This window comes from Carex rostrata, chromosome 7 (assembly GCF_964058835.1).
Source record: "Carex rostrata chromosome 7, lpCarRost1.2, whole genome shotgun sequence".
Taxonomy (NCBI): domain Eukaryota; kingdom Viridiplantae; phylum Streptophyta; class Magnoliopsida; order Poales; family Cyperaceae; genus Carex; species Carex rostrata.
In genome coordinates this window covers 14,643,791-14,715,879 of record NC_135924.1, presented here as the reverse complement: position 1 = coordinate 14,715,879, position 72,089 = coordinate 14,643,791, and the positions used below count along the sequence as shown (strand labels likewise).

The 72,089-nt window shown below is 37.0% G+C and overlaps 2 protein-coding genes, 3 long non-coding RNA genes and 1 other non-coding gene across 6 annotated transcripts; 2 read left to right on the top strand and 4 right to left on the bottom strand.

Moving 5' to 3' along the window:
• The first annotated feature begins 33,828 nt into the window (after nucleotides 1–33,828).
• LOC144557551 (uncharacterized) lies at nucleotides 33,829–35,031 on the top strand. The gene is made up of 2 exons (XR_013512701.1): nucleotides 33,829–34,079; nucleotides 34,316–35,031. It is a non-coding gene; the product is annotated as an uncharacterized LOC144557551 (long non-coding RNA).
• Nucleotides 35,032–35,669: 638 nt separating this feature from the next.
• Nucleotides 35,670–36,858, bottom strand: LOC144557520 (uncharacterized). Its single transcript, XR_013512688.1, has 2 exons — nucleotides 36,570–36,858; nucleotides 35,670–35,918 (listed from the first exon to the last, which is right to left on the bottom strand). It is a non-coding gene; the product is annotated as an uncharacterized LOC144557520 (long non-coding RNA).
• A 312-nt stretch (nucleotides 36,859–37,170) lies between these two features.
• Nucleotides 37,171–38,000, top strand: LOC144557554 (uncharacterized). The gene is made up of 2 exons (XR_013512702.1): nucleotides 37,171–37,473; nucleotides 37,808–38,000. It is a non-coding gene; the product is annotated as an uncharacterized LOC144557554 (long non-coding RNA).
• Nucleotides 38,001–38,386: 386 nt separating this feature from the next.
• On the bottom strand, nucleotides 38,387–39,705 carry LOC144557199 (uncharacterized). Its single transcript, XM_078305729.1, has 3 exons — nucleotides 39,388–39,705; nucleotides 38,747–38,900; nucleotides 38,387–38,632 (listed from the first exon to the last, which is right to left on the bottom strand). The coding sequence occupies exons 1-3, from the start codon at nucleotides 39,703–39,705 to the stop codon at nucleotides 38,550–38,552; spliced, it is 555 nt and encodes a 184-aa protein (XP_078161855.1). The 3' UTR covers nucleotides 38,387–38,549.
• A 3,122-nt stretch (nucleotides 39,706–42,827) lies between these two features.
• On the bottom strand, nucleotides 42,828–48,276 carry LOC144556759 (diphthine--ammonia ligase-like). The gene is made up of 12 exons (XM_078305182.1): nucleotides 48,076–48,276; nucleotides 47,932–48,003; nucleotides 47,708–47,787; nucleotides 47,311–47,542; nucleotides 46,639–46,671; nucleotides 46,195–46,277; nucleotides 45,832–45,904; nucleotides 45,437–45,746; nucleotides 44,876–45,210; nucleotides 44,106–44,404; nucleotides 43,200–43,539; nucleotides 42,828–43,112 (listed from the first exon to the last, which is right to left on the bottom strand). Exons 1-12 carry the CDS (start codon nucleotides 48,151–48,153, stop codon nucleotides 42,915–42,917), a joined length of 2,133 nt encoding a protein of 710 aa, XP_078161308.1. The 5' UTR covers nucleotides 48,154–48,276; the 3' UTR covers nucleotides 42,828–42,914.
• An 18,479-nt stretch (nucleotides 48,277–66,755) lies between these two features.
• Nucleotides 66,756–66,858, bottom strand: LOC144557667 (small nucleolar RNA R71). The gene has a single exon (XR_013512746.1). It is a non-coding gene; the product is annotated as a small nucleolar RNA R71 (small nucleolar RNA).
• Nucleotides 66,859–72,089: the final 5,231 nt, after the last annotated feature.

The following is a 72,089-nucleotide window of genomic DNA, read 5'->3' as shown; positions in this document are numbered from 1 at the left end:
TAATACAACACTCCGATTGAAGGTGTTTGGAACAATCTAGTAGTGTCTCTCTATAGGATGATAACACGACCCTTAGAACCCAGATATAACACTCCACTTGAAGGTGTTTGGAGCACTCTAGTCGTGTCTATATATGGCAAGATAATAGGGCTTTTAAAATCCCAATTTGACACAACAATTCAAGATGTTTGGAACAGTCTAGTCGTGTCCCTCTATAGGATGATAACAAGGCTCTTACAACTCAAATATAACACTCCAATTGAAGGTGTTTGGGGCACTCTAGTTGTGTCTATATATGACAAGATAATAGGGCATTTACAATTCAAATACGACACTCTAATTCAAGGTGTTTGGAGCACTCTAGTAGTGTCTCCAGTTAGCAAGATAAGGGCGCAATTACAACTTTAATACAACACTCGAATTGAAGGTGTTTGGACCATTCTAGTAGTGTTTTTATATGACAAGATAAAAGGGTGTTTATAAATGGCAAGATAATAGGGCTTCGACAACCCTAATATAACACTCCAATTGAAGGTGTTTGGGACACTCTAGTACCATCTCCAGATGGCAAGATAATAGGGCTTTTAAAACCCTAATACAACACTCCAATTAAAGGTGTTTGGACCACTCTAGTAGTGTCTCTCTACAGGATGATAAAACGACCCTATGAACCCAGACATAACACTCTAATTGAAGGTGTTTGGAGCACTCTAGTCGTGTCTATATATGGCAAGATAATAGGGCTTTTACAATCCCAATTCGACACTCCAATTCAAGGTGTTTGGAACACTCTAGTAGTGTCTGTCTATAGGATGATAACAAGGCTCTTACAACCCAAATATAACACTCCAATTGAAGGTGTTTGGGACACTCTAGTTGTGTCTATATATGACAAGTTAATAGGGCTTTTACAATCCAAATACGACACTCTAATTCAAGGTGTTCGGAGCACTCTAGTAGTGTCTCCAGATAGAAAGATAAGGGCGCATTTACAACTTTAATACAACACTCGAATTGAAGGTGTTTGGAGGATTCTAGTAGTGTTTTTATATGACAAGATAAAAAGGCGTTTACAACTCCAATACAACACTCCAATTGATGGTGTTTGGAACACTCTAGTAGTGACATGAAATGGCAAGATAATAGGGCTTCTAAAACCCTAATACAACACTCCAATTGAAGGTGTTTGGACCACTCTAGTACCATCCCCAGATGGCAAGATAATAGGGCGTTGTGGAACACTCTAGTAGTGTCTCTCTATAGGATGATAACAAGGCAATTACAACCCAAATATAAAACTCCAATTGAAGGTTTCTGGAGCACTCTAGTTGTGTCTCCATATGACAAGATAAAAAGGCGTTTACAACTCCAATACAACACTCCAATTGATGGTGTTTGGAACACTCTAGTAGTGACATGAAATGGCAAGATAATAGGGCTTCTAAAACCCTAATACAACACTCCAATTGAAGGTGTTTGGACCACTCTAGTACCATCCCCAGATGGCAAGATAATAGGGCGTTGTGGAACACTCTAGTAGTGTCTCTCTATAGGATGATAACAAGGCACTTACAACCCAAATATAAAACTCCAATTGAAGGTTTCTGGAGCACTCTAGTTGTGTCTCCAAATTGCAAGATAATAGGGCAATAGCAACCCCAATACAACACTCCAATTCAAGATGTTTAGTGCACTCTAGTAGTGTCTCTATAGGATGATAACATGGCACTTAGAACCCAGATATAACACTCCAATTGAAGGTGTTTGGAGCACTCTAGTCGTGTCTATATATGGCAAGATAATAGGGCTTTTACAATCCCAATTCGACACTCCATTTCAAGGTGTTCGGAGCACTCTTGTAATGTCTCTATAGGATGATAACATGGCACTTAGAACCCAGATATAACACTCCAATTGAAGGTGTTTGGAGCACTCTAGTCATGTCTATATATGGCAAGATAATAGGACTTTTACAACCCTAATATAACACTCCAATTGAAGGTGTTTCGAGCACTCTAGTAGTGTCTATAAAAGGCAAGATAATAGGGCTTCTACAACCCTAATATAACACTCCAATTGAAGGTGTTTGGACCACTCTAGTACCATCTCCAGATGGCAAGATAATAGGTCTTTTAAAACCCTAATACAACACTCCAATTGAAGGTGTGGAACACTCTAGTAGTGTCTCTCTATAGGATGATAACAAGGCTTTTACAATCCAAATACGACACTCCAATTCAAGGTGTTTGGAGCACTATAGTAGCATCTCCAAATGACAAGATAATAGGGCATTTACAACCCTAATAAAAAACTCCAATTGAAGGTGTTTCGAGCACTCTAGTAGTGTCTCTCTATAGAATGATAACATGGCTCTTACAACCCAAATATAACACTCCAATTGAAGGTGTTTGAGGCACTCTAGTTGTGTCTATATATGGCAGGATAATAGGGCATTTACAATCCAAATACGACACTCTAATTCAAGGTGTTCGGATCACTCTAGTAGTGTCTCTAGATAGCAAGATAAAAGCGTATTTACAACTTTAATACAACACTCCAATTGTAGGTGTTTTGGAGCATTCTAGTAGTGTTTTTATATGACAAGATAAAAGGGCGTTTACAACTCCAATTGATGGTGTTTGGAACACTCTAGTAGTGTCTTTAAATGGCAAGATAATAGGGCTTCCACAACCCTAATACAACACTCCACTTGATGATGTTTTGAACACTCTAGTAGCATCTCTAGATGGCAAGATAATAGGGCTTTTAAAACCCTAATACAACACACCAATTGATGGTGTCGAACACTCTAGTATTGTCTCTCTATAGGATGATAACACGACACTTAGAACCCAGATATAACAGTCCAATTGAAGGTGTTTGGAGCACTCTAGTCGTGTCTATATATGGCAAGATAATAGGGCTTTTAAAATCCCAATTTGACACAACAATTCAAGATGTTTGGAACAGTCTAGTCGTGTCCCTCTATAGGATGATAACAAGGCTCTTACAACTCAAATATAACACTCCAATTGAAGGTGTTTGGGGCACTCTAGTTGTGTCTATATATGAAAAGATAATAGGGCATTTACAATTCAAATACGACACTCTAATTCAAGGTGTTTGGAGCACTCTAGTAGTGTCTCCAGTTAGCAAGATAAGGGCGCAATTACAACTTTAATACAACACTCGAATTGAAGGTGTTTGGACCATTCTAGTAGTGTTTTTATATGACAAGATAAAAGGGTGTTTATAAATGGCAAGATAATAGGGCTTCTACAACCCTAATATAACACTCCAATTGAAGGTGTTTGGGACACTCTAGTACCATCTCCAGATGGCAAGATAATAGGGCTTTTAAAACCCTAATACAACACTCCAATTGAAGGTGTTTGGACCACTCTAGTAGTGTCTCTCTACAGGATGATAAAACGACCCTATGAACCCAGACATAACACTCTAATTGAAGGTGTTTGGAGCACTCTAGTCGTGTCTATATATGGCAAGATAATAGGGCTTTTACAATCCCAATTCGACACTCCAATTCAAGGTGTTTGGAACACTCTAGTAGTGTCTGTCTATAGGATGATAACAAGGCTCTTACAACCCAAATATAACAGTCCAATTGAAGGTGTTTGGGACACTCTAGTTGTGTCTATATATGACAAGTTAATAGGGCTTTTACAATCCAAATACGACACTCTAATTCAAGGTGTTCGGAGCACTCTAGTAGTGTCTCCAGATAGAAAGATAAGGGCGCATTTACAACTTTAATACAACACTCGAATTGAAGGTGTTTGGAGGATTCTAGTAGTGTTTTTATATGACAAGATAAAAAGGCGTTTACAACTCCAATACAACACTCCAATTGATGGTGTTTGGAACACTCTAGTAGTGACATGAAATGGCAAGATAATAGGGCTTCTAAAACCCTAATACAACACTCCAATTGAAGGTGTTTGGACCACTCTAGTACCATCCCCAGATGGCAAGATAATAGGGCGTTGTGGAACACTCTAGTAGTGTCTCTCTATAGGATGATAACAAGGCAATTACAACCCAAATATAAAACTCCAATTGAAGGTTTCTGGAGCACTCTAGTTGTGTCTCCATATGACAAGATAAAAAGGCGTTTACAACTCCAATACAACACTCCAATTGATGGTGTTTGGAACACTCTAGTAGTGACATGAAATGGCAAGATAATAGGGCTTCTAAAACCCTAATACAACACTCCAATTGAAGGTGTTTGGACCACTCTAGTACCATCCCCAGATGGCAAGATAATAGGGCGTTGTGGAACACTCTAGTAGTGTCTCTCTATAGGATGATAACAAGGCACTTACAACCCAAATATAAAACTCCAATTGAAGGTTTCTGGAGCACTCTAGTTGTGTCTCCAAATTGCAAGATAATAGGGCAATAGCAACCCCAATACAACACTCCAATTCAAGATGTTTAGTGCACTCTAGTAGTGTCTCTATAGGATGATAACATGGCACTTAGAACCCAGATATAACACTCCAATTGAAGGTGTTTGGAGCACTCTAGTCGTGTCTATATATGGCAAGATAATAGGGCTTTTACAATCCCAATTCGACACTCCATTTCAAGGTGTTCGGAGCACTCTTGTAATGTCTCTATAGGATGATAACATGGCACTTAGAACCCAGATATAACACTCCAATTGAAGGTGTTTGGAGCACTCTAGTCATGTCTATATATGGCAAGATAATAGGACTTTTACAACCCTAATATAACACTCCAATTGAAGGTGTTTCGAGCACTCTAGTAGTGTCTATAAAAGGCAAGATAATAGGGCTTCTACAACCCTAATATAACACTCCAATTGAAGGTGTTTGGACCACTCTAGTACCATCTCCAGATGGCAAGATAATAGGTCTTTTAAAACCCTAATACAACACTCCAATTGAAGGTGTGGAACACTCTAGTAGTGTCTCTCTATAGGATGATAACAAGGCTTTTACAATCCAAATACGACACTCCAATTCAAGGTGTTTGGAGCACTATAGTAGCATCTCCAAATGACAAGATAATAGGGCATTTACAACCCTAATAAAAAACTCCAATTGAAGGTGTTTCGAGCACTCTAGTAGTGTCTCTCTATAGAATGATAACATGGCTCTTACAACCCAAATATAACACTCCAATTGAAGGTGTTTGAGGCACTCTAGTTGTGTCTATATATGGCAGGATAATAGGGCATTTACAATCCAAATACGACACTCTAATTCAAGGTGTTCGGATCACTCTAGTAGTGTCTCTAGATAGCAAGATAAAAGCGTATTTACAACTTTAATACAACACTCCAATTGTAGGTGTTTTGGAGCATTCTAGTAGTGTTTTTATATGACAAGATAAAAGGGCGTTTACAACTCCAATTGATGGTGTTTGGAACACTCTAGTAGTGTCTTTAAATGGCAAGATAATAGGGCTTCCACAACCCTAATACAACACTCCACTTGATGATGTTTTGAACACTCTAGTAGCATCTCTAGATGGCAAGATAATAGGGCTTTTAAAACCCTAATACAACACACCAATTGATGGTGTCGAACACTCTAGTATTGTCTCTCTATAGGATGATAACACGACACTTAGAACCCAGATATAACAGTCCAATTGAAGGTGTTTGGAGCACTCTAGTCGTGTCTATATATGGCAAGATAATAGGGCTTTTAAAATCCCAATTTGACACAACAATTCAAGATGTTTGGAACAGTCTAGTCGTGTCCCTCTATAGGATGATAACAAGGCTCTTACAACTCAAATATAACACTCCAATTGAAGGTGTTTGGGGCACTCTAGTTGTGTCTATATATGAAAAGATAATAGGGCATTTACAATTCAAATACGACACTCTAATTCAAGGTGTTTGGAGCACTCTAGTAGTGTCTCCAGTTAGCAAGATAAGGGCGCAATTACAACTTTAATACAACACTCGAATTGAAGGTGTTTGGACCATTCTAGTAGTGTTTTTATATGACAAGATAAAAGGGTGTTTATAAATGGCAAGATAATAGGGCTTCTACAACCCTAATATAACACTCCAATTGAAGGTGTTTGGGACACTCTAGTACCATCTCCAGATGGCAAGATAATAGGGCTTTTAAAACCCTAATACAACACTCCAATTGAAGGTGTTTGGACCACTCTAGTAGTGTCTCTCTACAGGATGATAAAACGACCCTATGAACCCAGACATAACACTCTAATTGAAGGTGTTTGGAGCACTCTAGTCGTGTCTATATATGGCAAGATAATAGGGCTTTTACAATCCCAATTCGACACTCCAATTCAAGGTGTTTGGAACACTCTAGTAGTGTCTGTCTATAGGATGATAACAAGGCTCTTACAACCCAAATATAACAGTCCAATTGAAGGTGTTTGGGACACTCTAGTTGTGTCTATATATGACAAGTTAATAGGGCTTTTACAATCCAAATACGACACTCTAATTCAAGGTGTTCGGAGCACTCTAGTAGTGTCTCCAGATAGAAAGATAAGGGCGCATTTACAACTTTAATACAACACTCGAATTGAAGGTGTTTGGAGGATTCTAGTAGTGTTTTTATATGACAAGATAAAAAGGCGTTTACAACTCCAATACAACACTCCAATTGATGGTGTTTGGAACACTCTAGTAGTGACATGAAATGGCAAGATAATAGGGCTTCTAAAACCCTAATACAACACTCCAATTGAAGGTGTTTGGACCACTCTAGTACCATCCCCAGATGGCAAGATAATAGGGCGTTGTGGAACACTCTAGTAGTGTCTCTCTATAGGATGATAACAAGGCAATTACAACCCAAATATAAAACTCCAATTGAAGGTTTCTGGAGCACTCTAGTTGTGTCTCCATATGACAAGATAAAAAGGCGTTTACAACTCCAATACAACACTCCAATTGATGGTGTTTGGAACACTCTAGTAGTGACATGAAATGGCAAGATAATAGGGCTTCTAAAACCCTAATACAACACTCCAATTGAAGGTGTTTGGACCACTCTAGTACCATCCCCAGATGGCAAGATAATAGGGCGTTGTGGAACACTCTAGTAGTGTCTCTCTATAGGATGATAACAAGGCACTTACAACCCAAATATAAAACTCCAATTGAAGGTTTCTGGAGCACTCTAGTTGTGTCTCCAAATTGCAAGATAATAGGGCAATAGCAACCCCAATACAACACTCCAATTCAAGATGTTTAGTGCACTCTAGTAGTGTCTCTATAGGATGATAACATGGCACTTAGAACCCAGATATAACACTCCAATTGAAGGTGTTTGGAGCACTCTAGTCGTGTCTATATATGGCAAGATAATAGGGCTTTTACAATCCCAATTCGACACTCCATTTCAAGGTGTTCGGAGCACTCTTGTAATGTCTCTATAGGATGATAACATGGCACTTAGAACCCAGATATAACACTCCAATTGAAGGTGTTTGGAGCACTCTAGTCGTGTCTATATATGGCAAGATAATAGGACTTTTACAACCCTAATATAACACTCCAATTGAAGGTGTTTCGAGCACTCTAGTAGTGTCTATAAAAGGCAAGATAATAGGGCTTCTACAACCCTAATATAACACTCCAATTGAAGGTGTTTGGACCACTCTAGTACCATCTCCAGATGGCAAGATAATAGGTCTTTTAAAACCCTAATACAACACTCCAATTGAAGGTGTGGAACACTCTAGTAGTGTCTCTCTATAGGATGATAACAAGGCTTTTACAATCCAAATACGACACTCCAATTCAAGGTGTTTGGAGCACTATAGTAGCATCTCCAAATGACAAGATAATAGGGCATTTACAACCCTAATAAAAAACTCCAATTGAAGGTGTTTCGAGCACTCTAGTAGTGTCTCTCTATAGAATGATAACATGGCTCTTACAACCCAAATATAACACTCCAATTGAAGGTGTTTGAGGCACTCTAGTTGTGTCTATATATGGCAGGATAATAGGGCATTTACAATCCAAATACGACACTCTAATTCAAGGTGTTCGGATCACTCTAGTAGTGTCTCTAGATAGCAAGATAAAAGCGTATTTACAACTTTAATACAACACTCCAATTGTAGGTGTTTTGGAGCATTCTAGTAGTGTTTTTATATGACAAGATAAAAGGGCGTTTACAACTCCAATTGATGGTGTTTGGAACACTCTAGTAGTGTCTTTAAATGGCAAGATAATAGGGCTTCCACAACCCTAATACAACACTCCACTTGATGATGTTTTGAACACTCTAGTAGCATCTCTAGATGGCAAGATAATAGGGCTTTTAAAACCCTAATACAACACACCAATTGATGGTGTCGAACACTCTAGTATTGTCTCTCTATAGGATGATAACACGACACTTAGAACCCAGATATAACAGTCCAATTGAAGGTGTTTGGAGCACTCTAGTCGTGTCTATATATGGCAAGATCATAGGACTTTTACAACCATAATATAACACTCCAATAGAAGTAGTTTCGAGCAATCTAGTAGTGTCTATAAATGGCAAGATAATAGGGCTTCTACAACCCTAATATAACACTCCAATTGAAGGTGTTTGGAACACTCTAGTACCATCTCCAGATGGCAAGATAATAGGGCTTTTAAAACCCTAATACAACACTCCAATTGAAGGTGTCGAACACTCTAGTAGTGTCTCTCTATAGGATTATAACACGACACTTGGAACCCAGATATAACACTCCAATTGAAGGTGTTTGGAGCACTCTAGTCGTGTCTATATATGGCAAGATAATAGGGCTTTTACAATCCCAATTCGACACTCCAATTCAAGTTGTTTGGAACACTCTAGTAGTGTCTGTCTATAGGATGATAACAAGGCTCTTACAACCCAAATATAACACTCCAATTGAAGGTGTTTGGGACACTCTAGTTGTGTCTATATATGTCAAGTTAATTGGGCTTTTACAATCCAAATACGACACTCTAATTCAAGGTGTTCGGAGCACTCTAGTAGTGTCTCCAGATAGAAAGATAAGGGCGCATTTACAACTTTAATACAACACTCGAATTGAAGGTGTTTGGAGCATTCTAGTAGTGTTTTTATATGACAAGATAAAAAGGCGTTTACAACTCCAATACAACACTCCAAATGATGGTGTTTGGAACACTCTAGTAGTGACATTAAATGGCAAGATAATAGGGCTTCTAAAACCCTAATACAACACTCCAATTGAAGGTGTTTGGACCACTCTAGTACCATCTCCAGATGGCAAGATAATAGGGCTTTTAAAACCCTAATACAACACTCCAATTGAAGGTGTGGAACACTCTAGTAGTGTCTCTCTATAGGATGATAACAAGGCACTTAGAACCCAGATATAACAGTCCAATTGAAGGTGTTTGGAGCACTCTAGTCGTGTCTATATATGGCAAGATCATAGGACTTTTACAACGATAATATAACACTCCAATTGAAGTAGTTTCGAGCAATCTAGTAGTGTCTATAAATGGCAAGATAATAGGGCTTCTACAACCCTAATATAACACTCCAATTGAAGGTGTTTGGAACACTCTAGTACCATCTCCAGATGGCAAGATAATAGGGCTTTTAAAACCCTAATACAACACTCCAATTGAAGGTGTAGAACACTCTAGTAGTGTCTCTCTATAGGATTATAACACGACACTTAGAACCCAGATATAACACTCCAATTGAAGGTGTTTGGAGCACTCTAGTCGTGTCTATATATGGCAAGATAATAGGGCTTTTACAATCCCAATTCGACACTCCAATTCAAGTTGTTTGGAACACTCTAGTAGTGTCTGTCTATAGGATGATAACAAGGCTCTTACAACCCAAATATAACACTCCAATTGAAGGTGTTTGGGACACTCTAGTTGTGTCTATATATGTCAAGTTTATAGGGCTTTTACAATCCAAATACGACACTCTAATTCAAGGTGTTCGGAGCACTCTAGTAGTGTCTCCAGATAGAAAGATAAGGGCGCATTTACAACTTTAATACAACACACGAATTGAAGGTGTTTGGAGCATTCTAGTAGTGTTTTTATATGACAAGATAAAAAGGCGTTTACAACTCCAATACAACACTCCAAATGATGGTGTTTGGAACACTCTAGTAGTGACATTAAATGGCAAGATAATAGGGCTTCTAAAACCCTAATACAACACTCCAATTGAAGGTGTTTGGACCACTCTAGTACCATCTCCAGAAGCAAAATAATAGGGCTTTTAAAACCCTAATACAACACTCCAATTGAAGGTGTGGAACACTCTAGTAGTGTCTCTCTATAGGATGATAACAAGGTACTTACAACCCAAATATAAAACTCCAATTGAAGGTTTCTGGAGCACTCTATGTGTGTCTCCAAATTGCAAGATAATAGGGCAATAGCAACCCCAATACAACACTCCAATTCAAGATGTTTAGTGCACTCTAGTAGTGTCTCTATAGGATGGTAACATGGCACTTAGAACCCAGATATAACACTCCAATTGAAGGTGTTTGGAGCACTCTAGTCGTGTCTATATATGGCAAGATAATAGGGCTTTTACAATCCCAATACGACACTCCAATTCAAGGTGTTTGGAGTACTATAGTAGCATCTCCAAATGACAAGATAATAGGGCATTTCAACCCTAATACAACACTCTAATTGAAGGTGTTTGGAACACTCTAGTAGTGTCTCTCTACAGGATGATAAAACGACCCTATGAACCCAGATATAACACTCCAATTGAAGGTGTTTGGAGCACTCTAGTCGTGTCTATATATGGCAAGATAATAGGGCTTTTACAATCCCAATTCGACACTCCAATTCAAGTTGTTTGGAACACTCTAGTAGTGTCTGTCTATAGGATGATAACAAGGCTCTTACAACCCAAATATAACACTCCAATTGAAGGTGTTTGGGACACTCTAGTTGTGTCTATATATGACAAGTTAATAGGGCTTTTACAATCCAAATACGACACTCTAATTCAAGGTGTTCGGAGCACTCTAGTAGTGTCTCCAGATAGAAAGATAAGGGCGCATTTACAACTTTAATACAACACTCGAATTGAAGGCGTTTGGAGCATTCTAGTAGTGTTTTTATATGACAAGATAAAAAGGCGTTTACAACTCCAATACAACACTCCAATTGATGGTGTTTGGAACACTCTAGTAGTGACATTAAATGGCAAGATAATAGGGCTTCTAAAACCCTAATACAACACTCCAATTGAAGGTGTTTGGACCACTCTAGTACCATCTCCAGATGGCAAGATAATAGGGCTTTTAAAACCCTAATACAACACTCCAATTGAAGGTGTGGAACACTCTAGTAGTGTCTCTCTATAGGATGATAACAAGGTACTTACAACCCAAATATAAAACTCCAATTGAAGGTTTCTGGAGCACTCTATGTGTGTCTCCAAATTGCAAGATAATAGGGCAATAGCAACCCCAATACAACACTCCAATTCAAGATGTTTAGTGCACTCTAGTAGTGTCTCTATAGGATGATAACACGGCACTTAGAACCCAGATATAACACTCGAATTGAAGGTGTTTGGAGCACTCTAGTCGTGTCTATATATGGCAAGATAACAGGGCTTTTACAATCCAAATACGACACTCCAATTCAAGGTGTTTGGAGCACTATAGTAGCATCTCCAAATGACAAGATAATAGGGCATTTACAACCCTAATACAACACTCCAATTGAAGGTGTTTGGAACACTCTAGTAGTGTCTCTCTGTAGTTTGATAACACGACACTTAGAACCCAGATTTAACACTCCCATTGAAGGTGTTTCGAGCAATCTAGTTGTGTCTATATATGGCAAGATAATAGGGCTTTTACAATCAAAATACGACACTCCAATTCAATGTGTTTGGAACACTCTAGTAGTGTCTGTCTATAGGATGATAACAAGGCTCTTACAACCCAAATATAACACTCCAATTGAAGGTGTTTGGGGCACTCTAGTTGTGTCTATATATGACAAGATAATAGGTCATTTACAATCCAAATACGACACTCTAATTCAAGGTGTTCGGAGCCCTCTAGTAGTGTCTCCAGATAGCAAGATAAGGGCGCATTTACAACTTGAATACAACACTCGAATTGAAGGTGTTTCGAGCATTCTAGTAGTGTCTTTATATGACAAGATAAAAGGGCGTTTACAACTCTAATACAACACTCCAATTGATGGTGTTTGGAACACTCTAGTAGCATCTCCAGATGGCAAGATAATAGGGCTTTTAAAACCCTAATACAACACTCCAATTGAAGGTGGGGAACACTCTAGTAGTGTCTCTCTATTGGATGATAACAAGGCACCTGCAACCCAAATATAACACTCCAATTGAAGGTTTCTGGAGCACTCTAGTTGTGTCTCCAGATTGCAAGATAATAGGACAATAACAACCCCAATACAACACTTCAATTCAAGATGTTTAGTGCACTCTAGGAGTGTCTCTATAGGATGATAACATGGCACTTAGAACTTAGATATAACACTCCAACTGAAGGTGTTTGGAGCACTCTAGTCGTGTCTATATATGGAAAGATAATAGGGCTTTTACAATCCAAATACGACACTCCAATTCAAGGTGTTTGGAGCACTATAGTAGCATCTCCAAATGGCAAGATAATAGGGCATTTACAACCCTAATACAACACTCCAATGGAAGGTGTTTCGAGCACTCTAGTAGTGTCTCTCTATAGAATGATAACATGGCTCTTACAACCCAAATATAACACTCCAATTGAAGGTGTTTGGGGCACTCTAGTTGTGTCTATATATGGCAGGATAATAGGGCATTTACAATCTAAATACAACATTCTAATTCAAGGTGTTCGGATCACTCTAGTAGTGTCTCTAGATAGCAAGATAAAAGCGTATTTACAACTTTAATACAACACTCCAATTGTAGGTGTTTTGGAGCATTCTAGTAGTGTTTTTATATGACAAGATAAAAGGGCGTTTACAACTCCAATTGATGGTGTTTGGAACACTCTAGTAGTGTCTTTAAATGGCAAGATAATAGGGCTTCCACAACCCTAATACAATACTCCAATTGATGATGTTTGGAACACTCTAGTAGCATCTCTAGATGGCAAGATAATAGGGCTTTTAAAACCCTAATACAACACACCAATTGACAGTGTGGAACACTCTAGTATTGTCTCTCTATAGGATGATCACACGACACTTAGAACCCAGATATAACACTCCAATTGAAGGTGTTTGGAGCACTCTAGTCGTGTCTATATATGGCAAGATCATAGGACTTTTACAACCATAATATAACACTCCAATTGAAGTAGTTTCGAGCAATCTAGTAGTGTCTATAAATGGCAAGATAATAGGGCTTCTACAACCCTAATATAACACTCCAATTGAAGGTGTTTGGAACACTCTAGTACCATCTCCAGATGGCAAAATAATAGGGCTTTTAAAACCCTAATACAACACTCCAATTGAAGGTGTAGAACACTCTAGTAGTGTCTCTCTATAGGATGATAACACGACCCTTAGAACCCAGATATAACACTCCAATTGAAGGTGTTTGGAGAACTCTAGTCGTGTCTATATATGGCAAGATAATAGGGCTTTTACAATTCCAATACGACACTCCAATTCAAGGTGTTTGGAACACTCTATTAGTGTCTGTCTATAGGATGATAACAAGGCTCTTACAACCCAAATATAACACTCCAATTGAAGGTGTTTGGGACACTCTAGTTGTGTCTATATATGACAAGTTAATAGGGCTTTTACAATCCAAATACGACACTCTAATTCAAGGTGTTCGGAGCACTCTAGTAGTGTCTCCAGATAGCAAGATAAGAGCGCATTTATCACTTTAATACAACACTCGAATTGAATGTGTTTGGAGCATTCTAGTAGTGTTTTTATATGACAAGATAAAAGGGCGTTTACAACTCCAATACAACACTCCAATTGATGGTGTTTGGAACACTCTAGTAGTGACTTTAAATGGCAAGATAATAGGGCTTCTACAACCCTAATACAACACTCCGATTGAAGGTGTTTGGACCACTCTAGTACCATCTCCAGATGGCAAGATAATAGGGCTTTTAAAACCCTAATACAACACTCCAATTGAAGGTGTGGAACACTCTAGTAGTGTCTCTCTATAGGATGATAACAAGGCACTTACAACCCAAATATAACACTCCAATTGAAGGTTTCTGGAGCACTCTAGTTGTGTCTCCAGATTGCAATATAATAGGGCAATGGCAACCCCAATACAACACTCCAATTCAAGATGTTTAGTGCACTCTAGTAGTGCCTCTACAGGAAGATAACATGGCACTTAGAACCCAAATATGACACTCGAATTGAAGGTGTTTGGAGCACACTAGTCGTGTCTATATATGACAAGATAATAGGGCTTTTACAATCCAAATACGACACTCCAATTCAAGGTGTTTGGAGCACTATAGTAGCATCTCCAAATGGCAAGATAATAGGGCATTTACAACCCTAATACAACACTCCAATTGAAGGTGTTTGGAATACTCTAGTAGTGTCTCTCTATAGGATGATAACACGAACCTTAGAACCCAGATATAACACTCTAATTGAAGGTGTTTGGAGCACTCTAGTCGTGTCTATATATGGCAAGATAATACGGCTTTTACAATCCCAATTCGACACTCCAATTCAAGGTGTTCGGAGCACTCTAGTAGTGTCTCCAGATAGCAAGATAAGGGCGCATTTACAACTTTAATACAACCATCGAATTGAAGGTGTTTGGAGCTTTCTAGTTGTGTTTTTATATGACAAGATAAATGGGCGTTTACAACTACAATACAACACTCCAATTGATGGTGTTTGGAACACTCTAGTAGTGTCTTTAAATGGCAAGATAATAGGGCTTCTACAACCCTAATACAACACTCCGATTGAAGGTGTTTGTAACAATCTAGTAGTGTCTCTCTATAGGATGATAACACGACCCTTAGAACCCAGATATAACACTCCAATTGAAGGTGTTTGGAGCACTCTAGTCGTGTCTATATATGGCAAGATAATAGGGCTTTTAAAATCCCAATTTGACACAGCAATTCAAGATGTTTGGAATAGTCTAGTCGTGTCCCTCTATAGGATGATAACAAGGCTCTTACAACTCAAATATAACACTCCAATTGAAGGTGTTTGGGGCACTCTAGTTGTGTCTATATGTGACAAGATAATAGGGCATTTACAATTCAAATACGACACTCTAATTCAAGGTGTTTGGAGCACTCTAGTAGTGTCTCCAGTTAGCAAGATAAGGGCGCAATTACAACTTTAATACAACACTCGAATTGAAGGTGTTTGGACCATTCTAGTAGTGTTTTTATATGACAAGATAAAAGGGTGTTTATAAATGGCAAGATAATAGGGCTTCTACAACCCTAATATAACACTCCAATTGAAGGTGTTTGGGACACTCTAGTACCATCTCCAGATGGCAAGATAATAGGGCTTTTAAAACACTAATACAACACTCCAATTGAAGGTGTAGAACACTCTAGTAGTGTCTCTCTATAGGATGATAACACGACACTTAGAACCCAGATATAACACTCCAATTGAAGGTGTTTGGAGCACTCTAGTCGTGTCTATATATGGCAAGATAATAGGGCTTTTACAATCCCAATTCGACACTCCAATTCAAGGTGTTTGGAACACTCTAGTAGTGTCTGTCTATAGGATGATAACAAGGCTCTTACAACCCAAATATAACACTCCAATTGAAGGTGTTTGGGACACTCTAGTTGTGTCTATATATGACAAGTTAATAGGGCTTTTACAATCCAAATACGACACTCTAATTCAAGGTGTTCGGAGCACTCTAGTAGTGTCTCCAGATAGAAAGATAAGGGCGCATTTACAACTTTAATACAACACTCGAATTGAAGGTGTTTGGAGCATTCTAGTAGTGTTTTTATATGACAAGATAAAAAGGCGTTTACAACTCCAATACAACACTCCAATTGATGGTGTTTGGAACACTCTAGTAGTGACATGAAATGGCAAGATAATAGGGCTTCTAAAACCCTAATACAACACTCCAATTGAAGGTGTTTGGACCACTCTAGTACCATCCCAAGATGGCAAGATAATAGGGCGTTGTGGAACACTCTAGTAGTGTCTCTCTATAGGATGATAACAAGGCACTTACAACCCAAATATAAAACTCCAATTGAAGGTTTCTGGAGCACTCTAGTTGTGTCTCCAAATTGCAAGATAATAGGGCAATAGCAACCCCAATACAACACTCCAATTCAAGATGTTTAGTGCACTCTAGTAGTGTCTCTATAGGATGATAACATGGCACTTAGAACCCAGATATAACACTCCAATTGAAGGTGTTTGGAGCACTCTAGTCGTGTCTATATATGGCAAGATAATAGGGCTTTTACAATCCCAATTCGACACTCCATTTCAAGGTGTTCGGAGCACTCTTGTAATGTCTCTATAGGATGATAACATGGCACTTAGAACCCAGATATAACACTCCAATTGAAGGTGTTTGGAGCACTCTAGTCGTGTCTATATATGGCAAGATAATAGGACTTTTACAACCCTAATATAACACTCCAATTGAAGGTGTTTCGAGCACTCTAGTAGTGTCTCTCTATAGAATGATAACAAGGCTCTTACCACCCAAATATAACACTCCAATTGAAGGTGTTTGGGGCACTCTAGTTGTGTCTATATATGGCAGGATAATAGGGGATTTACAATCCAAATACGGCACTCTAATTCAAGGTGTTCGGATCACTCTAGTATTCTCTCCAGATAGCAAGATAAAAGCGTATTTACAACTTTAATACAACACTCCAATTGGAGGTGTTTTGGAGCATTCTAGTAGTGTTTTTATATGACAAGATAAAAGGGCGTTTACAACTCCAATTGATGGTGTTTGGAACACTCTAGTAGTGTCTTTAAATGGCAAGATAATAGGGCTTCCACAACCCTAATACAACACTCCAATTGATGATGTTTGGAACACTTTAGTAGCATCTCTAGATGGCAAGATAATAGGGCTTTTAAAACCCTAATACAACACACGAATTGATGGTGTGGAACACTCTAGTATTGTCTCTCTATAGGATGATAACAAGGCTCTTACAACCCAAATATAACATTCCAATTGAAGCAGTTTGGAGCACTCTAGTTGCGTCCCCAGATGGCAAGATAATAGGGCATTAGCAACCCCAATACAACACTCCAATTGAAGGCATTTAGAGCACTCTAGTAGTGTCTCTCTATAGGATGATAACAAGGCACTTAGAACCCAGATATAACACTCCAATTGAACGTGTTTGGAGCACTCTAGTCGTGTCTATATATGGCAAGATAATAGGGCTTTTACAATCCAAATACGACACTCCAATTGAAGGTGTGGAACACTCTAGTAGTGTCTCTCTATAGGATGATAACAACGCACTTAAAACCCAAATATAACACTCCATTTGAAGGTTTCTGGTGTACTCTAGTTGTGTCTCTAGATTGCAAGATAATAGGGCAATAGCAGCCCCAATACAACACTGCGATTGAAGGTGTTTAGAGCACTCTAGTAGTGTCTCTCTATAGGATGATAACATGGCACTTAGAACGTAGATATAACACTCCAATTGAAGGTGTTTGGAGCACTCTAGTCGTGTCTATATAAGGCAAGATAATAGGGTTTTTACAATCCAAATACGACACTCCAATTCAATGTGTTTGGAGCACTCTAGTACCATCTCCAAATGTCAAGATAATAGGGCATTTACAACCCCAATACAACACTCCAATTGAAGGTTTTTGGAACACTACAGTAGTGTCTCTCTATAGGATGATAACATGGCACTTAGAACCCAGATATAACACTCCAATTGAAGGTGTTTGGAGCACTCTAGTTGCGTCTCCAGATGGCAAGATAACAGGGCATTAGCAACCCCATTACAACACTTCAAAAAAAGGTGTTTAGAGCATTCAAGTACTGTCTCTCTATAAAATGATAACACAGCACTTACAACCTAAATATAACACTCCAATTGAAGGTATTTGGAGCACTCTAGTAGTATATATGGCAAGATAATAGGGCATTTACAACCCAAATACGACACTTCAATTCAAGGTGTTCAGAGCACTCTAGTAGTGTCTCCAGATAGCAAGATAATAGAGCATTTACAACCCTAATACAACACTCTAATTGAAGGTGTTCGGAGCATTCTAGTAGTGTTTTGATATGGCAAGATAAAAGGCCGTTTACAACCTCAATACAACACACCAATTGATGGTGTTTGGATCATTCTAGTCGTGTCAATATATGGCAAGACAATAGGGCTTTTACAATCCAAATACGACACTCCAATTGAAGGTGTTTGGAGCACTCTAGTAGCATCTCCAGATGACAAGATAATCTGGCATTTACTACCCCAATACAACACTCCAATTGAACGTTTTTGGAACACTCTAGTAGTGTCTCCAGATAGCAAGATAAAATATTTACAACTTTAATACAACACTCGAATTGAAGTTGTTTGAACATTCTAGTAGTGTTTTTATATGACAAGATCAAAAGGCGTTTACAACTCCAATTGATGGTGTTTGGAACACTCTAGTAGTGTCTTTAAATGGCAAGATAATAGGACTTCCACAACCCTAATACAACACTCCAATTGAAGGTGTTTGGAACACTCTAGTAGCATCTCTAGATGGCAAGATAATAGGGATTTTAAAACCCTAATACAACACTCCAATTGAAAGTGTGGAACACTCTAGTAGTGTCTCTCTATAGGATGAAAACAAGGCTCTTACAACCCAAATATAACACTCCAATTGAAGGTGTTTGGAGCACTCTAGTTGCGTCCCCAGAGGGCAAGATAATAGGGCATTATCAACCCCAATACAACACTTGGTGTGTTCCACACCATCAATTGGTGTGTTATATTTGGGTTGTAAGAGCCTTATTATCATCCAATAGAGAGACAATACTAGAGTGTTCCACACCATCAATTGGTGTGTTGTATTAGGGTTTTAAAAGCCCTATTATCTTGCCATCTAGAGATGCTACTAGAGTGTTCCAAACATTATCAATTGGAGTGTTGTATTAGGGTTGTGGAAGCCCTATTATCTTGCCATTTAAAGACTCTACTAGAGTGTTCCAAACACCATCAATTGGAGTTGTAAACGCCCTTTTATCTTGTCATATAAAAACACTACTAGAATACTCCAAACACCTACAATTGGAGTGTTGTATTAAAGTTGTAAATACGCTTTTATCTTGCTATCTGGAGACACTACTAGAGTGATCCGAACACCTTGAATTAGAGTGTCGTATTTGGATTGTAAATGCCCTATTATCCTGCCATATATAGACACAACTAGAGTGCCCCAAACACCTTCAATTGGAGTGTTATATTTGGACTGTAAGAGCCTTGTTATCATTATATAGAGAGACACTACTAGAGTGCTCGAAACACCTTCAATTGGAGTGTTGTATTAGGGTTGTAAATGCCCTATTATCTTGCCATTTGGAGATGCTACTATAGTGCTCCAAACACCTTGAATTTGAGTGTTATATCTAAGTTCTAAGTGCCATGTTATCATCCTATAGAGACACTACTAGAGTGCACTAAACATCTTGAATTGGAGTGTTGTATTGGGGTTGCTATTGCCCTATTATCTTGCAATCTGGAGACACAACTAGAGTGCTCCAGAAACCTTCAATTGGAGTGTTATATTTGGGTTGTAGGTGCCTTGTTATCATCCAATAGAGAGACACTACTAGAGTATTCCCCACCTTCAATTGGAGTGTTGTCTTAGGGTTTTAAAAGCCCTATTATCTTGCCATCCGGAGATGCTACTAGAGTGTTCCAAAGACCATCAATTGGAGTGTTGTATTGGAGTTGTAAACGCCCTTTTATCTTGTCATATAAAACACAATTAGAATGCTCGAAACACCTTCAATTCGAGTGTTGTATTAAAGTTGTAAATGCGCCCTTATCTTGCTATCTGGAGACACTACTAGAGTGCTCCGAACACCTTGAATTAGAGTGTCGTATTTGGATTGTAAATGTCCTATTATCTTGTCATATATAGACAAAACTAGAGTGCCCCAAACACCTTCAATTGGAATGTTATATTTGGGTTGTAAAAGCCTTGTTATCATCCTATAGACAGACACTACTAGAGTGTTCCAAACACATTGAATTGGAGTGTCGTATTTTGATTGTAAAAGCCCTGTTATCTTGCCATATATAGACACGACTAGATTGCTCGAAACACCTTCAATGGGAGTGTTAAATCTGGGTTCTAAGTGTCGTGTTATCAAACTACAGAGAGACACTACTAGAGTGTTCCAAACACCTTCAATTGGAGTGTTGTATTAGGGTTGTAAATGCCCGATTATCTTGTCATCTGGAGATGCTACTAGAGTGCTCCAAACACCTTCAATTCGAGTGTCGTATTTGGATTGTAAAAGCCCTATTATCTTGTCATATATTGACACGACTAGAATGATCCAAACACCATCAATTGGTGTGTTGTATTGAGGTTGTAAACGGCCTTTTATCTTGCCATATCAAAACACTACTAGAATGCCCCGAACACCTTCAATTAGAGTGTTGTATTAGGGTTGTAAATGCGCTCTTTTCTTGCTATCTGGAGACACTACTAGAGTGCTCTGAACACCTTGAATTGAAGTGTCGTATTTGGATTGTAAATGCCCTATTATCTTGCCATATATAGACACTACTAGAGTGCTCCAAATACCTTCAATTTGAGTGTTATATTTGGGTTGTAAGAGCCTTGTTATCATCCTATAGAGGGACACGACTAGACTGTTCCAAACGCCTTGAATTGGAGTGTCGAATTGGGATTGTAAAAGCCCTATTATCTTGCCATATATAGACACGACTAGAGTGCTCCAAACACCTTCAAATGGAGTGTTATATCTGGGTTCTAATGGTCGTGCTATCATCCTATAGAGAGACACTACTAGAGTGTTCAAAACAACTTCAATTGGAGTGTTGTATTAGGGTTGCAGAAGCCCTATTATCTTGCCATGTAAAGACACTACTAGAGTGTTCCAAACACCATCAATTGGAGTGTTGTATTGGAGTTGCAAACGCCCTTTTATCTTGTCATATAAAAACACTACTAGAATGCTCCAAACACCTTCAATTCGAGTGTTGTATTAAAGTTGTAAATGCGCCCTTATCTTGCTATCTGGAGACACTACTAGAGTGATCCGAACACCTTGAATTAGAGTGTCGTATTTGGATTGTAAAAGCCCTATTAACTTGTCATATATAGACACAACTAGAGTGCCCCAAACACCTTCAATTGGAGTGTTATATTTGGGTTTGCCATCTGGAGATGCTACTAGAGTGTTCCAAACACCTTCAATTGGAGTGTTGTATTAGGGTTGTAGAAGCCCTATTATCTTGCCATTTAAAGACAGTACTAGAGTGTTCCAAACACCATCAATTGGAGTGTTGTATTGGAGCTGTAAATGCCCTTTTATATTGTCATATAACAACACTACTAGAATGCTTCAAACACCTTCAATTCGAGTGTTGTATTAAAGTTGTAAATGCGCCCTTATCTTGCTATCTGAAGACACCACTAGAGTGCTCCGAACACCTTGAATTAGAGTGTCGTCTTTGGATTGTACATGCCGTATTATCTTGTCATATATAGACACAACTAGAGTGCCCCAAACACCTTCAATTGGAGTGTTATATTTGGGTTGTAAGAGCCTTGTTATCATCCTATAGAGGGACACGACTAGACTGTTCCAAACAACTTGAATTGGAGTGTCGAATTGGGATTGTAAAAGCCCTATTATCTTGCCATATATAGACACGACTAGAGTGCTCCAAACACCTTCAAATCGAGTGTTATATCTTGGTTCTAATGGTCGTGCTATCATCCTATAGAGAGACACTACTAGAGTGTTCCAAACAGCTTCAATTGGAGTGTTGTATTAGGGTTGCAGAAGCCCTATTATCTTGCCATGTAAAGACACTACTAGAGTGTTCCAAACACCATCAATTGGAGTGTTGTATTGGAGTTGCAAACGCCCTTTTATCTTGTCATATAAAAACACTACTAGAATGCTCCAAACACCTTCAATTCGAGTGTTGTTTAAAAGTTGTAAATGCGCCCTTATCTTGCTATCTGGAGACACTACTAGAGTGATCCGAACACCTTGAATTAGAGTGTCGTATTTGGATTGTAAATGTCCCATTATCTTGTCATATATAGACACAACTAGAGTGCCCCAAACACCTTCAATTGGAGTGTTCTATTTGGGTTGTAAGAGCCTTGTTATCATCCTATAGAGGGACACTACTAGAGTGTTCAAAACATCTTGAATTGGAGTGTCGAATTGGGATTGTAAAAGCCCTATTATCTTGCCATATATAGACACGACTAGAGTGCTCCAAACACCTTCAATTGGAGTGTTATATCTGGGTTCTATGTCTCGTGTTATCATCCTATAGAGAGAGACTACTAGAGTGCTCTAGATACCTTCAATTGGAGTGTTGTATTGGGGTTGCCAATGCCCTATTATCTTGCCATCGGGGGACGCAACTAGAGTGCTCCAAACAGCTTGAATTGGAGTGTTATATTTGGGTTGCAAGAGCCTTGTTATCATCCTATAGAGAGACACTACTAGAGTGTTCCACACCTTCAATTGGAGTGTTGTATTAGGGTTTTAAAAGCCCAGAGATGCTACTAGAGTGTTCCAAACACCTTCAATTAAAGTGTGGTATTTAGGTTGTGGAAGCCCTATTATCTTGTCATTTAAAAACACTACTAGAGTGTTCCAAACACCATCAATTGGAGTTGTAAACGCCCTTTTATCTTGTCATATAAAAACACTACAAGAATGCTCCAAACACCTTCAATTCGAGTGTTGTATTAAAGTTGTAAATGCGCCCTTATCTTGCTATCTGGAGACACTACTAGAGTGATCCGAACACCTTGAATTAGAGTGTCGTATTTGGATTGTAAAAGCCCTATTAACTTGTCATATATAGACACAGCTAGAGTGCCCTAAACACCTTCAACTGGAGTGTTATATTTGGGTTTTCCATCTGGAGATGCTACTAGAGTGTTCCAAACACCTTCAATTGGTGTGTTGTATTAGGGTTGTAGTGGCCCTATTATCTTGCCATTTAAAGACACTACTAGAGTGTTCCAAACACCATTAATTGGAGTGTTGTATTGGAGTTGTAAATGCCCTTTTATCTTGTCATATGAAAACACTACTAGAATGCTCCAAACACCTTCAATTCGAGTGTTGTATTAAAGTTGTAAATGCGCCCTTATCTTGCTATCTGGAGACACTACTAGAGTGCTCCGAACACATTGAATTAGAGTGTCGTATTTGAATTGTAAATGCCCTATTATCTTGTCATATATAGACACAACTAGAGTGCCCCAACCACCTTCAATTGGAGTGTTATATTTGGGTTGTAAGAGCCTTGTTATCATCCTATAGAGGGACACTACTAGGGTGTTCAAAACACCTTGAATTGGAGTGTCGAATTGGGATTGTAAAAGCCCTATTATCTTGCCATATATAGACACGACTAGAGTGCTCCAAACACCTTCAATTGGAGTGTTATATCTGGGTTCTAAGTATCGTGTTATCATCCTATAGAGAGACACTACTAGAGTGTTCCAAACAATTTGAATTGGAGTGTCGAATTGGGATTGGAAAAGCCCTATTATCTTTCCATATATAGACACGACTAGAGTGCTCCAAACACCTTCAATTGGAGTGTCATATTTGGATTGTAAAAGCCCTATTATCTTGCCATATATAGACACGACTAGAGTGCTCCAAACACATTCAATTAGAGTGTAATATCTGGGTTCTAAGTGCTATGTTATCAACTTAAAGAGAGACACTACTAGAGTGCTCTAAACACCTTCAATTGAAGTGTTGTATTGGGGTTTCTAATGCCCAATTATCTTGCCATCTGGAGACGCAACTAGAGTGCTCCAAACACCTTCAATTGGAGTGTTATATTTGGGATGTAAGTGCCTTGTTATCATCCTATAGAGAGACAATACTAGAGTGCTCTAAACACCTTCAATTGGAGTGTTGTATTGGGGTTGCTATTGCCCTATTATCTTGCAATCTGGAGACACAACTAGAGTGCTCCAGAAACCATCAATTGCAGTGTTATATTTGGGTTGTAAATGCCTTGTTATTATCCTATAGAGAGACACTACTAGAGTGTTCCACACCTTCAATTGGAGTGTTGTATTAGGGTTTTAAAAGCCCTATTATCTTGCCATCTGGGGACACTACTAGAGTGTTCCAAACACCATCAATTGGAGTGTTGTATTGGAGTTGTAAACGCCCTTTTATCTTGTCATATAAAAACACTACTAGAATGCTCCAAACAACTTCAATTCGAGTGTTGTATTAAAGTTGTAAATGCGCCCTTATCTTGCCATTTGGAGACACTACTAGAGTGCTCCGAACACCTTGAATTAGAGTGTCGTATTTGGATTCTAAAAGCCCTATTAACTTGTCATATATAGACACAACTAGAGTGCCCCAAACACCTTCAATTGGAGAGTTATATTTGGGTTGTAAGAGCCTTGTTATAATCCCATAGACAGACACTACTAGAGTGTTCCAAACACCTTGAATTGGAGTGTCGAATTGGGATTGTAAAAGCCCTATTATCTCGCCATATATAGACACGACTAGAGTGCTCGAAACACCTTCAATTGGAGTGTTATATCTGGGTTCTAAGTGTCGTGTTATCATCCTATAGAGAGACACTACTAGTGTGTTCCACACCTTCAATTGGAGTGTTGTATTAGCGTTTTAAAAGCCCTATTATCTTGCCATCTGGAGATGCTACTAGAGTGCTCCAAACACCTTCAATTGGGGTGTTGTATTAGGGTTGTAGAAGCCCTATTATCTTGCCATTTAAAGACACTACTAGAGTGTTCCAAACACCATCAATTGGAGTGTTGTATTGGAGTTGTAAATGCCCTTTTATCTTGTCATATAAAAACACTACTAGAATGCTCCAAACACCTTTAATTCAAGTGTTGTATTAAAGTTGTAAATGCGCCCTTATCTTGCTATCTGGAGACACTACTAGAGTGATCCGAACACCTTGAATTAGAGTGTCGTATTTGGATTGTAAATGCCCTATTATCTTGTCATATATAGACACAACAAGAGTGCCCCAAACACCTTCAATTGGAGTGTTATATTTGGGTTGTAAGAGCCTTGTTATTATCCTATAGAGAGACACTACTAGAGTATTCTAAACACCTTGAATTCGAGTGTTGTATTAGGGTCGTAAAAGCCCTATTATATTGCCATCTGGAGATGCTACTAGAGTGCTCCAAAAGAGCTTCATTTGAAGTGTTATATTTGGGCTATAAGTGCCTTGTTATCATCCTATAGACAGTACTGGAGTATTCCAAACACCATCAATTGGAGTGTTGTATTAGAGTTGTAAACGACCTTTTATCTTGCCATATAAAAACACTACTAGAATGCTCCAAACACCTTCAATTAGAGTGTTGTATTAAAGTTGTAAATGCGCTCTTATATTGGTATCTGGAGACACTACTAGTGTGCTCCGAACACCTTGAATTAGTGTGTCGTACTTGGATTGTGAATGTTCTATTATCTTGCCATATCTAGACACTACTAGAGTAGTCTATTTGATGTGTCTTGGAGTCTAGTTTCTGGTGGTTCAAGTTTCAAGTCGTTTCGAGTTTTCTATAAAAAGTTATTGCAGTTTAAGTAACCAAGGTTCATAATTTAGGGCTGTTGTTTAGAATTCTGTTTTTCATTTATTTTGTGTTCTTGTTTTCTCTTCCTCCAATAGCACTCTCTGTTTTTAACATAAAGAAGGTTGATACAAAGGTATATGGATTATGTTAAGGAAAGTATAAAGAAAATAATATCACTCAAGTAAGCAGATCAATCGTCGAACAAAGATTAAATTAAGTATATATGTTGATATAGGTGTAGACTCGGTTGAGCAAGATTTTGCGGGACCTTTCGAGACGTACAAACCATAGGTGCGCGATACGCTTTTCGTAATCAAGTGCAGGGTTCTTGGACTTGTTTGATGTTTCATTTTCAGAAATTAATTTCTTTCTAAATTGCCATGTTGGATGCTTGATTGTTGCATAATTTGGAATTCATGTTGTATATTTGATTGTTGCATAATTGGAATGGCGTGAATTTATGTGCATAACCCAATCAAGTTAGAATCGAATTGTTGTGATATAGTTGATTTGCATATTCATATGGTTTTCAATTGAATTGTTCTATTATGGTTTGATTATGGTTGAAATTATATGCGAATGGAGAAAGTATATGTGAATGAATTTGCAAAGTTGAGCTGTAAAGCTGACTTTGATCCCAGGAACCTATTGGCACGGTGAATGGCCCTCATGGTTTCTCAGTACCGGTTGGGACGAGGGGTGGGTGACTATATATATGTTGATTGTGATTGTGGGTGACTTGTGTGTAACATTTGTGGCTCGGGGGCATTACCCTACGTGGTAATGTATTTGGACGGTTAATTGAATACTACGACATTCCAAATTATTTCAAGTGAATTTTCTCTTTATGACCTTGAACCAAACATTAGTAAATGGTTAAGCCAAAGCATTTACAGATGGGTGTTAGATAAAGGGTCCAGCTCGGTCGAACATCTGTAGGTGTCAGTAATCCTACAGATGAGGATCAGATAAAGGGTCCAGCTCGGTTGAACATCTGTAGGTGTTACTAGCCATAATAAGACGAGTTAAGCCTAATATGTGCTTGTTCGAACTTCATCTTGGAAATTCCATAATTTGTGTTTCATTTGATTATTTGTTGTCAAGAATGTGCATTCATTTATATATTGTGATAGATGTATAGAGACATTACTATAGTGCTCCAAACACCTTCAATTGGAGTGTTGTATTCGTGTTGTAAATCCCAAATTATTTTGCCATCTGGAGACACTACTAGAGTGCTCCAAACTCCTTCAAATGGAGTGTGGTGTTACGATTGTATTTTCCCTATTATCTTGCCATCTGGAGATGCTACTAGAGTGCTCCATACACATTCAATTGGAGTGTTGTATTAGGGTCGTAAATGCCTTATTGTACCCTACTAGAGTGCTCCAAATACCATCAAATTGGAGTGTTGTATTGGGGTAGTAAACGTCATTTTATCTTGCCATATAGACACTACTAGAGTGCTGCAAACACCTTCAATTGGAGTGTTGTATTAGTGGTTTTCTCTCTACCCCTCCACCCTTATTTATAGGCATTTGTGGTGGTTCCAAATTACCAAAATACCCTTATGAATAGTAAGGAGGTTATGAATAGTAAGGAGGTTCCAAGGTGAAAAGACCAAAATGCCCTCGGTGGATGAGGATGATGACATGTCATGTGGATAAGGATGATGATATGTTATGTGGATAAGGATGACATGTGAAAAGACCAAAATGCCCTTGGCCCAAATTCAATTAACATCCATATAATTATTCTAAACAATTATATTTCTTGCGGTTGTTGTTTCGGTAACTTTTATACAGTGTACCGTGTACGTTTATAAATTAACATTTTGTTTTTGCTTCGCCATTTTTACATGGCATTTATAATTTAATTATATCACGTATAATTAATTATAACCATCTTATTATTAATCATAATCAATTTATAATCAATCAATAAGATTCTCCGAGTAGCTCCTATACGGTGTGACCCAATAGGATATGTATTATGTTGGTAAATAGAATTAAAACTCTTTTAACTTCTATAATCATGACAGGCATCGAGCAAAACGCATCATGACCATCCAATTACATAGATGATGCTGTACTGTACTATATCACGATCCAGTAAACTATTTTACTTGTGTTAATTCTTTGTCTCATAGCTATCAGATCAGTTTCAAGGTAGGTGTGTGTCATCCTTGCAAACTTAATCTTTTCTTGATCTTGAGCAGATTATCAAATATAATTACTCTTATAATTATACCGCTAGCAGATAATCTTACTCCATCAAGGGACCCAGTAAGACTATAACTCGTATAATAAATACGAGGAACAATAGTACTTTTGGTAGACCATCACTTCCTTAGCATAAGTTATGTATACCGAAGAGCTACCATTATAGCTACTTTTTACGGATAGCGTTAGGTAACAATCACACATACACATATCTTAATAAGAAAGATGAATACCTCATACTATAGAACTTAACACTGAATGAAAGCATTAATGATACGAACACAATTCCATTTAATGTTTCATTTGGGGTCTGTCAAATACGTTGTTCCTGGAACAAATATCTATCTGATTAAAATGACACTCTTGTATATGGTCTGTAAAACTTGACCATCTTTTAATTCACATACTAACCTTATAGCGGTCAATTAGTGTTCCTGCTAATTACCTCGGTCAGTGACTTTTAAGAGTATATATCATCTATATTATAGTTTCACAATTCTAGTCATGAACTCGAAATGATTCACAAATGCAATAATACTCAAGGTAACAAAATGATTAATCATCCAATTCATGAACAAAAATATATATGATAAACTATCGTATTATTGACTTCTAGATTATTACAAACTAACATGTGAGAGGGGCTACATGTAAGTACTATAAACACTTCGGCTAACGATGTCTGGCCACAGTTCAAAGGCTAGGGTTCTAACCCAGTGGGTTCCCTTGGCAGGACATAGATTAGATAGCACCTCGAGGTTTAATTAGGAATTTATTTATTATTTGTAATCCTACATGCTATGAGGTTGCATAGTCGTTGCATTCTTGTGTGACAAACATGTAAGTACTAGAACTTGTTGCTTAGTCGTTGCATCCGGACAAACATGTAAGTACTAACACCTAAGAAACATAGTGTTGTGAATTTTAGGGGTGTTATTTTTGGACTAATTATCACGCAAATGCTTTAAATTTATAAACCTAAAAACACAAGTAGATTGATGGCAAGCGCACAATCTAGCCTTGTAGTAATGAGGTATCGATCCAAAGACTAAGGCAATTGTATTTTTTACTTAAACTAAATTAAATCTAAATAAATTGCAAATAAGTAAATGGGAGGGTTTGGTTGCAAAGTAACTAAATTTGGGTTCAATACCCGAAGCAGTTGGTTTGTAACAAAAGACTAAATTAAATATAAATAAAAGAGGGTTTTGTGATCAAGATAACTAGGTCTAAGGGCTTTTGGTCAACAATCACTTGGTCAATCTATTTACTTTTGGAGTTCTTTAAATTCATGTTATGTCTTGATTGGGATTGGTTTATTTACCTCCTAACATTACCATTCATAATTTCATGTCTTCACATTAATATACCACTAACTAGGCTGTCACCACCTATTTGGGTTCTTTAATTGAAGTCATTTACTTTTACTAATTAGTACTGTATTTGGTAAATTCCTGATTAACGGAGCGATATTTTGGTTTCCCAATTATCCAAACCAAATCTTTGATTCTATGAATCTGGGGTAGACTTGACTTGGTCCATCTAAATCTATTATCCCTAAAATGATTTGTGTACAATGAAGGCATTTCTTCTAAGGTCACCATAGAGACAAGGGGTACTGTCACTACCCCCGCAAGGTCTGGTTAGCAAAAACACATTCATGCATGACTCACAAATATAAAATAGAACCAAATATCAAGCCAAACAGTCATTATAAAAAGAACATCCAAGTAAATAAACTAGCACAAGTTCATGACAACCTAAGCCCTTAGAGAGAAAATTAGCCTCTCATGGGTGCAAAAGCAATAACATTCATGATTGAAAACAAAGAATCCATACAAGTAAAATCAAGAAAAATAACAAGAGAAATAGAATACACCAATTCCCAAGTTATGCCTCAATTCTTCCTTGCAAGCTCCTCGAGATCCGCCAAGTTCTTCAATCCTTCGCGTCTTTGATTCACTTCGAAATGAGATGGATGGAGAAGATGATTAGGGTTTGATAGAGGGGAATGGTGGAATGAATCATCCCTCTACAGATGGCTATCTGCTACCTTTTATAACCAAATTCATGACTTGGGGAATAATCAGGTGAAATATGGAAGTGAATCGAGCGAAGATTGCACAAAATCTGCCAAAGATCTGGCTGGTGCGGCTCAGGGTGCGGCCTGGTCAGGCCGAACAGGCAACTGTGCTGTGAAGTGAAAGGAGAGTGTGTGGACAGGGGTGGCCGCACCTTCACCCACAAAAGGCCTTTGTCTTCTGGGGTGTTTTTCTGCCGAGATGTGCAGCTGGGAGTGTGGGCAGGGGTAGTCGCATAGGGGCCGCACCAATTATGTTGTGCTCTCTTATGGCGCTTCTGAGAGGTGTGCGGGTGGGCCAGGCCACACCTTAGGCCGCACAACCTCTCTAACTTGGTTGTTTTTGTTCTTTTTCGATCGAGTGGATACGGTCGCACTAAGTGCCCCAGAGACCGTTCCAAAGCTTGCAAATGCTCTAAAACTACAAATAAAATGAGCAAACGATAGTAACTTGGTTCTTGATTTATTTCTAAGCTAAATTACGCTAAATTAACCTAAATGCACGGAAATTGGTCAAATTATCAATACAAAACCCTAAGCAAAAGTGTATATATTTTGTGCTTATCAAAATCCCCTAAGCTTAAACCTTGCTTGCCCTCAAGCAAAATCCAAACCTAGGCATTGGGCCGGTATCTAAACTCACCAAAGTTCCAATTAAATTCCTAAATGCGAAAAACTTACATGATCTTGCCATTGTTAAAAACCTCGAGAATCATTTTGGAAGATGAATTGGACTTCCTCAATCAATTGTAATTCACCCCACAATTTAATCATTCAAATTTCATAATCAAAGATACTTCAATATTTGTAAAAACTAATCATTTGGACTTATCAATATTTCATTCCTTTACCAAAATTAAGCCCTCGTTTTATGGTGATTTTTTTTTTCTTTTTGCTCCCCCCAAGCTTGGAACAAGCTTAGGTTAGAAAGTCGCGGACTACATGTATTGATATATGCAAAGTTCTTTTATTATATTTTTTTTAATTGGGAAACGAGCTCAAAGGTGCCCAATTGGACTTATTGCGAGTACTCTTATGTTCTCCATCTTTTTTTTCTTTTTTTTAAATACACACAAAAATTTATTTATATATTTTTTATTCCTTTGCATATACCATGAATGCACACATCCAATGGTATTCATTCATACCAATGGATATCCCAATCTTTCTATTATTTTACAAAATTCCAAATTCCTTATTTAAAAGGACATAATTTGGTTTGAAAATGCTTTTTCGATAAAATCTAATTTTTCATTTTTTCAAAGTCTCAAAACATCTCATCCTATTCAATTTTTAAAAATCAAATAAGGGGTTATTTCCAATTGTTTTAAAGTCATCCAAACTAAACCCAATTTTTTTCAAACAGGTCCTTAACTCAAGCAATCACACAAGTTTTTCACTTAAAAATGTAAATTTTCAAAAAAAAAAATAAACATGACCTAAAATGCATATACAATTTTCTTCTATTTCACTCCTCAAGCTTGAATGAAGCATTGACCTCAATGATTAAATTCACACAAGAAAAAGTAAATAGAATAAAACATGGAAACTAACCATACATGGAGTGAATGTGAAGCGGGGGCGCCTCACTGATTGGGTGGGGGAGGGTGTGGTTGAGCTGTTGCTGCCACTGCTTGCCGAGCTCTTCTTGCGCGAGGGGGTGTCGGAGGGTCTTCGCGCTCCTCATCTTGGACATTGACCTCATATGCTTGAGAGCTATACCAGCGAGCATAGTAGGCATCATCCTCGGCATTGTCAATTTGAGCCTGCATGCCGTTGAGGCGGAGGTTGAGAGCATTGAATTGAGAAGTGACATTGGTGGCAAGCAAAGCAAAGCGGGCATCCAAACCATCATTGAATTGTTGCATTTGTCCCTGCATAAAATCCATTAGTTGTTGGTAGGAGGCACCAGCTTGAGCGGCGGGTGCTGCAGCAGGGTCATCGTCAGGTGGGGCCAAGGCCACTGTGGGCACACCCTCCAATTTCCAAGTAGATTGTCGGAGGGGATCAATGTCTTCCTCCAAGGGCAGCTGGTAGTGGTGATGCTCGAGACCAGTGCTTAGCTAGGAGGTGTTGGTGGCATCACGAGTGATCAACCTCATTTGAGTCAGGCACTCGAGGTTTTGGGTGATGTGGCCTCCAACTAGCTCATCGGCTCCGTCAACGTGGAGAGCGTTGGCCAGCTTGGTGATAATGCCTCCCACAGTGATTTGACCATTCAGGCGGTGCTCAGTGGCGACTTGGTAGAGATGGCGGTAGAGGTAGTAGCCAAAGTGTGGCAAGAGATGTGGCTCCCCATGGTTCCTGCACAACATGCAATACAAATAAAAAGTCTCGGCTTCATTAAATTTATCCATCGTCTCACCTCGCCCAAAAAGGGTGTATGCCAGGACTCGCTATATGTAGCAGAGAATAGGGTGCAGAATGGCCCTGTTCATCTGGCGGGAGAGCACCTCGATTTGACAGATGGTGGTCCTGAACGCACCATTGGTATATTGGGATATGATTTTCAATGAAAAAAAGACATATTTCTCTAAACTTAGTTGAGCATATTTTTTGCATTTTTCTTTCATTCTTGCTACCAATCTCATTCTTCAATTTAATTGGGGGAGATGCTGTTCGTCAATTTAACAGTTATTAGTTAACTATAATTGTTTTACTAGCATCGGTCATGTACGTATCAAGTTTATGCACAATTTCGTTCATCTATGAAATTTGTTGATATGTATAATTAGAATTTGTGCTTTATATATATATCAAACTTCTACACAACTTTTTTTTTTTTTTTTTGTAAGAAACTTGTGCACAATTTTAATTCATGGTTTAACACTGTAGGTGTTAAAAAAAATGTCCAGCAATAGCAACGTGTCGTCTCCCTCATCTTCTGAACACAAGAAGATGAGTAGAGAAGAATTAGAATACAAAATTACAAAGCTCTAGGCCAAAATTGAGAAGATAGAAAAACGTGGAAGAGGTCATGAAACAAGTGACAGTGAGCAATCCAAGCAACAGGTGCTAAAAAAAAGCCCAGGAGACGGTGGAAGAACAATTCCACACAATAATGGAAAAGCTCAATGCACGCTTTGTGTACTCTTTTCATCTCGATAACGGGACTATCGTGACTGGAGCATCAGATAGTCTCAGTGATTGGTGGAAAGATGAAGTACGCTCTTATCAAGAGAATCAAGAAGGTACTGTGGCAAGGACCTCTTCCATTGATTCGAGCGACCCGGTGCATGTGAATGACAATAAATTGTGAGGAACGGATCAATCCACAATTATTGTTTTTCTTTTAAATATTTTAGAGATGTGAAGAGCAGATGTTTTTTTTATTTTTTATCTTTATTATGCTTACATTTTATGTTATGTAATGTTTGAACTTAACATATATTGATGTGTACGTACTGCATGATGACCTGTTAGTTGAGTATTTTTTTGAAGGAATTTTAATTCTTTGGGGGAAAAATGATGAGATGATATATATATATATATATATATATATATATATATATATATATATATATATATATATATATGAGTTATGCTATGCTACTTTGCAAATTAAAGGGGCTGTATTAATTCGTGTTTCTGACCCTCGGATCTGCTTCAAGAATAGTGTTGATCAGATCGCCAAAACGCGGAACTGGACGTCTCCTTTCCAGCGCCCTTTACATTTCCTTTACAATTTTCGGAAATGGAGGCCTCCAATTAAAACCCTAGACCTCTCCTTCCCTCTCACGCGAAAAGAAACAATGGCGAAACTGAAAACCCTAGACATCGAGACCCCTCTCCTTCTCTCTACTTCCCTCCGCCTCCGACTTACCAGGTGCTTTCTCTCTCTCTATCTAAACCCTAGATTTCCTCCACCCCTCTCCTTCTCTCTCACGCGAAAAAGAAAAGAGGCGACGTCGCTCAGTCACTCAGTCGGCCAGTCGAAGTCGCCCAGTACTTCCCTCCGCCTCCGACTTACCAGGTGCTCTCTCTCTCTCTCTCTTTATGTCCCTAGGGTTGTAGTTCGGCACAGAAGGGCTCTTGCCAGGTGCTCTCTCTCTCTCAGCATTATATGCCCAATTTCCAGGATAATTTAGCATATGTTGTTTTTTTTTGCAATTTCGATCTTGCTCCAAGGTTTGTCAACCAAACTGTATAGTATTTAATCTTATTTGATTCTATGAAAATATTAACATGGTTTGTGTTGTGTGTTTGTAGCACGACAAAGATCTGAAATTGGCAAGGGCATAGGAGATTTGAAGCAAAATAGGTTCATGTGTTTCTTTTCTTTGTTATTTGAATATTTTTTTTTTATATTTTTGTTGAAGATTGTGTAGAACAGTAAGGCATTATTGGTACATGGTTATATGTACCAGTTCTGTACCAGTGAATTATGAACAGTAAACAGTGTGTCAATAGCTGTGTTAGTCAAATATTTTGGTTGCATGTATTTCAAAATTTACTTTCAAATTAATTCTGAAAATTGAAAATAAATAAATAGTAACGAAGATTTAGAGGGATACTCTCTTTGGTTGCATGGCTTTCAAATTGATGTATTTGACCATGGAAGTGATCAAGTAACTCTTGTAATTTGGGATGCTGACATTGGTCGATTGTTTTGTGAGGAGAGTGGTGCATGGGTAAACGAAAGGCGGTTGCTGATGAGGAGAGTGGTGTTCAAAAGCTGGCAGAAATTTACGAGTCTGAAGAAGAAGATTTATGAATTGTGTATTTAGACTATGTTGTTTGGACTGTGTCAATTTCGACTCTATTAATTTGGACTGTGTTATTTTGGACTATGTTAATTTGAACTATGTTAATTTGTTTAGACTTTGTTTAGATTCGCAATTTAAATATGTTCAGATATGCGGCTACTGCTATATTGTTGTATTTGCAATTTAAATATGTTAAGACTTTGTTTATTTGGCCTCTGATGTGAGAATATTTGATTATATTTTCTTTTGGCTAGCTTTTTTTGGTCTCTGTCTTAAACTGATTACTGCAATTTTGCTCCATTATAAGTTCATTCATGTATTTGTTCAATTTTTAGCCTCAAAAATAGGGATTTGGATTGGATAAATCAGTTCCTGTTAGAATATGGTGCTGTCAGAAGAAGAGAGAATTTCAATATCATAAATGATTGGGTTTCACCCTTTTAGGTTGTCGTCTCTGCCAGCATTGATAGACCATTGCTGTGCTTGCTTGAATTTTTTTTTGGTTGCATGATGCTGAGATTCATTTACATGGGATGCTTAAAATTTTTGTATAGTTCATGATAAAAAAGATATCTAAATTATGTTCATATACAAAATATGTACAAATTGGCAAGCAGAAAAAGATCATGAATAACATTGTTAAAGAAAAAGACCATGAAACATGTCAAACGAGCTTTTGTACCAATTGTTTTTCAATTAAAGCATTGATTAAGGATGTTTAATCAATGTTGTTTTCTATATATCTTTCCGACTTGATCAGATTAACAATGGATGTTATTGCCTACTTGAGGCTTCAGCAATTCACTTGTATCCAACTTTTTTATTTTGAAAAAAAAATGTAGTAAAACAATTAAAGATACATAAAAAAAATTATCAAATCCTCAACAATGGATAATGGTTTCCATTAATGAAACATGGGCAATTACATCGCTTACATAACATACATTCATACACACTTAACTATAACAAAATTCAAGCCTAATCAGTACAACAAAAAAACAATACAAACAACATCCAATGCTGTCACTTGTGTGGATTTATCCATCAGCACCTACTTGTAGCAGTCCAATACTGAACCAAACATTATGAGAAGGATTACTTCGTACCTGTATACAAGAAGAATGAAGAAGAATCAAATAAGAGAGGGTACAACAATTAACAGTAAATCATTGACAGTACAATTGCCCTCGTGTTCAGTCACTCATTATCAGTATACAAATAACATTGAAAATAACAGAACATGAATTGAAATTAATAAACAACAGATTAAGCCTCATAAACACAACTACACATACACTCGAGTTGGATACGAAAGCAGTTTGGCGGGAGGCGAATTTTATAATCCATAAATACAAATAATATGAATGAAACAACCTTCATACCCTCTGAAACTGCTTTTAATTTTTCATTTCATATCCAATAAATGGAGTTATTAATTCATGATGTAACAGCCTTCATACCCTCTGAAACAGCTTTTCTTTTTGCTTTGTAACCAATTCATGATGTAATTACCAAGCAATCACAAAATCTACTTCTTGTAATACTAAGGAGGGAATAAATTAGGGTCAGGGATTGCAATTTCGGCTCTGTTTTCCTTTACCAGTACTGATTTTGATAGTACTGATATTGTATTAGTGCAAGTTTGGGGAAATTTCATTTCTATATAAATTCGCTAAAACTCAATCATTAAGAATTTTAAAACTGTGAAAATTCAATCAGTAGAGAGAGAGAGAGAGAGAGAGAGAGGGAGAGAGCACCTGGCACATCAAGGTGAAGATCAGAGCGACTGAGAGGCGGAGGGGTCGGAGAGGGGCTGGGTCCGTCGCTAGGTTTAGACATCGACTGAGAGAGAAGGAGAGGAGTCGGAGTTGGGGCTGCGCTGAGCGACCAGTCGACCAGTCGGAGGCAGCGACTGAGCTCCAGTCGGAGTTGCCGTTCTTCTTTTTCGCGTGAGAGAGAAGGAGAGGCGGGGAAATCTAGGGTTTCAGAGTCGCCCAGCTCTTCTTTTTCGCGTGAGAGGGAAGGAGAGGTCGGGGAGCTGTCTAGGGTTTTAATTGGAGGCTCCATTTCCGAAAATTGTAAAGGAAATATAAAGGGCGCTGGAAAGGAGACTTCCAGTTCTGCATTTTGGCGATCTGATCAACACTATTCTTGAAGCAGATCTGAGGGTCAGAAACACGAATTAATACAGCCCCTTTAATTTGCAAAGTAGCATAGCATAACTCATATATATATATATATATATATAGAGTAAGGCTACTCTACTTTGCAAAGCAAAGAGGCTCTTGTGCTTTGCATTTTGGTTCGTTAGATCTCCTTCAAGATTCGTGCAATATCAATCAGATCAGATCAGTGAATTTTCGCTGGAAATTAAATGGAGGTGGAACTGGACCCTCCAGTTATAATCTTTCGACCCCTCTTTCTTCCTCTCGACCTCTCCCTTTCTTTCTCACACGACCAGCGGCAACCACCAACAAAACCCCACGCCTTCTCTCACCCGACTCAGCGGCGACCAGCGAAACCCCCGCGGCTCTCCTCTCCTTCTTCCACGCGACTCCCTCTCCTTCCCCCGAGGCCCGCAAATGGTGTTCCAGCGCCACCTAGGGTTTCGACGCCAGCGATTTCAAACCCTACTCTTTCGGCGCCACCGATCGGAAAATTGTACTCCACTTTATTTTGAAGTGTCAATTTTCAGTGGCACTGTGTGGCTTGAATTAATTTTACTCTCTTTTTGTAATTTGAATGAAGTCACTAAGTGAGTGTGATTTGCACTGTATGAATCAGTGACCACTCATGTTTTCAATTGCATAATATGTCACATGTAGATTTTCTTGAAATTAATCTATTTGGTGTACGGGACCAGTTTGGTACCTGATGCAAAACATGGTACTGGTACAGTACCGGTTTGACCATAGTAAAAACACATGTTGTTGCTCGGGAAGCATTACAGATGTACAGTAGCAGTTTGATTCGTGGTTTGTTTTTTAATGTGCAGTTATAGTGGAGATTAATCCTCACAAGGTGTCATTACAAGAGCGAATAAGGGCTACTGAAATGTCTCCATTAAATTTATCCATTTTTTGTTACTTCATTATGTATATTTGCGACATGTGCAATTTATAAGGATGATAGAACTTCATATAAAGATTATGTTAAGTCTGGATTCTATTTGTTGTTTTGAAAGATAATGCTATATTGTCCTTTAGAACAACTCTTGTTGACCAAATTATTATATGAAAAAATTGTTATGGGAAATTGAATGCTGATGATATATATAAGTGTATGCATTTTACTTCTTTTTGTTTCTTTTCCTTTTTATAATGAGATAAGGGTTGTAATTCCTTATAATGTTTATGCAAAGAAATAGAAACATGTTATATGTATAACTTGGAGTAAAGATGAAATAATAAGTGCTTTTGACAAGCTTCACACTGAGCAAGTAAATTTATTCAAATTTTGAAAGCCAATATGTATATGCACAAATTTATCGGATTGAAAGCAAAACCATTTATAGGGCAGTATGAAAGCTAAAATTTGTATTCTGACTTGATGAAGAAGAATGAGTGCTCACATAAATTGCCAACATAAATTTCATATAAATATTTAAACAAACTTGGGCAAAATAGTACATTTTCAACATAAATTTCCAGCATAAATTCTCACATTAAGTCTCACATTCAACATTTCCAAAACAACACAGTACCATGTCATAAAAAAAGCAAGCACTAGCTACTACATTAAACAAAACCCTTATTATCCACCCAATTGTAAACAGTTCTTGTGCTTGACCCAATTGTTGTTTCTTCTATGACAGTAGCTCCTGACAAAAAAAAAGAAATTGAATTTAGAAATGCAAACATTATGAAGCGATCTAAATACCTCAATTAAGTACTATCTTAATTAAATACTTCTTCCGATCTGAGGTGGCACATGCCTGTATGATGAATGTCGTAGAACAAACAAGTAGCAGCTTCTAGTTGTCTCGAAAACACAAAGGCAGGGCATGCAACAGAGTTCACTGCTCGTGTCATGGGTGATCGGCATATAACAGACAAGATTGACTTTGAGTGCTTTGCAAAGTGCAACTTCTACATTTAGAATATGAGAAAACAATTAACTGTATACTGGAGGTGCTTGTTACACTAAGATTAAGAACCAAGATCAGAAAATTTAGCTTAATTAATTATAATGTACTACTGCAAATCCAGCATCAATCAGGACAAGTACTTTTTCATTCCAAATTGAAAATCAACCAACTTCAGTTATTTTACTATAACTCCAAATCTACGTACGATCAATAAAGACAAAAGTAACCATGTATATCGTTCCGTCCAATTTGAAAAGAGTCTTTACTACAAAAAATACAAGTATACATACAGAGCCAAACAAACACAAACAACACAGAGAAATTAAAATATAAAATTTCAAGCTACATTAGATCTTAATAGAAAATTTCATGATTGTGCAAACTAAAACTACATGTCCCCATTGGTATGATCTTACTACTGACTCATGCATAAAACACCTGCTGCATTTACTCTGGAATATTTTCACGACAATATAAATATTTCTTACTCTGTGTTGCGAAATAGTCGGGCTGAGGTTTCCTCTTCCGATCGGTGGCGCCGAAAGAGTAGGGTTTGAAATCGCCGGCGTCGAAACCCTAGGTGGCGCTGGAACACCATTTGCGGGCCTCGGGGGAAGGAGAGGGAGTCGCGTGGAAGAAGGAGAGGAGAGCCGCGGGGGTTTCGCTGGTCGCCGCTGAGTCGGGTGAGAGAAGGCGTGGGGTTTTGTTGGTGGTTGCCGCTGGTCGTGTGAGAAAGAAAGGGAGAGGTCGAGAGGAAGAAAGAGGGGTCGAAAGATTATAACTGGAGGGTCCAGTTCCACCTCCATTTAATTTCCAGCGAAAATTCACTGATCTGATCTGATTGATATTGCACGAATCATGAAGGAGATCTAACGAACCAAAATGCAAAGCACAAGAGCCTCTTTGCTTTGCAAAGTAGAGTAGCCTTACTCTATATATATATATATATATATATATATATATATATATATATATATATGAGGAGGGATCAAGTTACAACACTTGAAAGTTACAACATCATTTTTTTTCATTTTCAAAGTCCAAATCATCGATCCAAACCGTTAGATATTCAATCTATATTAAAATGTGCTTACAGACCAAATTTTATATTTTTTGAAATTTTTTTGCTATTTATTAAGATGGGTACAAAATTGCTGTTTTTTAATGGTGCAGAATTTTAATAAAAACAGCGATTTTGTACCCATCTTAATAAATAGCAAAAAAATTCAAAAAATGTAAAATTTGGTCTGTAAGCACATTTTAATATAGATTGAATATCTAACGGTTTGGATCGACGATTTGGAATTTGAAAATGAAAAAAAATGATGTTGTAACTTTGTTGTAACTTTCAAGTGTTGTAACTTGATCCCTCCTCTATATATATATATATATAGAGGAGGGATCAAGTTACAACACTTGAAAGTTACAACAAAGTTACAACATCATTTTTTTTCATTTTCAAATTCCAAATCGTCGATCCAAACCGTTAGATATTCAATCTATATTAAAATGTGCTTGGAGACCAAATTTTACATTTTTTGAAAATTTTTTTCTATTTATTAAGATGGGTACAAAATTGATGTTTTTTAATGGTGCAGAATTTTAATAAAAACAGCAATTTTGTACCCATCTTAATAAATAGAAAAAAAATTTCAAAAAATGTAAAATTTGGTCTCCAAGCACATTTTAATATAGATTGAATATCTAACGGTTTGGATCGACGATTTGGACTTTGAAAATGAAAAAAAATAGATGTTGTAACTTTCAAGTGTTGTAACTTGATCCCTCCTCTATATATATATATATATATATATATATAGATGGGCTATGGTGCATTGCAATGCATCGAGGGGTTTGTGCATTGGACCATAAATCTAAAATTCAAAATCCAAATGACCGATCCAAACCGTTCATCTTGTTCTCCATATTAATATGTGCTTGGAGACCAAATTTTACATTTTTCTGAATTTTTTTACTATTTATTAAGTATTTTACAAAATTGTTGATCCAACGGTGGCTTAACAAAACAGTAAAATCAGCAGCCACCGTTGGATCAACAATTTTGTAAAATACTTAATAAATAGTAAAAAAAATCAGAAAAATGTAAAATTTGGTCTCCAAGCACATATTAATATGGAGAACAAGATGAACGGTTTGGATCGGCCATTTGGATTTTGAATTTTAGATTTATGGTCCAATGCACAAACCCCTCGATGCATTGCAATGCACCATAGCCAAGCTTCTAAATAGCGTTTATAGCGGTGTAGCGGGGAGACAAAAAAAAAAGCTTTAGCGAATAGCGGAGCTATAGCGAAAGCTATTATAAATAGCATTTTTTTATTTCAAAAATTATATTTTATATTTCTACTAATAGTAAAAAGAGTGATGCTTCTATGGACATAAGGGCCTATTTGTAAAATGAATATATTTTTATTTTCAAAGTTCAAACAGCCGATCCGAACCGTTCATCTTGTTCTCCATATTAATATATCTTTGGAGACCAAATTTTACATTTTTCTGAATTTATTTACTATTTATTAAAATGGGTATAAAAAATATCAAATTCAGACCATTGAATTTTGTACCCATCTTAATAAATAGTAAAACAAAATCAGAAAAATGTAAAATTTGGTCTCCAAGCACATATTAATATGGAGAACAAGATGAACGGTTCGGATCGACTGTTTGAACTTTAAAAATAAAAATATGTTCATTTTACAAATAGGTCCTTATGTCCATAGAAGGCTTTGCCTAGTAAAAATGTCTCATCAAGAAAAAAAATATCAAATTAATTAAGAAGTTCTAATATTATTCATATTAAACCAATACAAAGTTCAAATTGTCATTCAAAATATCCCTAATTCAAAAACTATCGATATATTTTATATTCAAAATATACCACTACCATATATTAATGCATGATACAAAATTTAATTGATATAGCGGTATAGCCCGCACATGTTCCATTGTATTGATATAGCTTAATAAAGTAAAAAAAAAACCAATCTAGATATTAAGGCCCATTAAAATTGCAAAATCATGTTTTCAGAAAAAAAAAATTGCAAAATCATAACCCATGTAGCATAGCGGACCGCTATTACCGCTATAGCGGTCGTAGCTTGATTAGCGCAGTTTTAGCCCGTAGCTTAGCTTTCTGGGTCCAAAACCGCTATAGCGGTGCTATAGCTTCACTATAGCTAGCTATTTAGAAGCTTGACCATAGCCCATCTCTATAGATATATATATAGAGAGAGAGAGAGAGGAGGGTTAAAATGCACCCTCCTCTCATATTTTCATTTTCATAGTTCAAATAGCCAATTCGAATCTTCCAACATGCTCTTTATATTAAAATGTGCTTGGAGACCAAATTTTACATTTTTTGGAAATTTTTTACTGTTTTTTCAGAATTTTGTAAAATTATGTTCCAATCAGGACGGCACCAAAATAAAGGCATGATTTGTGCCAGCTGGAGCTCTAGAATTTGTAATAATAAAAATTCTTAAACTCTAGATAATATGAAACCTTTTGCACGATCGCTGTAATATTTTTAATTGAGATTTCAGAACAATACATAGATAAAGCAAATACGACATAATTAATAACCATCGACATGAATGTTAAAAAAAAAAAAAAACAATTTAATCTGAGAATAATTAAAAATAATTAAAACAAATATGACACAGTATCATTGGCATTAATGTCAAGGGAATTCATAGTTGTTCACTTGTTCTTTGTTGCATAGTAATAACTTTAAAACCGAATGGAGCTGGGATCTCCTTGATGCCTCTAATGAACTCCAATTTGATTGGGTCACTATGTTATTATAAACTTGGTAACTTAGGTCGATCAACCCATTTCTAGTAGCTCTATTTTTTAGACTACTCGGATGTTTGCTTATTATCCAGATCTAAAGGGCATTTCGCAAAATAACACAAAAATATTGATTAAGGCTTTGAGGTCATCATCCTCCCTAAAAATGATTTTATCATATGAATTGACGACGAGTACATTGGCATCACAATTGAGATGCCAATAATTCACATGTGATCAAGTCATCAGCCGATGACGATTGACCTGACCCTATCACTGGTACCAGGCTAAACAAAGCTTCCTCCCCTAATTTCATGCTTTTATCTAAAAAGGCTTCTGAGAACACACAATCCATGACATCTCCACTTAACAAAAGCCTTGTTGGATAATAGAACCTCAAAATCTGCATAACAGAACAAAAAAATATATCAGTAATCAAACAAACTGAACTTTTTAAGTTCCATAAAGGATCTTAGCAACTGAGACTCACCACCAAATCATCCCACGAGAAACCATTCTCGCATAAGATCTTAGCAACAAAGGAGGCACAGAATGTTGCAATTGTCTTCATATCCTTCTTAGATCCGCATTGGAATTGAATCACACTGCCATCTTGTTGTGAGCATATCTTTGATGCCTCAGTATTGGTGATAGAAACAATAGCTGAAAGAAGCTTTCCATTGATGTTGCGAAATTGATAACACGTCTCATCCAATTGTAATTTGCCAGATATTTTCTCTAATTGTGTTCTCAACTTGCCCATCTTCAGTTCCTCATCTTCTTCTTCAATTTCTGGTGTGTAAACAACAGGCTTTACTTCTACACTTGCCCTGCAACAAAAGCAAACCCAATTGGTTACAACTTACAACTTCCAATAAAACCGAGGTGCAACCAAACAGGTGTGGTACATACTTCTCTTTTCTTTTGGCATACCTTGATGTACGCCAAATCATAAAACTATGTTGCTTTCATAATTTCAACAAGTGCAGGAGGAGCCTAAAGGAAACAATGTTATTGAGTAATTATGCTTTGAGCATAGGTGGTAATGTTATATTTCTTTTGATGATATATCTGGCAATGCTTGCAAAATTAATTGAGATGAATTCAGGATTGAACAGTAGTTGTGGCATTTGAAGCTCTTTTGACCTAGGTACCGGGATGTGGTACCAGTCAAGTAGGATAGTGTAGAACTTCTTAGTGTTTTTCCACAGGTACCAGGGTGTGGTACCTTTATGGACTTTTTAGTTTCGCTAAAACTGGTAGTTTGAACCACTTTCAAAAAATAAAATTCAATAAGTTGCATTAGGTTCTTTAAAAAAAATAGAGAGAGAGAACTATAGAAACTCCGAAACAAAGAATTAAAGAAGAATGATTAAGGTATTGGAAACATTATTACCCTTTGGGGAGATCAGAAGCAATGACATAAAGAAAAGTGGGCCCATCAGAGGAGTCGAAAGAGCTCCTGAGTTGCTCCTGAACTTGGGTTTTTTCACTAGATGTCAAACGGGCAGAGCAGTAAATGACAAAAAGGAAAGTGGAGGTCATAACGGAGGCATTAAAAGAGGTAGCTATGGCATTGCTGTTTTGTAAGGCCTGTTCAAGTTCAGCCATGGGACCTCCTGCACAGAGGTCCATAGTTGCCGGGTCAAGACCAAGTTGACCCGCCATATAAAGGACCCCTTTATACTGTGTAGCCTGAAAAGGAAGAAAACACCTCAGTTTTAGTAATGACATTGAAAAGTGCTACTATCAAGACACAAGTGCAAGTTAAATTAAGACATGCAACACTATTTAGCATGACTTGGCTACATCAAAAATTTTTTTTATCATTATTTTTAGGTGGAGGGGATATTGGAGAGTTTACCGCCTAAACTGAATCACTGAGACCCAGTTAAATAAAAGAAAAATGCCTATACTTATGTAAGTTCTATACAGATTGGTATGCATAAATTGGTAATTCGCAATGCATTGAATTGAAGCGAATAACATGCTATCATACCAAATCCTATTTTGCCTTAACTAATCTCCTTATCAAAGCTCAAGTTGTGCTAGTATGCCTCAATTCAGGAAGTTGATATAAAATAAGATAATTAATTAGCCACCAAGGCTGAGCTTACTCACAAAAGTTAATTCAAAAGAAAAATAATGTCAAATTGGCAAACTCACTTGACTGTAAGGCCCGATACAACTAGGAGCCCAGCAGGAAATACTCTGCACATGAAGCACCTTCTTCCTTTCAGGTTCTCTGGCCACCAAGACCTCCACATATGCCCCACCTGACCCACACTCTACCAGCGGCAGCTCTATTGTGCTTCTTGAAGGAACCCCAAAATGGCATTTTGTGCCAGTAATGTACTTAACGTACACCTCATTCGCATGTGCAAATTTTTTCATGTCTGAGATGTATAGGTGAATGTAGAGTACATTGACCCAGCCAAAGCCTTCAGCACCAAGTCGCAACTCAATTTCTCTAAGGACTGCAGCTAGATCTTTCTCTAGACCTAAGAGTGTGATAGAAAGAGCAGGTATAACTTAAAGATGTAACATTTTTATACCGGATTGAATACCAATGGATGATAATTTTGTTTCCTTTTGCTTAATTGATATCTAATAGAGGATAAACGAGATTAAACAAGTTACTATACAACACTCATAACATAAGTACATAACACTGGTTCAGGTACTGACACAAGAGGGAGAAGAAAATAGAAAATTTTATTTGTGTACCATTTGATGTTTTAGAAGAATTCCGAATCCAACATCCAATAGAGAATAATTTCCTGCCAGTAGAAGAGATGCGGAAATCTACTCCTTTATTAGTTTCATCAGAATCAAATTCTGAATCCAACATATGTAAACCTGCCACCTGGGTAGAAGTAGGGTTTCCCTCAACTTCATAAACAGCAGGGGTGTGACCCAATGAAGCATTCTTTTGTTCGAGATGGAAAGCCAAGGGATGGAGAACACCAACTGATGCAATAGTAGAATTGGGGTTGTCGAGTATCCCTTTATACTTATCTATAACAATTCTTGCATTCTGTACAAAAAAAAAAAAAAAAAAAATGAACACATTGAAATGATCCTGATGTAACAATAACATGACGAAGCGCCAGAGAACTTACATGAAACAAAGGACAATCAAGAGTTAATGTTTCATATTCTCCTCCTTCACCGCACACATGTATTCCATATTTTCTAAACAAAAAAGGTTGTCAGAAAACACTAATTAGCCAGGATAAAGTCAGATATCAGCAAGTTCAACAACTCCCAAGATATGTATTAGTTATGAAATCATCACAAGCTGTTCTTGTATGTAGCAAAGAAACCTTCATTCAAAATATAAAAAAAAGGAACATCATAGTCCCCCATTTTATGTTGCTGGTGTACTTTGAGCACATTATTTTCATGTTAAACTCACCTTTCTTACAGTTGATTGCACGAATTAATTGGACGAGAGAGAGGGAAGGGTGAATCAACAAACTTACTCGTTTAATTTAAGGAGATGTGATTTGAGATCTTTTAGTTCCCTTCCCAAATGCTCAGAAGGGCTCAATCCAATAGCTGCAACCTACTCAACCCAAATAAAACTGTAGCTAAAATTTTATTTTTCCTCTCCAAACATCTCAGTTTATTGAATTTTAGGTGGATTTAAAAAAAATCATTCTTCAATTTCATCCCCATCATTACAAATTAAATTACACATGAAACATGCCTAGATACTTATAAAACCAAGATGACCCCGGGCTAAACCTATAATACGGAATAAGTACTGATTGGTCCCAACCAACTTATAACACTGGCAGGCCTAACAATAACAAAAAAAATAGTTTTGAAATTCCAAAGATAGAAATCACATACATTTTATCTATGGAACTGTACCGACTAACATCCAAGATAATTAAGAATAAATATAAAGATAGTTTCTATACCTTCACAGTTACAGCAACTATACCCCTTCTTATCTGAAATTTATCAACAATGGAGTAATTATACTGCAGTTCTTTAAATCAAAACATAAAAACATCTAGGAATAAAGGTGGATTTTCATGGGTGATTACATTACCTCAAATGCTCAGGAATACCTGTGCAAAATAAGAATATTTCATTTATTGCTAGAAAATGTTTAAATAAATATACCCCCTTTCCAATCTCCAAAAATATTCTTCAAAGTACCCCCAGAGTCTGTCCCAATTAATCTATAAAGAAAGTAAAGGTAGTCTAAATTTTGCAGTGTGTCGAAACAGTCCCTTTTTTTGCAAATGGTTATCTTTTAATAAAACTGTTATAGTGCAGGTGTCTTCAATGTTATTGTGGATATGCACAATTTCCCTCTTTAAAGGCAGCCATATGTGATGTGTTAAGATTTTGCAGGGTTACACATGAAATTATCTCCATAAATGAAAAAAATACAGCAGAGCATCTAGGTTTATGCCTGCTTTTTGCAGGTGTCCGAGTACATCTCATATGATTTGCAGTAGATGCATGCTATTTCTTTATTTGCAGTAGAAAATGTAATATTCTAATGCTTATGGTGGTACACAGGAAATGTGCTCAGTAAAAGGGGTGGGGGAAAGGAAAAATAAAGAAAGTAAAAGAGATACCATTTCTTCAAAGAGAGTGATTTGGTCTTGTTTCCAGAGATAAGCGAGAGAAACAAGGCCTAACCTGGAGCAAACACTCTCTACTCTCATCCTCTGGTAATCAGAATCAGAAGCAATCGCACCTGATGAAACTGCATTTATAGAAGGTATCTGCCTCTTGACTTCATGCAAAAGAGTATACATGTCTTCTACTTCATCTCCTGGAGTCATTCTATAATTGACACTATGCTCTCTGTACAAAAAATAGCAGGAACAATATATATTAGTTGTAATTTAATTTTTGTATAGGCATGCCATGATAACACATGAAAATATCAAGTATACCCATGCAAAATAAGAAACAGGTCCTGTCCTGTATATACATCTAAAACTGAGAAATTAGAGAGCAGAGACGTACCTTGTGGAGCCATGAATCCTTGTACGAAAGAGAGGTAAACCCATGCACTCTGCATAGCTTACTATTATCTGGTGTCCTGCCTGGTTTGGTTTATTAAAAAAATGGTAAGCCTCAGTTTTAGTCATTCAATTCAATTCAATTCAATGATATATGATATAGAGATAGGAAGTGGAAGTGGAAGTGGAAAAGAATAAGAGAAAAGAAAAGAAAAGAAATGAACTGACAGTCTGATACATGTAGCTATCCAATTCATCGACTGAGTCATCCAGCGGTATCAAATTAGCAAGGGCAACGATCTGAAGTGGAAGGAATGAGGAGATAAGTGAGGGATTAAAATGAGGAGTGAGGGATTAAAATTAGATAGCTACCTGGTGGCCATAATCGATGCAACGCATCATAGCAAAGCAGCTGTCCTTGCCACCGCTAACCAGCGCCACCACCTTCATCTTCCTCTTCTTCCTCTTCCTCTTCCTTGGGCGATTGGGTTTTCTGAGAAGTAGAACTAGGGTTTTGACTTGAGCGAACGGGAACCCACCCGAGTTGATATTTCTTTCTTAATCTTGCCTGTGGAGCAGCGCGCTTTGATGCTTCTCTCTCTCGCTTTTATTTTAGGGTTAATTTTTTATTTGAGGTGTAAAATTAAATTAATGGAAAAATCAGAAAGAAAGAAAGAAAAAACGGCCACAGACGGACGTGACGGTGACGGTGAGGAAAACAACGTCTGCACCCAAGCCAAGCCGGAATCAACTCTGCTGCTTTTCTTAGGCTGCTTTTCCGAATCTAACCGTTCAAATTTATTGAGATTTGTGCATACAAAAAAAAATTTATAAAGATACGTGAATATAAAATTTTGAACGGTTAGATTCGAAAAAGCAGCATATTCATATCCAGCTAAGCCACCCACGTGGGTGTAGGGCTGAAAACGGAGTCAGATAATATGCTCCGAATCCAAGCAATATCCGTATCCATATTCAGATTCGGATAAAATCCGCAAATCCTAAACGGAGCGGATATCCGCATGTATCCGATTCATTTTAGTTAGATACGGAAAACCTTAGTATATACTAGCGCTGGTTTTATTTACTCTACTGTTGTGGGACTATATGGTTTTTTCACCCTTTCTCTTCCGTGCCGTACGTGTCCCATCACTCTTCTCTCTTCCAAGAACTAACTACGCTTTCTTAGGGCTTGCCTGTCTCGAATCCCGCTTCACTGATACCTTGTCGCTCAAACCACGGTGAAATGGAGCAAATTCTGGGTAAATTGATATTTTGTTGCGCTCTCTTTTGTCTACTGTTTACTAATTGAAATTAGTGGAAATTGATTGGAACGAAAAATTGCATAATTTCTGTATTGATTAAGCAAGTTGCGCTGCTCTGCCTATATTATATAAACTTTGATTCTTGACTTTCCTTAAAAGAGCATCTAACCCAAAATTTAGTACGTAACAAAATAAAACAAATTTGTTAGCAGAACTGATAGTAACCATCTATTCTTGGTAGTAAAAATTGTGGGAGACCAACTCAGTTCCTTCAACTTTGCAATTTTCAAAATTTTGCCATAATTTTTTATCAAAATGGAGCAGCAAGCTAAAAGGTGGTAAATTAACAATAGATGGAGCCTCTGATTAATTATCTTTAGAGATAACATGCAACACCTATTGTATCAATTAATTTATGTACTTGTTACTTAAATTATTCAACCCAAATCAGGAATCGGCAGATAAAATTAAGATACAGTGCTATAGAAGAGTACCGCATTTACAAGAGCACAACAAGGTAACAACTTCCTTTCCTGTACCCATGATCCCACAATTAGGGCCTGTTCGGTATTTACTGTTTACGTGAGAAAAAACAAATTCACTCAGACATAATTCTTTTTTCCACAGGAACAGTAATTTTTCTAATTTTTCAGTTCAAAATTTCCAGTTCCTAGGAATAGGAATAGGAATAGGAATAGAAATAGGAATAGGAACTGAAAACAATTAAGGGCCTCTTCGGCATTAACTTCCCCACCTTTCTTACACGTCTCTGACTGGTACCATGTTTCATGTACCGAAGTACCCATTACCAGTAAAGTTTCTTTTTGTTGAGGGAACAAAAATTAAGCTTGTGTTTTGTTTTGAAAATAATGAACATAAAGGGTTTTTCTGTAATTTTCTGAAAATGTAGGGTTTTCTTTTGTACTTTCTACTTCCCTTTACTGTCCTTTTCCTATATTCGGCTTACTGTTCTATTGATGTTCTAAACTAAATAACATTTTTTAACAGCATAGATATATGCTTTCCTATTCTCTATTCCTGTTATTCCTGTTACACCACTGGCTCGTAATAATTAAATAAAGAGTGATGCTTCTATGGACCAAAGGATATATTTGTAAAATGAACATATTTTTATTTTCAAAGTTCAAACAGTCGATCCAAACCGTTCATCTTGTTCTCCACATTAATATGTGCTTGGAGACCAAATTTTACATTTTTCTGAATTTTTTTACTATTTATTAAGATGGGTACAAAATTCAATGGTCTGAATTTGATATTTTTTGTAACCATCTTAATAAATAGTAAAAAAATTCAGAAAAATGTAAAATTTGGTCCCCAAGCACATATTAATATGGAGAACAAGATGAATGGTTCGGATCGACTGTTTGAAGTTTGAAAATAAAAATATGTATATTTTACAAATAAGTCCTTTGGTCCATAGAAGCCTTTGCCTTAAATAAAAAATCTCTTTATGCAGGAAATGTCCACTACCAATTAGCATAATTAATTCCATTGTCATTTTGTAAATCAAAATTCTTATATGCATGCTAAGATGGTAATTTTTTATATTTCAATTTTATTAATTAGTATTTGTATTTTAAAGTTTATATGACTCAATTATCCGACAATCAGGGGTGTACAACGGGCGGGTCAATGATATTTTATTAAAATTTGAACCCAACTTGATTATACCGAGTTAAATTTTTTTTTTACTTGACCCACTCATAACCCAACCCAACCCATCTATTTTTTTATATACAGGTTATTACGGGTTATGCGGGTTACACGGGTTAAACGAGTTATTAAGTCAAGCTATCATTCTGGTATTGTCGAATAGCCCTTATTCTATAGTAGCTATATTTTTTTATGTTCATCTGTATATGGACCAGTGGCAACGTTGCACTTGCACGCATAGCGTTAAAAAAAATCAAAGAAACAGAAAGGCAAAAATATATGCAGGAGAAACTTATAGTGGGCTCCACAATTCAGTGACTTGTCCAATATTAACCTAGGTATTAAGCAACATACCCTAAACAAATTAACATACCAGTGCAACAAACCTAATACAAAGCAAAACAGCATAGCAATCCTGATACAAAAGAGCAAATCATTCAAAGTTGAAAAAAAAAAATCCAAACTGACAACTAAAGCATATTAAGCATAAACCCCTCTTGTAAACTTCAAAATCAGCAGTTCAGCATCCATATGCCTTAAGCTTCAGCCTGTTCATCAGAGTTTGTCCCTATACTAAGGTAGCATAAAAATCAGTTTAGAACATGCATAATACTTCTGGTTTTTGCACCAGAATTGAACGAGACATTTTACATAAAAATAAATAAATTAAGGAAAACAAATTTCAGATCAAGTAAAAACCAGAAGTATAAACTCTAGGAGTATGATGCAAACAATCATTCAGATCAAAGAGCAAACAGTCATTCAGATCAAGTTTCACAAAAAGATATATAAACTCTAGGAGTATGATGCAAACAGTCATTCAGATCAAAGAGCAAACAGTCATTCAGATCAAGTTTCACAAAAACATATATAAACTCAATTCTTGTCAATGTTCTTATTTGCAAATTGCAATCATTCAATTCAGTCCTTGCAACTATTCAGGTGAGAGTTGGTATCCTCCAGATCAGCACATATACACATTTCTCAAAAGGACCCTATGTTTATTTATTATTATTTTTTTCCCATGCCATTTCTAGAAATAGATGTACCAGTTCTACTGTACATAAAAAACTTGAAAAATCAAATAATTGCCTTTATCCTTGAATTGTAACCCCGGCATTAGATGACTTTGGTGCTGCATGTTCTGAAAAAAAATTGTGAATGTAAAATTGTATGTCCAGCAAGATTAAAACACAATTTAATTCCATCACAATAAAAATATAAAGTACTTACTCTTTGTTGTTATATCATATTTCTCTACATCTTCCATCTCCTCACGAGGATCATAATGGATTTTTGAAGACCGCAGCCAATTCTGACCACACACTAGTGCCTCTACAGTTTTTGGAGAAAGAGAGCTTCTGAAGGGATCAAGGATCCGCCCACCTGTACTAAAGGCGGATTCAGATGGGACTGTTGAAACCGACATTTTTAACACATCATTGGCCATCAGAGAAAGAATTGGGTACCTCGAGGCATTGACCTTCCACCATCCTAGTATATCAAAGGAGTTGTCATCTCCGTTGTCGCATGCTTCAGGCAAATATTTTGCAACTTCTGACTTGCTTTCAACACACTCTTCTTCCATTAAATGATGCTTAAATTGAGACTTCACAAACTTTGAATAGTCATCATCTACATCCATAGAACCAAGCCCCCTCATTTGAACTACTAGCCACACCTTTCAATGTTACACCTCCATCAGCACTCAAGTTCATTTCACCATGGTGTTCAAGATAATATGTGTATAAGCTCTCCATTGTATTCTCCACATTTCTAATTAGACTATTTGCCATATCAATTGGGTACATTTGCTCCGAGCAAAACTTCACATATTTCAGTTTATACCGGTTATCTAAAACAACAGCTATGTAAAGCAATAGGTTAAGATTGCCGGGATTTTCCCAATACTTCTCCAATTTCACTTTCATACCCTCTGCCACAGATTTTAACTCCTGATCACAACCTTTGCCCATTTGGATTAAACATGTTTGAATTGACACAAGTTCATGAAAAAAATAGTTAGATGTGACATAAGAAGACCCAGAAAGACGGATTGTAACACCGTAGAATAATTTCAAAAACTTGACAAAGCATCTAGCTTTGACCCAATCTTCTTCTACTGGTGGTGAAACATTTTTACCTTTTCCTTTGCTCTTGTTGTTGTTTCTATCATCTTTATTCTCAATCTCTTCATCTGCAACAAAGTATGATCGATAGTCTCTATCTATATCACCAAGCCTGTCAAATGCCTTCTCAAATTTCTCTGCACACTCTAACATCAACTCTAACATCAAGTAAGTTGAATTCCACCTAGTTTCCACATCAAGACACAACAAACCTTTACTCTTTATCTTTTCCTTTTCAACACAATCCCTAAATGCGGCTAACTGTCTTTCTAATTCTTTGGACTGATTTAAAGTGCTCATCCAGACCCTCCCTCACATTAACAATATGAGCACAACAACGCAAGTGTAGGTACTTGTGATCCAGAACAGTAGCTTTCCAATCTCTAGTTTTCTGTTTTAGATAATTAATTGCACCATTGTTAGAGGTTGCATTGTCTACTGTCAAAGTAAATACACCACCAATGCCCCATTCAATCAAATAATCCTCAATGGTTTGCCCAATTGTATCCCCTTTATGATCTGGAACTACACAAAAGTTGAGTATTCTTTGGTTCAATTTCCAATCATGATCAATCCAATGTGCTGTTAGACACATATAATTCATGTTTTGAATGGAAGTCCAGGTATCTGTTGTTAAGCACACACGCTGGCTCTTTAGGAATTTCTTCAGTTTTACTTTTTCTTCCTCAAAAAGCTTCAAACAGTCCATACTGACAGTAACTCGAGAAGGTACATTGAACATTGGTTGGACAGTTTTTACGAAATTTTTAAAACCTTCTCCTTCTACCACCCTAAAGGCCATCTCATCTACTGATATCACGCTATTATATCTATATTTCCGACCGAATTCTGTACCAAAACCTGGGCCCAAAACAGTAAAACCATGTTTATTCCATTAAATATCTATAGAATATGGTACTGCTACGCTTTTATTCTTATCTTGCAGGAAACAGACGAAAATGGGAAGAAAATATGTTTTCTGACTTTTCTACATGGGTCGGACAAGTCCTGACACGGCCCTTGTCAGACATTTGTTTTCTGACTTTTCTACACGGGTTGGACAAGTTTTGACACGGGCCAAACTAGAGTTAAACCTGACACGGGTTGGACTGGTTAAACCTGACACGGGTCGGACAAGTTTTGACACGGGTCTTGTCAGACAAATCTGGCAGGAAATCTGGAAATTGGGAAAGAAGTCTGAATGAAGGAAAGTCGGTCTTGGGTCTTTAAAAACATGATCCCCTGCACCAGAGAGGGTATCTTGGCATACTGGAGCTTACCCTAGACATCTCTGGACGGCTGACTGGGAGGTGAAGTCGAGAGGAGGAAATCACAAGAATTCTAACGAATCTTCTTCATATTTTTGGGTTTTGTCATGGATTGTCTATTTATCATTTCTTTTACTTGTTTTAGAACTATGTTTGAGTAGTTTTCTTTGTTTCTAGGGTTAAGATATAATCGAATGTTTTATTTTTCATGATTGTTATTGGATTCTTGTGTTGAAATTTGTGTTTGTTTGATTGTGTTTGATTTTAATTGCTTAGATTAAATTGTTGGATTTATATTGGTTTGTCACTAGATGCATGATCACATCTAAAGCGCATTTCACCCATTATAATCTCTCAACCAAAACTAAGTACATGAGGTAGGTTTAGTGATCCGAAAGGTGAAACCAAATAGTAGCCGAAAGGTGAACATTTTCTCTTATCGACAGATAAGAAGTTACCTTTAGAATACCAAACAAGCAACTAGGTAATTCGGACCAATATACGAAAGTTGAGGTTTGGAACCCTAAGAGGGTAAATATTGCAATTTCATACCAAGTTTTATGAACCAGTATACGAGAGTTGAGGTTTAGAAACATTAGGTCTGGTCAGTAGAACCCTACACAAAGGAACAACACAAGGAAACAGTAACTGGAGCATTAACTCGAAGTCATTACGGGTCGGACAGGAAGCTGTACGACCCGTATTACCTGATACGACCCGTACAGAAAGCTGTACGACCCGTATCAGGGACTAAGAGGCAGAACTTAGATGAGTCTGAAACCCTAGAAATGCCTTTTATTATTGATTTAAACCAAGTTATTTACTTTCTCGCATTTAATCATTGCTACTGAACTGTTTAGGAAACTTAAACAACCAAACCAACCTTTTCTCACTTCTAGTACCTAACTAATTTAAGTAGAGTCTGGTTTAGATTTGAACCGTCCCTGTGATGGATACCCGACAATATACTATTCAATAGGACTGTGCACTTGCAGTCTGAACCGAAGAGCGTATTTAAGGTTAAAAGGTACAGCTTGCTGTACTGAAACTTTGTACTATACATTTTTGGTGTGACAAGTTTTTGGCACCGTTGCCGGGGACGGCATCATTTATTTTCTGCATTTTTACTTATCTTATTTAATCTAGATTTTATTTTGTATCTACTTCTTTTATTTTTCTCTCTACAGGAACAAGACGCCATGTATCTGATGTATAACATGGTGACAAACCAACAGTGGTTTGGCCACGACAATTCTCGAGCCGGAGGAGGCAGCCGATCCGAAGTTGATCAGATCACAGCTCTATTTGCTAGAGCTGCCGAGTTGGAGGAGGCTATGCAAGAGGCTTTAATTAAAATGAGCGCAAAGGCAGTCAGTAACCATCAACCACAACCATGTGTCATGTGTGGGGATAGGAGGCACTCTTACGAGAATTTCCCACTGGCGGAATGGGATGAGGAACCCGAACAGGTCAACTATCTCAGCAACTGCAATCGCAATTTCTACAACAATGCACCAATCCACAACTCAAACAACTACCCGTTCCAATCCGATCCTCCCGAGCCGTACATTGATCTCGCTGTGAGTAATTTCATACATGAGCAAGAAAAGATGAACCAGATGATGTTTGAGCAAATGAATCAAATGGCTACCCGGAACAAGTTGATGATGGAGCAAATGGCTCACCGAGCTACCTTTAATCAACCACCTCCTGGAAGGCAGCCCAGTCAACCAGAGATCAACCCCATAGGAGAGGTCAAGGCCATTACACTGCAAAGTGAGACCAACTATGAAGGACCCTCCATGCCTGGTACGGGCCGTACCAAATCTGTATGTGTTGTACCAAACCCTGACCATGCAGAACCAACTCAATCAGTAACCTCATCTGACTCCACACCACCTTGCATGGACCGTACATACTCGACACAGACCGTACAATCACCTGTTGAAGAGACCGAGTACCCGGACCATGTAGACTCCACACGGGCCATACAGAGAGAACCTGAGAACCAGAGAAGGAAGGGGGATACTTTGCTTATGTTAGATCTTTTAAAAGAGGCTGAGAACCAGAGAAGGATGGGGGCCAAGAACCACCACCCTATCAGCTACCTGTTCCTTTCCCTCAGAGGCTAGTTGAACCAAAAACATGCTGCGCAGTCAACGTGGTGGATCAATTGGCTAAGGGACAACTCCGCGAGGGATACAGGAGCTCAGTTAAAAATTACCCTGATTATTTATCTGAGTTGCAGGTTGAAACAAGCGAGATGGAATTGATTTTTGCAGCAGATGTGAACTCTGACAATCTAGAAGAACCTGGATACGGGTCGGACAAATTTGTTACGGGGCATACAACTCAATCCGAGGACCTGGAGAACGAAGGGTGCAGGTCGAACGAAGCTGATCCGAGGACCTTACACGGGTCGGACAAATCCGGCACGGGCCGTACCAAGGCAGAGCATCTGACTCCTGAGCTCAAGCCTCTCCCAGCTAACTTCAGGTATGAGTTTCTAGACCTAAATAAATCTTGTCCTGTGATCTTAAATGCAGATCTCAACCCTGACCGAACTGCCACGCTCTTGGGGAAATTGAAAGCTCACATAAGCGCAATCGGGTGCTCGATCAAGGACTTGAAAGATATGGGGTGGATTTTTCTTTTGCAAGTGTTTGAGAACATGGCACTTCACTCAGATCCGCCCCCGAATCGCACTGCTGGACTCTTGGAGGATTTAAAAACTCATCAAACTGTGATCGGGAACTTAATCGAGGAGCTGAAGGGCACAAACCCAGCCACATGCATGCACAGGACCTTACCAGCAGATGATCACAGGCACACGGACCGTGCAGACCAGCATACGGGTCGTGCACAACCAACCTGGTATATGCATTATGTCCCTTGGTGCATTAAAACGAAAAAACCACCCGACCAATATAAGAAAAGAATGGTGTATCCCTTCGACACATTCGACACGGCGCTCCACCAAAAACCACCCGACCCACCTCCCACCAATCGGTGAGTGTAATACTTCGTGAAATTAGTTATATTTTTAATGTATAAAAAGAAATTTAATGTTTGAATTTTGAGGACAAAATTCTTTTTGAAGAAGGGAATAATGTAATATCTTGAAAAATTGAGTAATCATTATTTATGCTTACAAGATATTTTTATAATATAATAAATATTAAAGTGTTTTTTTTGGTGATATTTGATTTATACGCTTGAAAAAAATTATATAGTAAACTTGTCTTTATTCATGAAATTTTAAATTATTAGTTTGATCAAAATTATTTTCATTATTCTTTTCTTTCTTTCCAATTACTGATTAAATTTAATCATATTCACTGTTATATCTCCACGTGAAAAATATATATATATATATTACAAACAATATAGTTCACTAACGTATAATTTTACATATATAACTGTCTTATTATAAAGGAATATCATCTCTTCTTCTATGCGATCAAATATCATCTATGTTAATATTCTCTGTATCATAAAGTAAGTAAATAAAAACTAATAATAATAATAATAATAAAATAACATGTTTCTTTTAAATAGCCACACAATAACTCACACCCTTTCAGATCCCCTTTTAATTAAAACCATAAACCTTCCTTTTAATTTCTGCAGTTCCTATTTTGTCTCCGCTCCCATCTCTCAATATTTCAAACCCTTTCAGATCCCTTTTCAATTAAAGCCATAAACCTTCCTTTTAATTTCTGCAGTTCCTATTTTGTCTCAAAACCATTCCCATCTCTCAATATTTCAATTGAAAAGTAAATTGGCAATGAAACCTTGCTACAAATCAAAAAGGTATACCCTTTTCAATTCTCTGCCGCTGCCACACTATCTAAATTAAGGTACTCTAAATTATGATATTTTCTTTATAAGTTGATGCATGCATTTCATTGATTAGGATATGATAATAGAGATGTCGATTCGAATCAATTATTGTTCTTAGATTGTAGAGATTTATGATTGTATTCATTTAAATTATAATTATATGAAAATCTATCTCTTTTATGACATTATAATCTGAAACTTTTCTAGTTTATAATAATTTCTTCAGTTATAAAAATTCTAAAACTGTTCTCTTGATTTTTTTTTTATTCAATTGATGATATACAGATCGTCATATAATTTGTTATAACTTAGAATATATGATGTATATTTTGTTGTGTTTGACAACTCTTAATAGTTATTGTCTAAATTAACTAATTAGTATTTCAATTATTTCGAATCCGCTTTCTTTATTGGAATGATATAAATAAATCCCTTTGATCTATGTATGTACATGTATATATCTTCTTATTAAAAATACTAACTCCTATTCTTGTAGAGTTGATATGTTAAATTATATAACGATATTAGAATTTCAAACTTTGTATATATTTAATTGGATTTGTAAAAACGATCAAGGTGACAGAAGCAAAATCATTGATCTTATTTTTATCATATTTTATTTTAATCCTTTCATTCTCGTTATACTAAAACAGAGGTTAGATTTCAAATTATTTTAACCGAATTTAAAATTGTCAGAGTATTTAATAAAGATAATATATAACGAGGAGGGTTCAAATGCACCCAAATTTTTGTGCACCCAAATGCACCCTATCTTTCAAATTTTTTTTCTCTGTTTTCAAAGTCTGAATAGTCAATCCGAACCGTTAGATGCGATCTATATATTAAGATGTGCTTGGAGACCAAATTTTATATTTTTTGAAATTTTTTTACTATTTATTAAGCCACTTTGAAAATCGCTGATTTTACATTTTCTGGACCATTGGATCAGCGATTTTTCAAAGTGGCTTAATAAATAGTAAAAAAATTCCAAAAAATGTAAAATTTGGTCTCCAAGCACATCTTAATATATAGATCGCATCTAACGGTTCGGATTGACTATTCGGACTTTGAAAATGGAAAAAAAGGATAGGGGTGCATTTGGGTGCACAAAAATTTGGGTGCATTTGAACCCTCCTCATATATAACATCTAATATATGGGATTTTATCGAAATAGTCAAATCAAAAACATTGACAGTTGGCCTAGATATTAAAGTAGGGTGAATGACATATATATATAACATTAGGGTTTTTTTTTTAGAAACGAAAATTTAATTCAAACATCGTTAATTAAAATATATGTTTATGTTTTAGATTCGAAGTTTAAAGATTTAAACAATGTAAGAGACGATCAAGAATTCACTTCGACATCAGGTATGGGTTTCCTGGACATTGTCAAATTGTTACTTACCGTTTTGTTTGCATTTATTTATTTATAGAATTATTCATGTTGAATCGAACGATCCCCTTGGCCTTGTCTAGAATACTAGGATATGATTATTCGTTTGATCAACGGATTGATAGGATGTGACGTGTTGAGTATGACTCGTGTGTGATTAATGAAACGAATATGAAATGTAATGGATAAGTTAAAGGAAAGGAGCCAATATGCGTTGAACGCATGTTGGAATGTATATATTGGGTCTGGTGTTCGACTGGACCCCTCGTTAACGTGGCGTTGGTTGGACTCCTTGTCACGGGTCAATATCTTGCGGTGGTTCGAGTCCCCGTTGAGTGAGACAGTTGAACTAGTGGTGGTTCGAGTCCCCCTAGTGAGACGCCAATAGCTGGGGTGGTTCGAGTCCCCCTGGTGAGGCAAAGAAGATCTAGCGGTGGTTCGAGTCCCCGTCTAGTGGCACGGCCAAGATCTAGTGGGGTTTGAGTCCCCCTGGTGAGGCAATTAAAAACATGAAAGATAACTAAAGAATTGTATGTATGCTTTTGTGTGTGTGTTTTAAATATGCATTAGTAATATAGCATGTAAGGATATAATTTTTAATATCTTTTTTGTGTTAATAAGTGAATTTGACAAACTCCGGGACTGGAACTAAATCCCGTATTGAGAGACTGTTCGATCTCTCACCCGTTTCCACTTTTACGTGGGTTCCAGGAAATGATGAAGCCGACGAGGAGCACGAATAGAAGAGATGTGGATCAGGAAGTCAACGAGCAGACGACTCAAATATCTTTTTAATTTCCTTTTAGTTAAACTTTAATTCTCTCTTTTGAAAGTGGATACTTTGACTAACATGACAATTATCGATTTGTTTGCCATGTTTGTCTTGAACTCATGTTAAATGTATGTTATATGCTTGATCTAATGGTTGTCTTAAAAGACTTTGATTGATTTAAGACAAGTTGCATGAGATATTATTGATAATGTATGTGATGTGCACACGCCTTACGTATTATTACGTGGCGGGTTGTCTCGGGGTGTGACAGTGAGGCGCCCCTGCCTCACCCCTCACTCCATGTCTGGTTAGTTTCCATATTTTCTTCTATTTACTTTTTCTTGTGTGAATTCAAGCATGGAGGAAAATGCTTCATTCAAGCTTGGGGGGGTTGAATAGAAGAAAACTGTATCTGCATTTAGGTCATGTTTATTTTTCAAAAATTTGTATTTTTCAGTGATAAATTTGCGTGATTGCTTGAATTAGGGACTTTTGTGAAAAGTTTTGGTTGTGTTTGGGATGACCTTGAGAAATTACAACTAACCCCATAATTGATCAAAGAACTGATTAAGAAAGGATGTTTTGAGAACTTGAAAAGATGAAAACTTGAATTGTATTGAAAAGTCATTTTGAAACTGAACTGTGTTTTTTTTAATACATAAATGGAGATTTTAAATAAAGAAAGATTGGGATATCCACTGGTATAAATGAATACCATTGGATGTGTGTATTCATGGTGTATGCGAAAATAAAAATATATATAATAATAAAAAGAAAAAAAAATGATTAAATAAATGAAAAGATGGAGAAAATAAGAGTACTGGCAATAAGTCCTATTGGGCGCCTTTGAGCTCGTCTCCCAAACTTAGAAAAGAAAAGAACTTTTGCATACATCAACACACGAAGTCCGCGACTTTCTGACCTAAGCTTGTTCCAAACTTGGGGGGGCTAAAAGAAGAAAAATCACCACAAACGAGGGCATAGTTTCAGTGAAATAATGAAATATTGATCAATTCGGGTAATTAGCTTTGCAAATATTAAAACATTTCAGAATTTGAAGTTTGATTAATCGATTAGTGGGGTGAATCAAAATTGATCAAGGAAAATCCAAATTGTATCAAAAAAAGATTCTCATGGTTCTTGATAAGAGCAGTTCATGTAAATTTTCACATTTAGGATTTATCTGCATTTAGGTAGTCCAAAGTCCAGCCCTATACCCATGTTGGGATTTTTGCTTGAGGACAAGCAAGATTTCAGCTTGGGTGAATTTGATATCACGCTATTATATCTATATTTCCGACCGAATTCTGTACCAAAACCTGGGCCCAAAACAGTAAAACCATGTTTATTGCGTTAAATATCTATAGAATATGGTACTGCTACGCTTTTATTCTTATCTTGTAGGAAATGGGCGAAAATGGGAAGAAAATATGTTTTCTGACTTTTCTACACGGGTCGGACAAGTCCAGACACGGCCCTTGTCAGACATTTGTTTTCTGACTTTTCTACAAGGGTCGGACAAGTTTTGACACGGGTCAGACTAGAGTTAAACCTGACACGGGCTGGACTGGTTAAACCTGACACGGGTCGGACAAGTTTTGACACGGGTCGGACAAGTTTTGACACGGGTCTTGTCAGACAAATCTGGTAGGAAATCTGGAAATTGGGAAGAAGTCTGAATGAAGGAAAGTCGGTCTTGGGTCTTTAAAAACATGATCCCCTGCACCAGAGAGGGTATCTTGGCATACTGGAGCTTACCCTAGACATCTCTGGACGGCTGACTGGGAGGTGAAGTCGAGAGGAGGAAATCACAAGAATTCTGACGAATCTTCTTCATATTTTTGGGTTTTGTCATGGATTGTCTATTTATCATTTCTTTTACTTGTTTTAGAACTATGTTTGAGTAGTTTTTTTTGTTTCTAGGGTTAAGATACAATCGAATGTTTTATTTTGCATGATAGTTATTAGATTCTTGTGTTGAAATTTGTGTTTATTTGATTGTGTTTTATTTTTGCAAGGTAATGAAGAGATTCTCATAATGGTAACCTCAACGCAAGAAAGACCAAAATAAAAATCAAAAAGTACCTTTAGCTGAGCCTGAGTATTTCGTGGTGGTACTGGTTTCTTTAAGGTCGCCATTAAGATTGAAATGATTGAAGATGAATTTGCAATTGAAAGGTACCTTTGGCTGAGTATTTAGAGTGGAGGATTGTGGTTGTCAGTCTCGGATTTGAGGCATATTGAAGATGGAAAGGAACCATTTTTCCAGGCATCATGGGAGAGAGAGAGCGCGCCGCACGGAAAGGAGATCGAGGCGTCGAGAGCGAAGGAGATCGAGGCCGCCTATGGAGAGAAGGAAGGAGATAAGGATTATGGGATTTAATGGAGATTTAATACGGATTGTGGGATTTAATTGAGGTCGGATCGATTCGGAGGAGATAAGGACTCTAAACGGGTTAGTAAGAGCAAACCCGTGACCCGACCCAGAGTAACGGGTTTGTCCAAAATTGAACCCGTACCCGATCCAATAACATCTCAACCCGGTAAAAAACGGGTCGGGTCAGACGGGTCGGGTGGGTCTCGGGTTTTTTTGTACATCTCTACCGACAATTATTCGTTTTGTATCCGTATTCGAATCCGTATTCGTGGATTATCCGCTCCGAATCCGTATCCATTTAAGGTGGATATGATTTTACAATTTGACATCCGTTTACTATCTGTATCTGTATTCGTATTCGCTTATTGAAATGTGGATGTGGATATAGTATCAGCATTATTCACTCCGAATTCGCTCTGTTTACACCCCTACACCCACCGCATCCAAATGAGGAAATGAAATGAAATGGAATTCACCTTTCTTTTCTTGACGGGGTGAGTGAGCTGAGCTGAGCTGAGCTGGTCCTGAGTCACGCGAGGAGATGAGATTGAGACCACATGGGATTCTGATTGAACGGTCCAGATCCAAATTCAAAGATGCTATATTTCATTTTTCACTGTCTATAGTATTATTATACAGTCTGATTCGTAACATCAGTAGGGCAGGGCTCAGGGCTCGGGGGTGTTCATCGGATCCAGTTGCAAAATCCGTCCGTCGATCCATTACTATGCCTATGAGCTATGACTATGATAGATACAAGTGTTAAATAAAAGGTCAATTTCATATATGAATCCGGATATCAAATTTCTACTTTTTTTGTCTGAATCGTTTGATTTATAATCAATACATCTGATTGATTTTGTTGACGTTATCCTCATGTGAAATTTTAATTATGCCGTTAAATCAATATGATATTTACTTTTTAAATTATATAGAACAAACAAGTTTGGGCTATCTAACTCTTGAATGATAGCCGAAATGAACGCCAACACGAGCCTTTGCACCAATGTACTTGGATCTTTGTGACTTTTTTTATGTATAGAATTTATATTCAAATAATATAGATCTCATAGAAGGAATCGTGAATTTTTTTTTTTTTCTTGTAAAGGAACCCAGAAAATTTTTAGTTCCTTTTGGTCATTTGATTGCCGCATGACATATGGTTTATTGGATCAAAATAATGGAAATATTTTTTTTGTAATTAAGAACTCATAGAGAGAAATTTCTAGATGGATTTGACACAAACACTATGTACATGTTCGGCTAGAGAGAAGTAAGCTCTTCTAAGCTCTCTTAATGCTCCTTAAGCTCTTATTCGACGTTTTTTTTTTTTTTTTTTTTTTTTTTGAAAAGAGTGGTATAAGACCACCAGTTTCATTAGAAACTAAAGTATTTCAATACAAGCAGTAAGCTAGTTCAGATAGTGCAACCAAAATATAAAATCAACCTAGTTGTGAAGCAACTAGGTGATATCTACCATTACATCAAAATATAGAAGCTAATAGTTTGCTAGAGGGGTATTATTACAAAACATCAAACATAAACTGAAAGGTAAACGGGCTTTAGGGAACATCATTAGAACTGGCATGAGAGATACTGGTATTATGTCCTGAGGAGTTGAGGAAAGCTATATCAGCTTCATCACAGTCCGCTCTATCTCTGAGATACTCAGAAAGGTCTGATCCTTCGAGACCAAGACATGGATCGTCCTCGGAATCCCAGGAGTTGTTCTCTTCCATTGACGTATCGGTCTCCGAGAGGGTGATAGCGGCTGCCTGAGACAAATTATTCACATCCATGGGCAAGATTAAAGATAATTTAAAGAATGAGTCATCTAAATTAGATTTGCACCAATAAGTTGTTAAAGAAATTATTCGACGTTAATCTATTCAAACATGTGCTCCTTAAGTAAAATTAAAACACTTCCTTAGCACAAATTGTTAATCCAGGATAGGGTTGCTAATTGAATAGAGCATATCCATACACAATTATAGAGGTAAAATAAGTACTGATTTACCCTATCACTTAACCTAAAAATGGTCATTTATCGAATTACTTTTATTTATTTTCTTAAGAATATAACATTATTTGGGCTATAAAAGGAGAAGAAAACGTATCAAGTTGGACACAAAGTTAGAGACCAGCCCAAGACGTGCGGATGCCTTCATTCGCATGCGACCTAGAGAGAGACCGCATACGATTCATGCCAGCCGTGCGACCAAAAGGTGAACCGCATGCGACTCAGGCATCCACACTGAATAATTACTAGAACAACGGTTACAACTCTAAGTCAGGGTTAAAGGCCTATGTAAGCACCCAATCAAATACCAATCAGTATCTGAAAGCACAACCCACCATTTCAGATCAAAGAACACCACTTTCCATGAATATTAGGATATATTAGATCTAGGATTTCTCTAAAGGATAGACTAGTAAAATAGCAAGGCCTTCACTGGGAGAGAAGGAAGAGGCAAGAACCGAAAACGACAAAGATGAGAAGATAGTATAGGTGTCAACCTTCCATCTTTCTTCTTTGTTCTATTTTTCATGTCTTTTGTTTCTTTGTTTGTGGAACCCATTATTAGCGGTTAAGCAACCCTTTTCTAGGGTGAAGTCATGTAATCTTAAATTCTTATGAGTTAATCTAATGATTTTATTTATATTTATCATTTGCGCTTGATCTGAATTTTACTTGACTTTTATTCTTTATATCACTACCTATTTTGGTGCGTTTTAACCTCGACAACATGGAGATGTACACTCCATGGTAGGCGTATAGGGTTGATTAGTAGGAATATGGTATATTTATCATAGATCAAATAAGAGAAATAGACGTAACAGTTGATCTCTTGCGATTAGAACTTCAAGTAGAGACTTATTGGGAGTATTATGCAGACGAATGTCGTGTAAAGAAATATAGGAAACGCGTCTAGTCTTCATAATTGAGACTTATCATATAATTTAGGGTGAGGCTAGGGTACTATGCCCTTACCAATCCTACTCAGTTAGAGTGTTGTACATAACAGTGATTAACACTAGGACAGGATTAGCAGCCCTCATATTGCATTTGATACCAGTATCAAACCTGTACGGTTTCAGCCAAACTGTGTGCGACTCTGATTGGAAGTGAGAACCAACATTGTACGGTTTATGCAGTAGCATGCGAATGGTGACAGAACCGCATGCGATTGACTAACTTTACTTTTGCAGGTTTACGCAGTAGCATGTGGAAGGTGACAAAACCACATGAGATTGTACACTTAACCAGAATTAGATTAAACTCGTTTGAAGGATAGAGTGTCTGAATCCCTATAAGCCTCATCTTCTAAACACTTGATCAACTGTTACTTCACTGTTGTAACTAAACATTACAACTAAGCAACCAAACAATCAATCAACTAAACAATCAACTAACCAACCTAAAAGAACTGATAATCTATACTTGATTTGCGATTAGATCTCTTAATACACCATCCCTGCAGATCGACACCCCGATCTATACTATATGATAGTTTCATGCGCTTGTGAATCGATTGCAAAGTAGACAATTAGGGTTATAAATATTATTATCTCTGATTTTGACCCATCAAGCTTTTTGGCGCCGTTGTCGGGGATGGTGTGAAAAATTCTTACAAATTTTTACATTGTTATTAAGATGTCCAATTGTCAAAACTGAATCTAGGTCTTTTAGTTCTTTTTAATTAGTTTTTATTTTCTATTTTTATCACTTGACTCTTCTTGTAGGTGCATACACTGACAAAATTCATGAGATCTAGCACAACTCTCAACTCAAACAAGAAGCTAACATCACCACTATCGACTCCATCTAGGAAGAAGTACGTAAGGAAGATAGATCTCTCGAAGGGAATTCTATCAAAACCTTCCAACATGTCTTCCCACGAAGATCCACCACCACCGCCACTCAACAACAACCGCGTACCACTACGAAGAGCGGAAGTTGATGAAGAGGCAACTAGACTTATCAAGGACTACTACATGCCAACTGGGGATCACAACAAAAGCGGTAACCGCCGCCAACGCACAAACTGAACTCAAGACTTCCTACATACATGAAGTGCAAAGGAACAAATTCGAAAGCTAGCCAGGAGAGAATCGTCAAGTCCATCTCTCAAACTTCCTCACAATCAGTGACTCCATCCAATTTGAGGGATTAGACGAAAGCCACATTCGCCTTCGCCTATTTCCATTCTCACTTGGACTTAGACAGAAATCATGATTAACTCTCTTGATCCTGAGTCAATCACAACTTGGGACTAATTGACTAACACTTTCCTTTCTAAGTACTTTCCACCGAAGATGACCGCTGAATATCGAGCGAAGATCACCGGTTTCCAACAACAACAAGAATCACTGAATGATGCATGAGAGTGCCACAAGGACCTTTTACAAGAATGTCCTCACCATGGACTTGACAAATGACTAGTTCTACAATCCTTTTATGATGGCATCTTTCCTCATCTAAAGCAACTACTAGACTCATCCGCTGGAGGAGCATTCATCAACCAAAGCGTTAAAGATGCCAACCGAATTGTCAATGACCTATGCGAAAGCCAAAACTACTCCACCTCAGTCTGTTTCTTAAACAAGGCCGCCACTCCTGCCAAGCATAGTGTTAACAACATTACCCTTCTCAATGCTAAGGTGGATACCCTAACTAGTGCCGTATCCAAACTATCAACATAAAAGGTGACAATGGCCAACGTTGTCACTTGTGTAGACTGTGGAGAGCCTCATAATCCTGATGACCCTTGAGTTTACTAATGGCATGTGCTTCCTTCATAGAAGTTATCTCCGATTCGTCATCGTGATTGGATACATCTATTACCTTGTCCTTTCCTCTGCCTTCTCTTGCACGCCTTAAGGCACCTATGGGAATATCTTTGGTTTCCCTATCGGATGCCTCTAATAAAAATAGGATAATACAGATAAATATAAATTATGACTTTTTGGACAAACTAACTGAACAAATGGATGAAAATATTTAATAGTAAATTGCATAGCTAAGCAATACCAAAACGAACACACTAAATACTGTACACACCACATTAAAAACAACAATTCTCAGCCCCCAAGAGATGACAGAAATTCTCAATTCTCAACTGCAACAATTGGTATCATTGGGTTGATGCCTTAATTCTCAATTCTCAGTCAAGGTCTACTAGCAAACCAGTAATTGGTATCGTTGGGTTGATCTCCAAAAATTCTCAATTCTCAACCTCAACAATTCTCAATTCACAGCCCCAAAACTCCTAGCTGGGTTGACGCATGTACTAGTAATGGGTATCGTTGCTACGTGCACTAGGAATACTGAGAATCCAATAGGTTGAGGTGCCAAGATCATTGATACGAAATTATCTACATATTACTGGAGTAAACTGAGCTCTGTCACATCTGAGCGGGGAATCACTCTCAAAAAGAAGTTTAAACCTTCTTTATTTCTTTTAAATCTGATATAAAATTAGTGAAGCAAAGGATCTTCATTTTTTTTTTCTTTCTTCTTCTTTTTCTCTTTTCTGGCTCAATACAGCCTTGATACCAGTTCTATACCAGTCCATGGTAAAAATTGGGTTTGGCTCAGTAAACTCAAGGGTTGTATCACATTCTTTATTAGAATAAAAATGGTTAAATAAAATGCATTTAACAGTAGTTCAAGTATTTGGATGAAATGTAAAAATTTTCCATAATTGAACTCTAAATTTGCAACAACTCTTTTTGAGCATTTTGTCAAACACCTTTTGCGTACTTGTAATTCAAAGCAAAAGATTAACGATAAGAAAACCAACTTAGTCTAAATTTAAAGAAAACTGTGAGAAACTCGTACCTTCTCCAGTCATAGTTGAAGAAATATTGGTGCTAGTAGTTCCTTCCGTTCGAGTTTTATCGCACAACGCTTCTTCTTTTCTTCATCAAATGAAGATTTATGAAAAAAAAATCTGCCTATTTCTCGTCTCTGAGTTGAGCTGAGCAATGAACACATGTATTTCTTATCTCTCTGCACAAATTTTAAATATCTTTACTATATTATCGTGTATTCGTGTCATATATTTTTGCATAATTCATGTCATATATTTTTTCAATTCTTTCTATGTAATTGAATTTGTTTCGATTCCTTCTATGGAATTGAATTTTTTTATTCCTTCTATGGAATTGATTTTTTTTATTCCTTCTATGGAATTGAATTTTTTTCGATTCCTTCTATAGAATTAATTTTTTATCTATTCCTTCTATAAAATTGAATTTCTTTTTAATATTTTCTATGTAATTGATTTTTTTTTATTTTCTATGGAATTGATTCTTTTTTATATTTTCTATGGAATCAAATTTTAAATGCACCCCTTCGAATAATCTATATTATTTCAAAAAAATGTTTCTTCTCCCAAACGTCACGGAACCAATTCTAACGCATTTTCAAATTATTTCTAAAGGTAATACAATTTTTTTGATCTGATAAATCTTATATTTATGTTCTCATCTTTCTCAATCTCTCCTTCGTTCCCTTCTCTCGTCTTTTTTTTCTGACAACAATATCCTCACATATGTATGACAGAAAAGCCCATCGGTCCGATCATACCCACTCAGCTCGGTCCAAACTATGCCTATAGTATAGTTTGACTCCACGTAGACATTCTCATAAATGTTCACACCGTATGGTCTTGTTGCACAGAACTAGTATTGCCACCTCTTTTCTTTTCACTCCTTTTCACCTCGAGTCTCCTATCTTATTGCCTCCCCCCAGAGTCCTGCCTCTGCATTTTGTTTTTTTACCTCTATATTTCTTTTTCGAATCCTTCTATGTAATTGAATTTATTTTTGATTTTTTTTCTCAATTTCTTCTATGAAATTAAATTTTAATTAAATTTTTTTTCGATTTCTTCTATGGAATGAAATTTTTGCTATCCCTTCTATGTAATTGAAACTTTTTTTAATCCTTGTCTAGAATTGAAATTAAAAACACTCATAATAATCTATATTATTTTAGAGAAAAAATTTCTTCCTCAAACACCAATCTCTCATTTTTCCCTCAAACGTCTTGGGACCACTTCTAACGTATTTTCAAATTATTTTTAATAGTCATACAAACTATCGTGATTTGAAAAAGCTTTTATTTCCTAATCTTCTCTTTTTCAGCAATGATATCCTCACATAGGTATGGTACAAAAGTCCATCGCCACATTCGTATCCATTCAGAGAAGAGAGAGAGTTTTTGAGATGTTCAATTGTTCATCATGACGTGAAGAGGGCAAACCCAACAAAATTTCTCTCAATCGATGTATAAGCCAACGGAAATTTGTGTTTGTCACATCTCCTCTGTCGTGGTTTTTTTTTCTCTCTTTCTAACTACGTTACACGGATACTCCAGTTAGGCAGTCGTACCTGTGTCGGATACGCCAACTGGTGTATCGACTTACATGGCGTATTCTTACTAAGGAGATACGGTCTCCGATACTTGTTGACACTGCACCGACATGCTATATTTGGATCGGACACGCATTCGGATATGGGGGCGTGCACCAGATCCAAACCCATGAATCGCGCAGCACCCATGGACCCGTGAACCGTGATGTACCGCCTTCAAAAATGCAAATTTTAGCTTTCTGCAGGAGTCGAATCCGCCACCTATGGCATAACGCCTTTCATCTTTACCGCTCCAATAAATTGCATTTCTTGTTAGAAAAGAGTTTCTATTATATTTGATAACTAAGTGGGTTATTGTATGATCTCTTCTCCAAGATTTTTTATATTTAATAATTGTTGAATCAATAATATAATAAAAAATAATATATTTAATAGACGTATCGTATCTAAGATTTTTTAAAATTGCCATATCGACGTGTCTGTATCGTATCCGATACGATACCCTACCCGTATCCATGCAACATAGCTTTCTAACGATGGGTAGGTGAAAGAACTAAAAAGAAAAAAAAATGTCTAAGTTTTATCGCTATTTTTGCTTACCAAGTTTGAGCTGGGTGAGAAATCAAGGAAGTTATTTAGAATTTAGAATAGTATAAATTGTTTTGATCAATCATTATTCAGAATAGCAATTATTTTAGCATTGTAGACACATAAAATTGTGTAATCTCGAAAACGAATAATATACTCGCACCAAATGCAAGTATGAAATCAATGATGAATCAAGAATTAAGATTGAAAACAAGTCGCATTTGTCTTTGTTATTTGGAGTTTATGTTATAGGCTTTCTGATTTATTTTTGTTGTTAAGTGTTAGTATTAATATTATCCAAATATCTGAAAAAATCAAGCAGAAAAACCTTTGCGGACTGCAAAAATGAATTTTTGTGGGTATCAAAGAGGTCTAAATTTATACCACATATTTTGGCCAAAACATAAATAGTTTCTGGCCAAAACAGAGTCGGTTCCGGGCAGTTCCGGGATCAGTTCCTAGCCAAAATCAAAATGCTGAAAAACAACATGTTCTGTGAAGGCCAAAACAGTATGTTCCTGGACGGAATAGCTGCGCAAAAAACTAGGTAGTTCGGACACAGCTGAAACAGACTGTTCCAGGCCAAAATGGACGTCGAATCAGCTGCGCAAAAAAATGAGTAGTTCGGCCATAGCCGAAACAGCATGTTCCTAGCCAAAATTAAGGCCGAAACTGAGATAGAAAGCAGTTTTTTGAATAATGTTAATTCTGAATGCGTGGAAATCATGGGAAAAACTTCTAGGATGCAAGAAACTGCTCGTAAACTGCATGTAGGTTATAGAGAAATCCTACGATAATAGATAAAATCAAACATACAAAATAAAAAGATAAATCTTATAGTTGTCGACACCCTAAACCGTGTGATCTTGAAAACAAAATATATGCTTGCATTAAACATGAGTTGTGAAATCAATGACGGATGAAGAATGTAATTTTCAGGCATCTTCAAAGAGAAGTACGCTTTGCAATTGAATTTTTTTTTTAGTATCATTTATTATCTAGGTAAATTTTAAACATCTGATGCTAAAGAAAAAGAAACATATCACCATTATATATTTGCTTTGTCATTTGTGCGTATAAAACTATGATATATGCACTATGAGTAAGCCATGAATAGAATTTACATAATTTGATCGTACTAAAGCTATGATAATTTAGAAAACAAATGCACGACATATTTAGTTCATGCTTTACTTTTCAACAAATTTAGCATTTTGATCAAGCGTATAATGTTTTCATATCCAAACTAAAACTTTTAAATAAGGCAATATGCATACAATAGATAATATTTTTGGTACAAGACATCTTTCTTTCACTAGTCTAAACTTAGTAAATATACTTTTTCATTTAACAAAAATCTAGAAAAATTACATCTCATGAGTTTCGTGCATGATTACACTATGTTTTAAAGCCTAGAAAATTTCAAAAAAAGTTATATGAATGAATGTAGTAACTATATGACAAGTTATCATTATAAAATATACATTCAAATCACATTTGCAAGTTGTAGAACCAACCAAGGAACAAGATGTATACTCATTTTCAGCTAAATTCATGCTCTTCATGTTATTTCAAGTCGAAAAATCAACTTACACCTATTAGCCATCTATTAAATATTTTGCAGAATTCATGTCATATATATTTTTACGATTCTTTCTATGGAATTGAATTTTTTTTTTCAATTCCTTCTATGGAA

What these genes read in the sequence shown, in the direction of transcription:
- LOC144557199 (XM_078305729.1), bottom strand. Translation starts at nt 39,705, where the DNA reads ATGGAGGTGGAACTGGACCCTCCAGTTATAATCTTTCGACCCCTCTTT. An exon ending in CGACTATTTCGCAACACAGA is followed by an intron (nt 38,901 to 39,387) that starts GTAAGAAATATT and finishes TTCTAAATGTAG; the next exon opens with AAGTTGCACTTTGCAAAGCA. An exon ending in CTACGACATTCATCATACAG is followed by an intron (nt 38,633 to 38,746) that starts GCATGTGCCACC and finishes TTTTTTTGTCAG; the next exon opens with GAGCTACTGTCATAGAAGAA.
- LOC144556759 (XM_078305182.1), bottom strand. Translation starts at nt 48,153, where the DNA reads ATGAAGGTGGTGGCGCTGGTTAGCGGTGGCAAGGACAGCTGCTTTGCT. An exon ending in ATAGCTACATGTATCAGACT is followed by an intron (nt 47,788 to 47,931) that starts GTCAGTTCATTT and finishes AAACCAAACCAG; the next exon opens with GCAGGACACCAGATAATAGT. An exon ending in CATCTCCTTAAATTAAACGA is followed by an intron (nt 45,905 to 46,194) that starts GTAAGTTTGTTG and finishes TTTTTTGTTTAG; the next exon opens with AAAATATGGAATACATGTGT.